The sequence below is a fragment of the Gigantopelta aegis genome, chromosome 14 (assembly GCF_016097555.1).
Source record: "Gigantopelta aegis isolate Gae_Host chromosome 14, Gae_host_genome, whole genome shotgun sequence".
Classification (NCBI taxonomy): domain Eukaryota; kingdom Metazoa; phylum Mollusca; class Gastropoda; order Neomphalida; family Peltospiridae; genus Gigantopelta; species Gigantopelta aegis.
Window position 1 is genome coordinate 32,255,215 of NC_054712.1, and position 72,089 is coordinate 32,327,303.

Consider the following 72,089-nt stretch of genomic DNA (forward strand, 5'->3'; position numbering starts at 1 on the left):
GCGACAGCGGGTTTCCTCTCTCAATATCTGTGTGGTTCTTAACCATATGTCTCACGCCATATAACCATAAATAAAATGTGTTGAGTGTGTCGTTAAATAAAACCTTTCTTTTTTTCATTTAATTATATTTTTTGAGTCTGTACCATATGCTTGCTGCCGGTTATGTTATAGCACAAGTCGGAATCATTTTAATTTACATCTTTAAAAAAGAAAATTAAATGTCTGTGCAGTATTCATTTTAGTTACATCGGCAGTACCACAAGTACCATGCGAAAGTACAAGATTTCAAGGCACCCTAGATTGACTATAATACACTGGACTGTAGAACATTAAATTTTATTACTAACTAATCAGCAATACAAGTTGCACAATAATTATATTATCATGCACTAGTTTTCTTTTAATCTGGCCACCCGTCGACCAGTTTGTAAATACATTAATGACGTCACATTTTCAACTAATCAAAACCGCTGGTTTATACTGTGAATATATTAAAAGTCAAGTGTATGTAATTACCTGGAAAACTTCCTTAAAGTTTGAGAATTACGGATACAAGCAAACTCGTTATATTGATTGTAAATAGCCTACTGAATATGGCATGCAATGTTCTGCTATGGTATAAAGATGCATAATGCTATTTTACTTTATTCCTTTGTCTCATTATCATCTAGTATAATGCCTAGTACTCTGGTTTGGTTTGGGTCGAGGCCCTAACCGATACCCTCCCACCCCCATTCCAATCATCTCGAGATGTATGCTAAAGGCTGTGTTTTATACGATTTTTTTTGCCAACAAAACTCAAACATCCGAGTCACATTGAAAATTTCGAAAATGATCTCTCATCAGTTTTTATATGTAATGTTTTTGCATTATTCTTCAAGCAATTGACTTACATTTGAGTTATTTGCAATGGTACTGGTATATTTTTGTGCACATTACATACCTGGTATATCACAATGTGGAACATGCAAACAACTCAAAGGATAATGGATTTTTTCACAAAAACTTAAATCGATTGGACGAGGGCTTGTAATCAATGACAATCTAAATTATTTCTTTTAGCCATACTTAAAAACTTTTAATCTATATGTGCCATTTACTATATATTAGAAACCAAATAGCCACCATGACTGGTATATAACAGTTATATGTGCTGTATTACATCCATGTATGAAGCCCACAATATACGATTCCTTACTGCCAATTGAAAAATACAGTGGGCTTCTTCTGACGACTGCAAGTAAAAATTACCAAATTTCTGACATCCATATTAATCAAATTGCCATGCATAGTTTAAAATGTGCTGAGGTGTGTCATTAAAATAAATATTCCTTTCCTATGTCCACATGGTATTTCATTCAACCAATCAAAGCCAGTTTTAATACATCCACAATGCTTGAAATGTTGCAATGAACAAAAGAAAGGCTTTATCTAATCTTGTCCACTCAACACATTTTAATCGTGGTTATCTGGCGTTCGATATATAGTTCAGGGCCACGTTCCACAAAGCGATCTTAGCCCTAAGATCACCTTAAGTGCATAGCTACCTTATGCACTAAGGTGATCTTAGTGCTAAGATCGTTTCCTGGAACGGGGCCCAGTACCACAGAGTGTATTGGAGAGGAAACTCGCTGCCTGCAATGAAAGATCACCTGGAAAACATAACTGACATGTTACTTTTAACAGGCGATGATTGATTGAATATTAAAACACTCAAGTCTGGAGGATTCTGCTTAGAAGCACAGTGATATTTTTATTTCACAATTTAAACGATCAAGATGAAATATTATAATGACCAGTAATAAAGAACATTGCAAATGAACGTAGGCCTATAGCAAAAACAATTTGCTAACAAGTGAAAAAACAACAACAGAATGTCTTTCATACATACACATACAACAAACTTCAATAGTAATGTACTATTATCGTCACAAACAGAAAACTTTGAAAGAATTAAATTCTACAAAACTCTCCGCAGTAAAAGTCAAAAAAAAAAAATAAACATTAGATTCTTGATGCAGTTTTAAATATCAAAAGTAGAAACCTGTATGTATGATACCATGTGGAATGTAACTATAACTATATATTTTTTTAATTACTGTAGATCCTGAAATTAACGCGTCCCTAAGTTAATGCGCGTGACGGTGGGCACACTAAAATGTGACATGAAGTTAATGCGAGTGGCCTCCCTTTGATGATCTCCCTAAGGTAGATAACAAAAATGGATTACATGCGTAAACTGCAGTAAGTTAGCACACCTCGGAAACTTGGGGACTTTTGATATGATATTACTAATGATGTTCTGCATTTATTCTGAAAAATTCAGCTCTGTACTATTTATTTCTGGGTTAAACTCTAAATTAAATGTTCCTGGACTGAAAGACACAGAAAGGGTTGACCACAATATTAGTGTGCCAAAACCCATTCACCCGCATTGGATCTTGTCGGCTTTTGACAGGGAGGCCAAAGACCCTGCAATCATCACACGTGGCTGGCATCTTGCTGGACTATTGCACAATTAGTCTGTCTCGTCTACGATTAATTGTGCTCCAGTTTTAAAAATGAATTAGAATTGTAATCTTTGTTTTAATAGCATGTGACACATAACTTGATGGTCTATTCGAAAATTAGTCTGTCTTGCCTACAATGAATTGTTTTCCAGTTCCATTTTTATGAATATATTAGAATTTTAATAAATTTTTAATAACAGAGAAATAAATGCATAATATTATTAATGCAAATAACACAAACTAGCATTTTTCCCATTAATATTAAGATCTCATTAATTTCAGGATCTACAATATGTGTCAACTATCAACAAGAGAAGATTCTAGTTCACAAATTTCATTTAAACAAACATGTCAAAAATTGCAAATATCAGGGATTGAGAACCTGGGGCCAGATTTTCGAAGCCATCTTAGCACTACGATAACGTAACACCATCGTAACCTATGATGTAACTACGACGCATGCCATAGCCTAAGACAGTTTTACAATATCATAGTGTGAAGATAGCTTCAAAAATCTGGGCACTGGATTTGCCAGAATTCTATATTTTAATGCTACTCAAAAGTTGTTCCATTATTTTCTTGACCCTGCAAAGTGATACATCTAGAAGTAAAAAATGCTGGGACGAGTCAAGAATTAGATGCTTAACCATGAATAAAGTATGTGACAACAGTAAACATAGCACTAAACGATCGTTTGTGATTTGTTTTGATGGCCGTTATGTAGTAGTACACACTGTAATAATGATACAAAAGTAGCTGGGAATTCCCCACAACAAATTTTGGATTCATGATAAACGATGGATGGAATCTTCTAGTACAGTTTGTTCATTCGACGATTGGGACACCCTAACCCCCAGCACACACCATAAGATTGATGATAAACTGGTTATTCCTCAGAAGTGATTGTTCTTTCATGATCCAAGACATGAAAATCTGCCATACTCGTGATCAATGGCAGTTTGCTCCCCCACCCCCTACCTCTCCCAACAGAATATTCATTCAAGATACAGGACAACTGGAAACCCTTAGAACAGATGGTTCATTCAAGATATTAAAAGTCAGGAATTCCTCAGATTGATTGTTAAATCAAGACACAAGGCGGTTAGGAAATCCCCAGGACAAATGGTTCATTCATGATACAAATTAGTCAGGAATTCCCCAGCACAGATTGTTGATTCATGACAAACGTTAGTTAGGAATCCCCCAGAACGGCTGTTGATTCATGACAAACGTTAGTTAGGAATTCCCCAGAACGGCTGTTGATTCATGACACGTGACAGTTGGGAATTCCCCAGAACAGATTGTTGATTCATGACACGGGACAGTTGGGAATTCTCCAGAACAGCTGTTGATTCATGACAAAAGTTAGGTGGGAATTCCCCAGAACGGCCGTTGATTCATGACACGTGACAGGTGGGAATTCCCCAGAATAGATTGTTCATTCATGACAAAAGTTAGTTAGGAATTCCCCAGAACGGCTGTTGATTCACGACACGTGACAGTTGGGAATTCCCCAGAAGAGATTGTTGATTCATGACACGTGACAGTTGGGAAGTCCCCAGAAGAGAATGTTGATTCATGACACGTGACAGTTGGGAAGTCCCCAGAAGAGCAGCCAGCACGGGAAGATGTTGAAGCTGAGCACGGTGTACGTCCAGCTCCCGAAGAAGCACTGATCTAGCAATCTCATGACAAGCATCTGTTTGAGGATGGTCCACGACTTGAGCATGAGGTCGATAACGCCGTCGTAGTCCTCGCTGCTCAGGGTCAGCGTCACAACCGCAGCGGCAAACATTAGAGAGAGAGGAGACATCAACAATAGCAGCAGCTTCTGAAGCAGGAATGAAAATCTAGGGGGAGAAATAAAAAAATAAAAAGTAATGATTAATTCTGATATTACAATCGTATATTACTAGCTGGTTCAGCTCACTAGACTAGTTCTTGCCTAATGTTAAATGAAAGTTTGTTTTTGTTCAACACCATTAGAGCAGATTGATTTATTAATCATCCACTACTGGATGTCAAACATTTGACAATATTTATAGTCTTATATCAGAGAGGAAACCCGCAACATTTTTCCATTAGGAGTAAGGGAACATTAACTAACCGAATGGGCTCACTGACAGGGATCAATCATAGACAGACACACACACAAAGAGAGACAGACAGATAAACAGAAAGAGAGAGAGAGAGAGAGAGAGAGAGAGAGAGAGAGAGAGAGAGAGAGAGACAGAGACAGACAGAGAGAGGGAGAGAGAGACAGAGAGAGAGGCTAATGTTTCTCATGTGTATTCTATGCTAACTGTTTAGTCTGGTGTACAGTCTGATGATGAATTTTACCTGTTACTGGTAGGACCCACCAGTGCAGACACTGGTACCATGGTTACAGCGAGAAAGAACGCCAGCGATATGTTCATCAGAGAGATGGAGAAGAGGAGAAGTGCGAGGTAAATCAAGGCCACACATTTCAACAGCTGCCAGTCAACAGAAAACCTCTCAGTGTCATCAGATTTCCTAAAACAAGAATTTGGCAGAATTACATATCTCACTGATCATAATGATTTTCTAGTCTGAAGTAATATTCTGGTAACAGTGCTCAAAATATGGCTTGCTATATATTTTCAAAAACAGAAGGCCAAAACAATTATGTCCTGGTAAGAAAATAAAAAAAAAAGAGAGAAAAATATGGCCTGCTGGAAATAAAGATGAGGCAAGGGGAGGGTTTGGGATATTGTTAAAAATGGCCTGCTGGAAATAAAGACAAGGCAAGGGGAGGGTTTGGGATATTGTTAAAAATGGCCTGCTGGAAATAAAGACAAGGCAAGGGGAGGGTTTGGGATACTGTTAAAAATTGTGGACCTCTAAGAGAAGTAGTTTTGAGCATTATGGAATTCATAACAATACATTCACATAAGTTAAATAGCAGATGAGGTAATGCTACATACATCCATTTCTTGAAAAAAAAATGACCTGCAATTTTTTATTTTGTTTTTAGCAGGTCAATTTTTATAGATCATGGGCCTAATTTCACAAAGGTCTCTTAGTCTCTGCTAGACAACAAAGAATCCTCTTTGCAAGTCTTTTTGCATTGCACTGCGAGATCGCAAAGTTGCAAGAGTTTAGTGAATTAGGCCTCTGGACTGATTTTTGCTTTTCACAGGCCAACATTTCAAGTCGAACGACTGTTTTCAAAATTATTTCCATTCCATGTCTGTAACAATCCATCAAAGTACCAAACTGAATATATGACATTGTGTGTCAAAGACAGTTACTCGTAATACAGCTGTCATGAGCAACATAATTCAAATATCTAATATAAAATTAAAATCTTTCAATATTTAATACTGAAGTTGGTGATAGAATTAAAGGCATACTGTCATGGATTTAAGGACCTTATTTCTCTAAAAATGGATAATAAATAAAAAATTACATTAATTATTGGAAAAAAAATCTAGCTATCGCATCACCTTAACTGAACCATGATGGAGTGAAATCCATGTCATCCCTCTCGGCAATTTTAGCTTTTGAATTATGGACCATTGCCATAATTCAATTATTTTAACAAAATGTCATTAATAAATGTAGTATGGTGGTTATAAAGATTGTTAAATAAAGTACATTTAGGGACAAATCAAATTATTTTTGTTCAGGTAATACTTTGTTAGACCATTAAATAGGTCAGTGGTCTGTGACAATATGCTCTCAAGTAGAATTTTTCACTAGTCCACCAGACAAGTACATCTACAAATCTACTTATCCATCAATATTTTTACATGTCCAATTAAGTTGTTAATTTTATTCAAGATCAAGGACAGTGTTTTTGATTGCTCAAAATAAAACAGCATGATTATAAATTTTTACTTGTCCACTGGACAACAACTAAATAAAGTTTGTTTTGTTCAACGACACCACTGGAGCACATCAATTAATTAATCATCGGCTACTGGATGTCAAACATTTGGTAATTCTGATTCGTAGTCAACAGAGGAAACCTGCAACATGTTTTCTAATGCAGCAAGGGATCTTTTATATGCATTTCCCACAGACAGGATAGTACATACCACGGCCTTTAATATACCAGTCGTGGTGCACTGGCTGGAATGAGAAATAGCCCAATGGACCCGCCGACGGGAATCGATCCCAAACCGACTGCGCATCAAGCGAGCGCTTTACCACTGGGCTATGTCACACCCCTGGACAACCACTAAGGTACGTTTTGCTTGTCAGGATAAGTGTTTATTTCGAACACTGGGAGTGTACATAGAGGATACTCCCCTCGTGTCTTGTGATATCATAATTTATCAGCACGAGTTGATAAAAGTATGAAATCCAAGGCTCTCCGAGGATTTTATACTTTTATCAACGAGTGCTGATAAATTATGATATCACAAGACACGAGGGGGGTATTCTTTTTATCATCCATTATCATTCTTTTCATTTGCAACAGTTGTAAACAATGTCAGTAATGTGGGTTGAATGTCAGCGGTAGACTCGTTAACTAGCAGAACGGCAGTGGCGTGACGTCACTAATGGTAGGTTTAGCGCTGAGACAAACACAGTGACGTAACAAAATATTGTCTTGTGATTAAAATTTGACCAATCAAGATTATAAGAAGCGATATATCCTGCGGAGAGATATCGCAAATTATAATGCCAATGATATCTCCTACAAAAGCCTTTAATGGAGGATAAACTTGCTTACCGTTTGATCATTCTGGGGTAAGCCAGAGATGCACAGAACAATGCAAGCAGCCCGAACATGAAAGAGTCTTCCATCTTCATTCTGAACGGGGTTGAGAATCGCGACAGGTACGACGGTCCGATGTAAGCCATGAAACCAAGCAGGAGGCAGATCGACAATACCGGCAGAATAGACATGAAGCCGGTCGGTGGAGGTAACTGAAATAAAATGAATTTTTTAATTTGTCATTGAATTACACAACACAACAAAATGAAAGTTAAAAAAAACTTTAATTTTGGGGGTGTTTTTTTCAATGACACCACTAGATCCCTCCGATTAATTAAGCATCGGCTATTGCATGTCAAATTAATAATTGTAAAACTTAAAAGTCTTAAAAGGAAAGTCGTTAAATTTTTTCATCAGTAGTAAGGGATCTTTCATATGCACTTTTTGACAGGCAGCACACACCATAGCCTTTGATGTACCACACATGAGGCACTGGTTGGGACGAAAACCAATCAGAGAAGAGATCTACCAATCGGGTGTGATCCTCCAAACTTAAGCAACTGATGCAAAACAAGCGGACAGGCAAAAGCAGACTTGTGTAACAGCATCTCGGCACGTTGTTTTTTTTAATACCCAGTTACGTTTCAGACAAGATGTCCCGGGTACATATTTCAGCTATCTAGCCCGTCTGTTCCGATTAGTGAGAGAGAGGTCTTATAACTTATTTTCCTTTCATTTCAACTTATTTTCGTGCTTATATCCAATTAAGGTTCAAGCACGCTGTCCTGGGCACACACCTCAGCTATCTGGGCTGTCTGTCCAGGACATTGGATTAGTTGTTAGTTGGTTAGTGAGAGAGAAGAGGGTGTAGTGGCCTTACACCTACCCACTGAGCCCTTAAGAACTCGCTCTTAACAAAGTAATCCATCAAGTCATGTTTAATCAGTACTTATTAGGATTTTATTGTGTGTCTGCGTGTGCACGTGTTGTCTGTTGTATAAGTGTGTAGTGCATGCATATGTGTGCGTGTTTTGTGTGTGCGCACATGTGTTGTCTGTTGTATAAGTGTGTAGTGCATGCATATGTGTGCATGTTTTGTGTGTGCGCACGTGTTGTCTGTTGTATAAGTGTGTAGTGCATGCATAACTATGCATTTGTGTGTGCATGTGTAGTGCATGGATATGTGTGCGTGTTGTTTGTTTTTCGTGTGTGCACACGTGTTGTGTGTCTGTGTGTATGTTGTATATATGGTTTTTGTGTGTTGTGTGCGCGCACGTGTTGTCTATTGTATACATGTGTACTGAATGCATACGTGTGCGTGTTGTATTGTGTTGTCTGTTGTACACATGCGTAGTGCATGCATACATGTGTGTCCTTTGTGTGTTTCGTGTGTGTTTTGTGTGTGCACATATGTGTTGTGTGTCTGTGTGTATGTTGTATATGTGTGTTGTGTATATGGTTTTTGTGTGTTGTGTGTGCGTGTTAAACATAATTATAGTCCTGTATGTACATGAATGTGTGCATGAAATTATGTGTTGGATGGATGGATGGATTGGTGGGATAGTGAATGGATGATACACACAAAATTGTCATTACATTTTTAACCATTCCTAATATTATTATTAAATTAACATGGTTATGATAATCATTATTACATCTTCATGTTCCATGTCAGAATCAGCACTCGTATCCACTTCATGTGTTTCATCCTTCTCTCCTTCATTGACACTGGATTTTCTTTCTTTTTTAGTACTTTTATCAGATTCTTTCGTCTTCTCCGACATTTCCTCTGTCTTGTCTTCTGCCTTGTCAGGAGATTTTTCTGTCTTGTCTGGAATGTCTTCAGCCTTGTCAGGAGATTTTTCTGTCTTGTCTGGAATATTTTCTGTCTTTTTCCCAGAATCCATTCCTATCCACAAGGCAACAGCTTGGTTCGAATTAAGAAAAACCAAAAAGGCTTAAGCAGACTATAAAATGTAAGAACCATACTTTCACTCCAAAGTATATGTTCACCAATTAATAGATACTACTATTATTATTATTATTAGAAAGAAATGTTTTATTTAACAATGCACTCAACACATTTTATTTACGGTTATATGGCGTCAGACATATGGTTAAGGACCACACAGATATTGAGAGAGGAAACCTGCTGTCGCCAAGGGATCTTTTATATGCTTATCCCATAAACAGGGTAGTACATACCACAGCCTTTGATATACTGGCGCACTGGCTGGAACGAGAAATAGCCCAATGGGACCACCGACGGGGATTGATCCCAAACAGACTGCGCATCGAGCGAGTGCTTTACCACTGGGCTACATCCCGCCTAATTATTATTAGATACCTAAAAAAAAATTATACTTTTTTTTATTGAGAAAACAAATTGTAACAGTGAAAACGAATGGAAAATGTAGTCATGTGACCAGAAGAAAAAGGAAAGAAATGGTAAAGAATATGGGCCGAATTTTATGACTTACACACGTGTAACTATGTGTATTTTCAATGCTTAAACACCTGCATTTAAGAAAAACAGGCTTCGTAAATTCGGCCTTATATGTTTAACAAGACTTCAGTACATTTCAAACAAGGGTTCAAACTTAAGAATTTGTCACCCACAGCATCCAATAGCCAATGATTAAGAAATTAAATTAAATGTGCTCTAGTGGTGTCGTTAAATTTAAAAAACAAAACAAACTTTAACAGTGCCTACCAGTTTTAAGGTTGATGGCTTAAACAGTACACCATCAAGACCATCTTTCATTATTTCAGCGGTCATTTATATGCACACTGCCACCGACAGGACAGCATACACCATGTTGTTTAATATGACACAAAAAAGGATATTTTGATGAGTGCAGCTGCTACAATCAGTGCAAACGGTGGCATGTAGAGTCCAATAGACACGTAGCGCATTGTCGCAGGCAGGATGTAGAAGAAGAACGACTGGTGGAACCGCTCCAACAGGTTATTCAGACTGCGGAAAACACCCTCGATAATCCTGTAGTTGAAAGATTAACACAAAATAATCATTAAATAAGAAGAACGACTAGTGGAACCGCTCCAAGTGGTTATTCAGACTTTGGAAAACACTCTTGATAATTCTGTAGTTGAAACATTAACACAAAACAATTAAAGAATTAATGGTAGAACTGCTCCAAGAGGTTATTCAGACTGCGGAAAACACCCTCGATAATCCTGTAGTTGAAACATTAACACAAAACAATTAAAGAATTAATGGTAGAACTGCTCCAAGAGGTTATTCAGACTTCGGAAAACACCCTCAATAATCCTGTAGTTGAAACATTAACACAAAACAATTAAAGAATTAATGGTAGAACTGCTCCAAGAGGTTATTCAGACTTCGGAAAACACCCTCAATAGAAAACATTAATGGTAAAGAACTAGAACTGCTCCAAGAGGTTATTCAGACTTCGGAAAACACCCTCAATAATCCTGTAGTTGAAACATTAACACAAAACAATTAAAGAATTAATGGTAGAACTGCTCCAAGAGGTTATTCAGACTTCGGAAAACACCCTCAATAATCCTGTAGTTGAAACATTAAAAACAAAATATATCAAATATATGACTAATAAAACAGCTCAAAGAAGTGGTTTTAGTCTTCCAAATACACCATCGATAATCACGTAGTAAAAATATGACCACCAAATAATGTCAAACATTTGGTAATTCTGACTCGTAGTCATCAGAGGTAACCCGCAACATTTTTTTTAATGCAGCAAGGGATCTTTTATATGCACTTTCCCACAGACAGGAAAACACATACCTCAGCTTTTGTCCAGTTGTGGTGCACTGGTTAGAACGAGAAAAAAACCAATCAGCTGAATGGATCCACCGAGATGGTTCGATCCTGCGACAAAAGCACCTTAAGCGAACACTCAAACGACTGAGCTAAATCCTTCCCCCTAATACAGTAGTTAGTGCATTTTCCCAAAATAATGAATCTTTCATAATAAGACCATGATTTTGTGACGTTAGAACAATGACACAAAATCATGAATCTTTTTATAATAATGTAGTTTGAACACAACAAAATACCAATTCATTTCAAACATTTATACAGTATTATTTATGATTAAAACACAGCTTTTAATAAATAGAGTTACAACACAAAATAATTAGTTAATAAGTGATATTGCACTTAGAAAATAATTATATAAGAATGAACGAAGTCACAACCGAAGAAATGAAAGTGATATGTTTGCAGTGTTCATAATATATAAATGATCATCACCTAGCCGCCGAGTCGAGACTGTGAGATCTGTGCAAATCCTTCGCCACTGCGGTGAAAGTCAGAGATTCTATATGAAACCGATGGAAGAGTCCATGGTTGGCAGTAGGGGAGCCACTAGCCTGGTTCCACATCATGTTCAGCATAGTCACCAAGGAGTGGGTGAAACCATCCAAGGATTCAGGGTTGAAACCAGAGTCAAGCTGCAATCAAATAACAAATATTACCTTTCTTATTTAACATTAACAAATTGTGTAAAATCATGACATGGCAATTTATATTAATTTGTGGTGTTCACATTAGAGTATATTACTTATTAGTTTAAAAAAATCACATATTTTTGTTACTTTCAAATTATTTATTAAAGTTGTACTCCAAGCTAGTTTTTGTAAACTGAATAAAAGTGAAATGTATGCTAAACTCTTTTTTTTTTAAAAGTCCCCATTAAATGAAAATCACCCACCCAAAACTGAAAGCACAAACACTGAGTACTGGTACATATTTTAATCATAAAAGCTTCAGTCACAAACACATGTAGAAATAATTTCTAAAAGTTGCATAAAAAGAAATTTGTTCAACTATTATTTTGACTTATCATGAATTGCACTTTAAAATAAATAATGTTTAAAAATCCATCACCACCCTAACAAAAAAACTACAACATACAATTTGCATTTGAGATCTGACCCTGCAGACAAAAAAGTTAGTCATAAAATCCTTTATTACATTAAGAAAAAAATATTAAAAAAGAAACTAACAAACTGTATATTTGCTTAACAATAACTATTAAAATTATGCATTTAAATTTATCATGAAAAATGTAAAACTGAAACAACAAAAAAAATTCTTAGCAATGAAAATAATTTAAAAAAAGTTATTACCCTGTTGTTCAAAGCGACATTAACGCCTTCCTTGCGACACAGTCGAACAGCTAAATTGACAAGGTCAAGGTTGGGCAGCTGTCCATTCAAACCGGTCACTTTCAAGTCCATGTAATTGAAATCCTTTGAAGGAATTTCCAGATTTATGGCCGCCTGTATTTGTCCACTACGACCCAACAAATGTCCAGCTATTATATCTGAAATAGTATCATAGTGAAACGGAGGGAAACTTAATCAGAGGACAGGTTATATATGAATTTTTATTTTATTTTGACAAACAAATAAAAAATGCTTTCAAGATGATATGATGACACAGTTATATATATAATATACTTTCACAGGACTGATGTGTGTGTGTGTGACAACCCCTCGCCAAGACACATGGATCCAAACCACACATCTGCGAAACAGGTTCCAGCCAGCAACACTCACAGCCTGTACCATCCTTTTCTCCAGCATTTAGTGGCCTCAATGAGAGGACGGTGCCAGGCCTGTATCAATGCTCAAGATGGACAACACTCGCTACTGACTGTGTGAACTTCGCTCTGGACCCCTCTAGTGATGTGGCTCATTTGCATATGGCAGGTCAGCCCTTTTCATGGACTGTTGCTCATTTCCATACCTTCGGACATTTCTCTGTCCATGTTATAACGTTTCATACACGGCAGTATAACTTATCATCAGTTATCTTTGTCTTTTGTGTGTCACAGTAACTTTTGCCTTTTAGTATATATTAAAGGGACATTCCCAAGTTTGCTGCATTGTAAGATGTTTCCGATTAATAAAATATTTCTACAATTAAACTTACATATTAAATATATTTTCTTGTTTAGAATATCAGTGTCTGTATATTCAATGTGTTTCTGGTCGTCTTAATATTTGTAAGAAGCCAAAACTAGATTTTGTCTTCAAATAATTTCGTACGTACGAAAAAATCTTTTTTAGAAAATAAAATGAAATTTAACCAAGTACAAATATTAGAACGATCAGAAACATGTTTAATATACAGCCAGTAATATTTTATGCAGAAAAATATATTTGATATGTAATTACAATCGTTAAAAAAGTCTTTGTTAGTCGATAACATCTTTAAAAGTACAGCAAACTCAGGAATGTCCCTTTAACCATAAAATGTACTAAATTCCAGGGCTCATAAGGGAAAGAATTTAGTTTCAGCCAATTTTCAGATATAAAAAAATTATTCAAAAGTGGATAATTTAAATATATTTTGTTCCTCGTCCGATTACAGACCTTGCGCTCGTACAGCACACGTAATTTAAATCCGGCAAGTGTGAAAAATAACGCATGTTACACTTAACAAACAGTGGATGTAAAATAATTTTGTATATATGTAGCTGATAGAAAGAAAAAAATGTTTGATTTAACGACGCATCAACACATTTTATTTACGGTTATATGGCGTGAAACATATGGTTAAGGACCACACAGATATTGAGAGAGGAAACCCGCTGTCGCCACTTTATAGGCTACTCTAATCGATTAGCAGCAAGGGATCTTTTATATATACCACGACCTTTGTCACTGGCTGGAACGAGAAATAGCCAAATGGGCCCACCGACGGGGATCGATCCTAGACCGACCGCGTATCGAGCGAGCACTTTACCACTGGGCTGCGTCTTGCCCCTCTAGCTGATAGAAAGACCTGTTTACTAATACCAGAAAAAGAAAAAAATGTAACGAGAACGGTAGCATCCATGCATGTTTTTAATGTGTGACTGGTACTTATCTTTGCTATACAAATAGGAAAACACTGGTTTAATAGACAAATTTAAAGACGTCCCTTGCCTTTTTAATTTATTATTAATTAGAAACAGTCCACTTTTGTAAGCTAATAGATCACAACATCTGATAAGGCTAACTCATACATACTGTTCATATAGTTACAAATGTATGAGCAAAAAAAAATGGAATTGAATTAAAAAGTGGCTTCTGTAGCATACACAAACTAACTTGTTTCGGAAATCAGCGAAGTCGGTAAAATTTTCTCGAAGGACATTTGGAAGGTTATACCCTTTTAATGTCCGTCTAGCTCTCTTACAGTCAGAGTACTTGGGCTAAGCCGTTTGTAACTGGAAATGGTAGGTCATATGTTACAATGTTGAGGGAAGGAGACTGGTTGCATAATTGTTGAATTAAAAATGCCATGTGAATATCAGGTGTCCCAACTAACACTATCAACTAAACTAATTGTAGGCCTACGTTTAATAAGTTATTTAAAATTGTTTTAATAATGTGAGGAATCTAATTCAGTCGGTAGTGCACACCTAAGATGCTTGGGTCGTAGTTCTAATTGAACAACCTCCTCAGAATTAGTGAGTTTTCCCATCCCAACTATCCTAATCATGTTTGTTGTACATAATAATGAAATTCAAGACAAACACATATGTTTAGCTGCACGTTCATCAAACCACCTAACACTGAAATGGTATCTATAACTGTGTGCATCAAATTATCTGAGTAGTACATATTGTAATTAAAAAATCAAATTGTCTGCATCAGTGTATGTCATAATTATATTTCTATAGCACTGCTCCTGGAATTTTTTTGTATTAAAACCATTCCTGATAGGAAAAAGAAGTCAGACTACACTAATGAAGCAAACAACATAAAATTAGCAGAAAACATTATTTGTTTATTAGTTCATTTTTGCAACATACGTCTCTACATTTACATGTATCAATTACTTGATAAATTAATAATGCTTGGTTTTTACTCGCCTTGGCATTCTGATGAGGGCGATTTTTCACTTGCCTAAGCATTTTGAGGTGTGTGATTTTTCACTCGCCATGGTTTTTCAAAAGCCAAGGACTGGGATTAGGACCACCACTTACAGTTGTCATATAACTGTTCAGGTAACCTAGTGCCGTTAGACACAATCAGGGCTTCTAGATTATGGTAGCCCCACTCCCCATGGCTAGTGATATTCAGTGTTGGGCTAGTGAATAACTACTATTGCCATGCCCGACAGTTAGTGAAATTCTTTGTGTCAAATGCTGCAGCTAAGTCTATTTTGAATATCCTGCCCCTTTCACCACTCAGTGTTAGTGTTTTTAAGCTCTATCTCCCTATTTAGGTGACATGTCCGACTATTACTATGAATTAGTAAAATTGTATTAACTTAAAGTAAAGTAGGGGTAGTGAATTTTTAATTGTGGCTAGTAAATTTGTAAAATCACTGATCCCATGGCTAGTGGATTTGATAAAAATACTAGAAGCCTTGCACAATGTTAATGACGTACATGTAACTGCTGTTTACAACTGGTTATGTTTATTTAGGGGCAATGTAAAAGTCCTATTCATGAAAACGTATTGTGTCAAAAAGTAGCCTAATTATTGTGTAACTATGGACACATCAAAACGACTTACCATTACCTAGTTTGTCAATCTGGTCAGCTATTCTATATTTATTGGGATTCGATAGATAAATAAATAAATTTTATACTGTAGTTGATTTATTTGTTGAACGCTGATGTCACATAGCAAGCGAATTCAAGCAAGTTTATTTTTTAAATGGCGACAAACCAGAGAATACCGATTATGACTTACCAGATTTTGTACATCAAACATGACTGTACCTGAATTTATTTGTTCTTTGTGGCTACTAAAAAAACTTGCAATAAATAAATGATATAAAAGTTATTTAAAAATTGTCTGTTCATATTTAATCTATCATACTATACATTTAAAAAAATTGCTACACAAAATTAGTAATCACTAATCAATTTTCATATTGATTAGCGACAGTCGCCATACCATAATACAACCTATCATAGACGGATGTATAAAAAGGTCTGGAAAACTATATGTGGGACAGATGGATGGACAGACAATACAGAGACGAAACGTATAGTCCCCTCTGGTTGGATGGTAGGGGACTAACAATCATAAAGACTGCTGAGATGAGTAGAATGCTTACGTTCAGATGTCACTTGATGATATCCATCTAGCCAGGCCTGTACGCCAACTTCATCAAACTCCGTCATTAAGAATATAATGTCTTTAGCTAAATATGGCTTTGCTGAAAAAGAAATTAAAATTTCATGATCATTAACAGGTGCTGGAAATGAAATATGATGTCTTTACAATTAGAAATAATGTTTTCACTAGAAATTACACCATAACATTCATACTAAAAAAAATTTTTTATTAAATTAAAATTACTCCTAACAGGGTTTCGGAAAGTACTCGACCACTCGCCAAATACGAGTAAAAATTCTAACGTTAAAAAATGCAATACCAGTCCGACGGTCAATCTATCATTTTGATTTTCTTTGCCACGTGATGTTAATCACTTACCAAGTGTTCTTGATAATGTTTTGTCAATAATATATCTGTATATACATATATAGTGAAGACACTATATACTGTAATATTGTTCATAATATATTGTTCTATAGACTAGCGGACTAGTATAAATTCTGGCTTGCTAGTAAGTTGTAGTTCATTCTGGTACAACGGGCTAGTTAAATATTTTCCATTTCTGCCCCCATGTCTAAATTTTGACCAACTGTGTTATTTTCATACACATACAACATCAGACCAAGTATAGTTTTCTGTGGTAAGCTATTCACTGATTATCAGAAATATTGCTTATTTTAATGATCATATTTCTTACACTTGAAGTGCTTTGCTAGTGTCCACATGATGGCAATTCCACCGCCAGTTTGTTCATGGGCATCTGCCACAAGAGGGCGTAGCGGTGATGACATCACAACAGCCTCGGTCCCAGCACCTCGCCGTGCCCGAAGAATAGCATAGATGTTTTCACTCGAGATCGGCTGCAACAGTCAAATAAAAAATACACACTTGGCTGTAAACAGTGAAATCTCTAGAGTGAAGTGTAAAACAGGGCTAAAACTTCATTAGTTAGTTTTGTTTAGTGACATCACTAGAGGACATGGATTTATTAAGCATCGGCTATTGGAGAAAAAAAAGAAATGTTTTATTTAACGACACTCAACACATTTTATTTACTGTTATATGGCGTCAGACATATATGGTTAAGGACCACACAGATATTGAGAGAGAAACCCGTTGTCGCCAATTCATGGGCTACTCTTTTCGATTAGCAGCAAGGGATCTTTTATATGTACCATCCCAAAGACAGGATAGTACATACCACAGCTTTTAATATATCAGTCGAGGTGCACTGGCTGGAACGAGAAATAGCCCAGTGGGCCCATCAATGACTGGTATTACAAAGACCATGGTATGTGCCGTCCTGTCAATGGGAAGTCCATATAAAAGATCCCTGCCTGCTAGTGGGAAATGCACCAAGAATTGAATTTGTGACTCATGTGGACACACCACAATTGTGAAAATCGTCTCAAAATATGACCAATAATTAATGTCTTAAAAACTGTTTGATTTTTCCTTCATTACCATTAAAACTACACATTGTGCAATACATGCTCAGAAATCTTTTCTGTGAGTATGTAAATAATACCAGACAGAGGGTATTTACCTGTCTATCATAAGCTGCAAATGGGTAAATTAATGATACGTTCTGTCGATAGACATCAAGGCCCAGATGTTGAAACTGCTTCAGAATCCAGCCTTTTGGTACTATCCTGAAAACATCAATAACAGCTTTAATGTGGAATGTACAATATATTAGGGGTGTCACGGTACACCTACAAGTACAACATGATATAATACGTATCACAATACATAGCCCAGGATAGGATATGTATCGTGATATACAGCCCACGATACCTGATGCACTGTGTTTTCACAGTAAAACAAGATGTTGAACTTGAAGCTTAGGTGATGTGATTTAGAAATAAGAAATAAACCTAATAAACATGAAATACTGGTTAAACGCAGTGTTAAATTAAATGTAGAAATACCACATCATAGACATATTAAAACAAGTATGCACATATTCTCTGTCCACCTTTGCACCGGAAATAACGTGCCAAAATGTACATACAAGTACAAATTAGTTTTGATAAATGAATACAGAATTAATATGGGAATCGACACATGGTCAAAATAGGAATCGATACACAAGTAAGGGCATTGTGTATCGTATCATCAGCAGAAGTATTGTAATACATCGATGAATTGGTGTATTGTGACACCCCTACAATATATACATTTCGTCTTTTTGTTAAAATTATCTATACTCTTTAAAACATACTTATTTAATTTTCTTAATAAATAAAATTGATGGCTGTAAGCTTAACTGTCTTTCAACAAGAAGACATTACACACTACAATTTTTATTATGTAATAAAAAAGAAACATATTATAGAAATATACATTACAAAACATACATTGTATAACATATCTCGAAACTAATTAAATCTATTTCCTTTGTAATACATCATTCTTTTGAAAAATATATTTTGTTTCATCTAACCCAAACCACTTTATGGTTATTGACCCCTTTCCTTTTTTTCAAATATCTAGGTCAAACAAATACTTAATTCATGGACTAACCCAAAAACAGGTAGATCAAAGTATAATAAAAAAAATAAAAAAAATAATAATCAAAATTAAATGGGAAAAGTTTCACAAGTCCCTTGAATTACAGCAAACGCTAATATGCGTGTCATCCACCAGCCTAACTGCATGGTGTTAAGTGTTCCCCTTCACACTTTAGACCAGGTCTTGCTCTTAAACTTATAAAACTCTGTCATTAATAATATAATGTCTTTAGCTAAATATGGCTTTGCCGAAAAAGAAATTAAAATTTCATGATCATTTACAGGTGCCGGAAATGAAATATGATGGGTTTACAATTAAAAATAAAGTTTTCACTAGAAATTACAGCATAAAATTAGTCCTAAAAAAAATGTATTAAACTAAAACTACTCCTAACAGGGCTTCGGAAAGTACTCGTATAATATGACACGATGAAAATAACCAAAACAGACTGAGTCCCATTATGTAAGGAAAATAAATTTTTTTTGAAATGTAACAGCTTTTTAAAAAACATGGCTGTCCAATACAAATAGCATAAAGCTCAAAGTTTGAAGGCTTTGATAGTCGGAAACATTGACTTCAGTTCACAAGCATGGATTCAGGTGTAACATGCAAAAACAACACAGCACTGTAAGCATTGTGAGAGTACTGCCCAAGCAATACATGTCCTCTTCAGGGCCCCAAGAAATGTTCATGTCTCAGGCATCGAAATAAGTTGATAACGGTCGTTCAAGTTACCGGGAGGTTACCACATGTAAGAAAAGTGTTTTTGTGTTTCGTTCTCGACAAAAAATTCAACAATGGTAGTTTCGTTTACGAAGGTAAACCAGTCAATGCATTCCGGACTTCCGTGTTTCATTTTCTGGTAAGGAATTGCATCGATGTGCAATTGCAAGCAGTAATAGTCATTCCGCATTTAAGCTGCATCGACTAGATGAATTTACTTCCGTGTTTCATTTTCTTGTACGAAATTGCACCGATGTTCGTGCGCACTTGTGCAATTGCACAGCAATTTCAGCAATCCGCTTTAAAGCAGTGCCCACTAGATAAATTTACTTCCAGATTTCGTTAGTTGTACCGATAACAGGAATTCAATTCTAACTTTCATATCTAGTTGTAGTAACCTATAGGTTACCATGCTATATTTTGTGGTAACCTGTAAATGGGTTACCAGACACAATGCTTATTTCGATGTCTGTGTCTCCAAAGTTCAAAAGCTATAACTTTGTGAGATTTGGGGGGGAAAAAAAGCAAATGCCCATGAAAGTCAAGCTTGATCTGTAACTCCACATGATAAAGCTATAGATACACAAAAAGTCATCTCTTTATCTTGAGGCACTGTGAAACATGAAAATCCAGAAAACTGTGTGGAACAGATGGACTGACAGAGACAAGAAGAAAATGTTGTATTTAACTACGCACTCAACACATTTTATTCACGGTTATATGGCGTCAGACATATGCTTAAGGACCACACAGACATTAACAGAGGAAACCCGCTGTCACCACTTCATGGGCTACTCTTTTCAATTAGCAGCAAGGGATCTTTTATATGCACCATCCCACAGACAGGATAGCACATACCACGGCCTTTGATGTACCAGTTGTGGTGCACTGGCTGGAACGAGAAATAGTCCAATGGGCCCACCGACGGGGATCGATGAACAGACACAAAACCTATAGTCCCCTCTGGATGGACTGACAGGGGTCCAGTACAGACCAGCTATATCTCACTTTTTGTCTTTCTTCATTTCTCTCAACAAAACATGGTTGAAGTCATGTAATTCAGTTGCTGCATAAAACTCATTCTCAACTAAACCTGAAAGAGAAGAGAAAAGGTATATTTGTTTTCTAAGCACATTTTAAAAACATATATGCTGATGCCGGGCTTCTAGAATTTAAGAGAAATCCACTAGCCATGGGATCAGTTATTTTAAAAATGTACTAGCCATGATTAAAAATTCATTAGCCTTAATTTAAATAAATACAATTTTACTAATAGTAATAATCAGATATGTCACCTAAAGAGGAGATTGAGCTTAAAAATCCTTAGATTGGGGGTGGAAAGAGGAGGCAGGATATTCATATTTACAAAATATGTAAATGCAGCATTTGACAAGGTTTTTTTTTCCACTAGCCATTGGGCTAGTTATAGTAGTTATTTACTAGACCAACACTGAATATCACTAGCCATGGGAGTGGGGCTACCATAATCTAGAAGCCCAGGGCCCATATTTTCGAAGCAATCTTAGCCTACGAAATCTTAAAATTATCGTAAGCTATGACGTCACTATGGTGTGTGCTGTTGTGATGTCACACTCGACGGTTGTTTCACGATTTCACAGGGCTAAGATGGCTTCGAAAATATGGGCCCTGGCTGATAGAAAGAAATAAAGGAACATGCGAGTAGTAACAATAGCCACAAAACATCTCTGTATTTTATACAGATTTAACTACTTAGCAGTGAATTACATTTGGTCTCAAATACCCATTACCATGCGTTCCCGTATTTCTTTCCATCAGTATATGTTGATTTCGATACTTGTATAGTTTACAGTTTGTTTTGTTTAATGACACTACTAATTTAAAGAACGCTGATTTATTAACAACAGGCTACTGAATGTGAAACATTTGGTAATTTCTGACCTGCAGTCTTAGAGGAAACGGGAAGAAAACGTTTATATTAAAATGTGGATAAATAATTAATCACAGAAATCAGATGGATAAAATCTAGGTAACAGTTGGCAATAATAACCAGTATTATTACCCCAGCGGTCACTCACAACATGAAAAATATTTTCCATATTTTCTCAGTGGGAAATATTCAACATTGGTCTAACGAACAATACTATTGGATAATTTGACGCTTACAAACCAATGACCTTGTCGGTACTAAATATGACGTCATCACGATTCGGTAAATACACAAAATGATGTCATGTAGTTTAAAGTTTGCGTTTACGGCTTTGTTTTTGGTGTTGTATTTAGAACAAAATGTCATATTAATGCAATTCGTCATAGATTTTGTACCAGAAAAACATAAATTTTGTTTTTGAAAATTATGTATGAATGTGATTAAATTACAAAGTTACAGCAACACTCAGAACAGTGCATAAAGTGGTTTACATGTATACATACAATGTACATGTATGTTTGTCGAAAATAAAGGCTTTTCGAGAAAAAATAGCTGAGGTAATAAATAGAATAACAAACTCGGTACAACTCATGAATATTCATATCTGGTACAAGAGCATTTTCTGAGGTGCATGTTCCTGTAGATACAACTCGTAAATATTCATATCTAGTAGAAGAGCATTTTCTGAGGTACATGTACGTGTAGACACAGCTAATGAATATTCATACCTGGTAGAAGAGCATTTTCTGAGAAGTATGTGTGTGCGTTGAGTGGTTCGTATGCCAGAGCTAGAAACCAAGCAACCCCCACAACATACAGGACAAAGCACAATTTCTGGTTGTACTTCGAGATCGCGTCAACAAACTTCTGCCTCTGCTTCGGGTCTGTGAGAAGCCCCATGTTCTAAAACTGAAAACAAAAAATAATCATGTTTAAGATAATATAATTAAGTAGTATATTGTGTATGAAACAGAAATTGTGGTGTAGAAATTGTCATCAAGTAGACAATTTCCATGCCATCATTTTTGCTTCATAGACAACAGGTATAACATATCCGTGTCCATACATGTATATTGTATTTCGTAAATGGTACAATTTTTTAAATTACAATATTTTGTTCAATCACAGTCAGATGCATTTAATTCAATATCATATTATACCAGGGCTCGAACTTAACGGCGGCACAAACGGCAATTGCCATCATTGAGATATAAATTGCCATAGGTAGAGAGACTCACCGATGGCCCTTTTGTGCCATCGGCAGGGGCGTAACTAAGTATACGCAATGTACTCATTTGAGTACAAAATGTTTCTGCTTATACGCAATTTAGCTATTTGAGTACACTCAAATTTTTCAACAATCGCACTAAATTCTCAACATTACGTATTAACGCTCCACTTTAGGGGAATCCCCAACGTCATTCAAAGCTTGGGTTTCATGAAGATATGACAGTCGTAATGACATCATACGAATTTGACCAATACAAGTGTTTGTAAGAAAATAAGTTTTATAGATTGGAATTACTAGTGACTGAATGGCACTATTTTGAGTGGCTTCGCTATTTTCTTGAGTACACATTTCAAGTCTAGTTACGCCCCTGATCGGTAAAGTTCCTCAACAATGGCGAAATGTATACACCTGGTGTACATTATCTGCCAATATTTAACATTTGCACATTTAAAAGATGTCTACATATAACAAGATAGCCTTTCAGTCGGGTTTATTTGCTGCAAATGTCACCTTAAAAAAAAATGCCATAGGCAGGCTCAAAATCGGTGGACTGTTTCACCCTTTGCAATTTGTTTAAAAATTGCAGTGTGAGACAAATTCTTAAAGGTAGAGTCAACTCAAACAAGAGCCTTATGTGTTGGAAAGATGCATACCCAGACCACCAACACATAGCCTACTGATACTTTAGCAAATGAAAAACGCGTAATTTTAGAGTTAATAAAAACCATGATTATTCCTGCTAACTGGGGGCAGCCATTTTGTTTCGTTTTTGTGACGTCCGGTGGGATAGCTTGGGGCGAAGTGACGTCAGCTCCTGACTATCTCCTGTATGTACAGTGTAAACAAAAGCAGTAATTTTCGACAAGGCGCTTCTCTTTGATCAACCTGACTTGTAAAACAGCATAAATGACGTAATAATATAATAAACTATTTAACTAAATATATTTCAAGTTGCATTAATGGAACAAAATGGGGTTATAGTATTTTTTTCTGTTAAATAATCCAAAGGAAAAATGTGTACTATTAGGCCTATTGATATACTACGTTGGAGCAAAAACGACAACCCACGATACTCAAGTGATAATTTTCTTTTCTTTGGGACTACGTAATTGGTCAGTTCTGTGGTTTTAGATGGAAAAGTCTACTTAATCAATAGTTTTACAGAACTATTTACAGTAATAAACCATGTCCATTACCATTTTAGGGGCGACAGGTAATATTCCACAATACCGGTATGTATTTTTGTGTCTAGACAGCATCAATTAATTGGCTCGTCTGGTTACCAATCAAATACACACCTGCCAATCAGGAATCACAGGTAGAAGCAACTAACAGCATAGACCAATTAACTGAGAAAACACTCCATGTATCATTTCAGTACATAGGTTAATGCATGGACAAAATATTGTTAATTATTTTGACTTGTTGTGTAGCCACTTTGATAATGGTATTTTATTTTGTATTGAAAAATAATATATATAGTGCTGGATATACTTATTGCTGGCTTACTGGGATGTGTATTATTACAGAACATTACAATGTATGACTATTTATCATCCCGCAAAAACCAGGTAGATTGTGTTTCTCCAGTTCTAAGCCACAGACTCATTCCTGACGTTACGCGTTAAGTATTATGTAACCACCAGCTCGCCAGAGGGCGTACTCACTGAGATGGTACAAAATGGCTGCGCCCATTATATATAATAGCCGTCACATTTAACCATTTTATTAATTAACTATACGATTATACTTGTTGATACTAAGCAATAATGTGCATTATATATCATTGAATATGCATACCAGGCCTTAATTGTCTCTTCCTTTAAGTTCGAGCCCTGTTATATACAGGTTATATACATGCCTCGATACAATGGAACATCATACTAATCACAAAAGGATAGTTTTCAATTAATTACCGAATAAGAACTTATTTAGTAATCAAGTCAGAATTATTCCCCTGTAAATAGTACAATGTTCTGTTGTTTCCAGACATTTACATGTACAGACTCTACAGATTCTAATCTTCCACATTCATAATAAAAAAATTATTAAATACATAGAGGCCATTTCAGGGGGGTTTTCTAATCAGATTTTTATGTCAACGAGTGATGTGTCAAAACAATATTTTCACAAATTGCGAAGCAATGAATGAAAATATGGTTTTCACACATCACAAGTTGACATAAAAATTGTATTCGAAAAAAACACCCTGAAATGGTCTATTTATTACATCCGACGCCATATAACCGTAAATAAAATGTGTTGAGTGCGTTGTTAAATAAAACACTTCCTTCCTTATTTATGACATACATGTACATCTTTATTAGTTTTGACAATAGCTTTCGCTTTTTGTTAATATATTTTGCTTATCCTATCGAAAACATGTAACCCCATGCTATATTTGTCCCGTTGGGACATTTCCATCAAATTTACTTCATTAAATTTATAGGTGCAGTTTGAAAATTGCATAATGACTTCCTCACTTTGAAAAAACCCATTAAATATATCTACAACAATATACCTAACACCTATACAAAATTACAATCAAACTATTTAATTTACTATTTTGAGATTTTATTTCTTTTTACTGGAGAATCTTTAGAGGATGACCAATGGACTTGGACACATACAGTTTATAAAACCGGCCTCTGTGACGTCGTGGTTAAGCCATCAGACATAAGGCTGGTAGGTACAGGGTTCACAGCCCAGTACTGGGCTCCACCCAGAGCAAGTTTTAACAACTCGATGGGTAGGTGTAAGACCACTACACCCTCTTCTCTCTCACTAGCCACTAACCCACTGTCCTGGACAGACAGCCCAGATAGCTGATATGTGTGCCCAGGACAGCATGCTTGAACCTTAATTGGATATAAGCATAACAATAAGTTGAAATGAAATAAATGTTTTTAAACGCAAACACTCTGTAACATTATGTCACTCTCCCAATCCCTGCAATTAAGAAAATGTCCACTGCATAAAAAACAATGCCATTGGGAAAAAAACCCTGAATAGTCCAAGGTAAAAAAAAGTGCCATGGAGAACTAATACCTCTACGGCATTGCCAATTGCCGTGGGCAACTGCAGGGGTTGCTCTCCACTCTACACTTGCCTGGAAAGTCAGTGCTAGCTCTGGGTTAACACAAATTTTGCCAAAGTATCCATTAAACCAGTTATTTTCTAATGAAATGTAGTAAAATTATTTCTCCAACTTAATATAAAATTTGCCAATACAGGCCCAATTGTTTTTAAAATTCGCAGTTGGCGAATTTGGCGACTACCAGACCTAGCCCTGAAAGTTATAGAAGAGCGGTAAATTTATTGATTTCAAATAAAATTTTATTTGAAAGTTTGTATGATTGGTTGCCAAGCAGTAGCACCATTTTAGGAGAGTTATCTTTTGCTCAACTTGATTTTGGGTAAAATAACCACCACCCCACCTCCTGGAAAGAGTTCTGTATTTTCCCCCTATTTGGGGTATTGAATTAGTGATATCAACTGGGTATTGCATTAAACACTACAAACGATGTAGTGCTAGGCCTGGATTCTAACTCCAGACCATTGGGACTGTAGTCGAGGACTCAACCACTCAACCACGAAGTGGATCAACAAGTGAGACTGCATTTTAATAGCCTACTTATAAATCTTATAGGGTGTATTTTTACGAAATGAACCGAACATCTACGGAATAAAATAAAGATTTAGTCCCATAATGCCTCATTATGTCTTCTGTGCTATATTTCTTCCAAAAGCACCCTTGTGGAAGAAATTTTACACAGAATAGTCAAAATGTCAAAGGAAAAACATAGCGATACTGGATTATGAAATATAAACATTATGTTGGTTTTAAAGAACAAATTCTTTTAAAAGGTATCATCCATGTCCCTAACTGCGTTATGCTTCAAATTCCACAGGGTTTTTAGGTTATGGTAGCCCCACTCCCATGGCTAGTAATATTCAGTGTTGGGCTAGTAAATAATTACTATAACTAGCCAGACGGCTAATGGGGAAAAAACCCCTTGTCAAATGCTGCATACACATATTTTATAAATATGAACATCCTGCCCCTCTCTTTCCACCCCAATCTAATTTTTTAAGCTCAAGCTCCCTATTTAGGTGACATGTCTGATTATTACTATTAGTAAAATTGTACTTATTTAAAGTAGGGCTAGTGAATGTTTAATCACGGCTAGTACATTTTTAAAATCACTGATCCCATGGCTAGTGGATTTTTATAAAATTCTAGAAGCCCTGTTCCATTCACTTAGTTTTCTTGTGCACGGTTCGCGCAATCAACATCCGATTTGTTGTCATCGGCATGTCGTTCATTTATGAGGTTTTTCTTCACAGTTCAGGAACATTTTTATAAACAATAAAGTTGAGAAAAGTAAGTATCTAAATTTATACAAAACTTTACAAACCCCTAAAACCATTAAGTTTACTAAGTCGTTTTTGTTTATTCCTTAACATTACCGATATCGGGTCCACATGACTCGTAGAAATTGACTTATAATGGAGAAAGATGAATTAACATTTAGTGCGTGTCACATGACCTCAAACGCGCCAGATCAACAAGGTCAAAGAATTTAATTTGTACGATTTTAAGACTCCTGTTCTGAAAAAGGTATGCTACATTTTTGTGCCTCTATTGTAGTGAATAGTATTCATAATCCATTCATAACAGTTGTAAATACTTTTGAGTATATAAATTGTGTTAATTTAGAATCAATTCATTAAAAAAAAATGATATTTTACAACCTATTCGTAGGTATCAGTATTGATATCAACTGTGAGCTATGTGTGTTGATAAAACGGGACCAGAACGTTCGATAAATTGAATTTTTCTTTTAAAAAAATTAATAAATTAAGTGTTCATAATTAAGAAACATATATTTTTTCATGTAGTTGCCTTAAAAATGGAAAATGACGAACCGCACATGCGCAGTATGATACTTTTTGCAAACGCATGCGTCTGAACGCAGTTAGAAACGTTGCACCCTGTCCTGTTTAACGGAGGGTGTTTCACTTTTATTTATTAGAATGGATTTGTTTTACGTCCACTTTGTTGATGTTTTACGTTACTTGATTGCAATTTATTTTGTTTCACGTATTGTTACTTGTAGCTGAAAAATGTAGAATAGTATTTCCGTAAATATCGTATTCATGTTTTTGTCATTAGGTGAACGCAGTTTGGGACGTCAATGGTATATAACTATCGCTAACCTAGGGGTACCGATTTTCTGCGATCACAGAATCGTGGACGAAATAGCGGATTTGCAAATCTTAAACAGAATTTACAATTTTCCGAGTTGTCAAATAAAATGCCAACTTTTGTGGTCAAATAATACATTTATTTATTTATTTATTAATATACATACCTTGTTTGGTATAATATCCACCCGGTATCCATTATTATTTTTAGTTAGGGTTAGCGGTTAGGGGTTAGGGTTTAGGGTTAGGGTTTAGGGTTAGGGTTGGGGTTAGGGTTGGTGTTAGGGTTAGGGTTAGGGGAGGGGGGGGACCGGGCGGATATTTTTCCCATTGTTTTTCTGCTTAATTGATCATTTGAACCATTAAGGCACAACAAAGTATGTTACTCTAGTCTCTACGAAAAAAAATTTAAACATGCGTTTCCGAACATTGTTGGCCACCATTTTGTTATCGCTCGGCTCGGTTCGGTTTTATTTGGTTGGGCAAATTCCTAAGATGCGTTCAATTGAGTGCTCGCCTGTAAATCAGTTCATGCAAGCACTTTATATAAATTAATCAATTACACTTCAACACTTCATCTTTTCACCAAACATCGAAGACGGGAGTACCAAATTCTTAAAGGTATATATGACTTTTGTTTTAGCTATGTATACTAGAGTAGATAAAGTACAAATCCTTTAGGATAAGGGGAACCGGCCCAAACTTTATCTACATTCTTTCCTCTTTTTATGTATTTGTTTTACATTACAAATTCCACTCATTTTAATTACAATTTCTACTTAACCTTTTTATTTTCACTTGCAAATGGTGGGCCTATGCAGTAGAATACATCACTACTTATTATACCAAAATCATGTCTGGGATTTAGTTTTTATTAATTGCAATTTATGAGCAACAATACCTCTTCTTTTCTTTTTTATCACAGAACTTTTATTAGCATTTTACAAAACAAATATGGACCAAAATTTTAATATTAAAAATATTTGACCAAATTAATACATCAAAGTTTATTTTTATAAATCATTCATTCAGTAAACACATTTGCCTATATTTTTTCCTAAAAGGTTCTCTTATGCATACTCGAACCCATAAACATCTGCTGGCATGGTCATGGATTTTTTTTTATTAAAGTGACCACAAATAAAATTCATTCTTCCTGTGTTATTATTGTAACTTTGTTTTTAAATTCCTGACATTCGTGATATGTTTTGTTATCTCCCCCTCCCCCCTTTGTTCAACACGTGCATGTGAATTATAGTTATTATTAATTAATTTGAATACATATTTTATAATCAATTAAAAAGGAATTAAGTCATTCCCCTCCCTAAACTCTAAGTTCTTAATGTATATTTCACAAAATTATTTATATTTTGCCCAATGTGCTGAGAATGTATTAAAAATTACCTGATAATGACCTCAGTTTGAGATCTGTTTGGTTCCATTTTGATTTTAATTGATATTTATATGTCTGTCTTTTCAGAATACCTGAATTTGGCAGTAATCTTTGGATCCTAATGAAAGATGACTGAACCAATGAAAATTTGACTTCACCCTTTATATAGAATAGCCGTTGTATTTGTACCATTTAGTCCATTATATTAAATAAATGTATCAATATACTTCTTTATATCAAGGAAGAATGTTTATTAAATGCCACTGAAAATGCATAGCAGTCCAAAAGTTTTACCTGACTATTTCTGAATACATAAACAGAATTTTAATTCAGTAAACTGAAAAGACATTTTATAAGCGGAATTAGCAATTTTCATAAGCGGAACTGGCAATTTTTCTAAGCGGAAAATCAACACCCTTACTAACCCTAACCTTAAATTAATTCTAACAAATATTTTTTTATAATATGTATGGGGAAAAAATATGGCACTCTTTCCGAGAAACGGTTAAAACATGATGCCACAAGTTTTGAATACCAGTTATAAAGGGTATGTAACAATATCCAGACGTAGAAAGAACCACACTTTCTACAGGTTATAGCGGAAACGGAACCGTGCCAAAATGACCCCAGGCGAAAACGGAACCAAACTGGACAAAACGGAACCTGTGTTGGCTAAAACGGCACCGAAATCTGTGGACAAAACGGAACCTGTGTTGGCTAAAACGGCACCGAAATCAAAACCAAAATTAAGGCATATATGGCATACATTTTTTAAACCATTGTATTTTGAGTTTAATTGTAGGCTATTATATAAGGGAAAAAAGATCTATGACAACCGGATCCCCTCACTTGTTTACTTAACGCACAGCCTCCCAATGTCAAATTGGTGTGTAAAGTGCAGTTGTTGGGGTTTTTTTTTAAATGTGCACAAATAATCTCCATTATAGATGTAAATATTTTTTATAAATAAATAAATAGGCGAACAAAAGAAATAAAAGTAACAACTATTCAGCTCGTTGGGTTGAAGTTATCCACTTTCAATATTTTCACTAGTTCTTTTGCCGTTTTAGTTAAAATTGGCCCAAATAACGGCATATCTTTCAGTCGGGCATTCGCAAACCACTCGGAAAGGTACCCCTCAACATTCACTACTTTTCCTGTTCTCTGCCGTTTCTATTTGGATTAGCATTGCTGTGATACTGGTTACGAATTTCCTCTTTTGGTGGATACTTGAGAAACTTGTGATTGGGAGCATTTGATTATCAAAACATCTATTGACTGTTATTCCAAGTAGGGCCTTGATTAGTGACATCAAGCATCATCTTAGCACGTGCTCAAGATAAAAATAAGAGTTGTACTGAAGGCACTTATTTACTCTATTACCTTTTTAAACACAGCAACAACTAACAGATCTCATGAAGGAAGTCAGATGTAATAAAGTAAAATGATGTTTATTTATTTACAAAACAAGCAATCGATTGTTGTGTACTTAACCAAGCAAGCCCGGCAAGGCTGTGCAGTGAACACCGTGAGCTTTGATGTTTTGTCTGCGACACTCCAGCTAGACGGAATCAGTGATAGGGATTAACAATTAGCAATACAGGTGTAATTCTAGTAACTTAAATGCTTGACAATCAACAGTCTACAGTAATAACAACTCAAAAGATTTGGTAAGGTAGGTGTTAATTCCTATCATAGCACAATCCACGGTTTCACCGTCTTTATTCGGCAACAAACCTAAGTCATGATTTTTCCTCTCTCTCTCTCTCTCTTTCTTTATCTTTCTCGCTATTATGTGTGGTTCCGTTTTAGCCAATACAGTGAGGTGCCGTTATAGCCACAATCGGTTCCGTTTTCGCCAACAAAAATGGTTCCGTTTTGGTAGTGGTTCCGTTTTAGCCTGATCCCCTTTCTACGTCCCTTCGAGTCCCGATTATTTCGAACCCTGATTAGGGTTAGTTAGGGTTAGGATCAGATTCCCTTTTTATAATATTAATTATATCAATATAATCACATTCTAAATAACCTTCCGAACATCTACATTTCTACAAAAATATATATATATATATATATATATATATATATATAGATTTAAAAAATAAAATTCCAGGGTACCCGATTCTCAGAAACTAATTTTCACACAGAAAACATACCGGCGTTAAACTGGTATCAATGGATATATTAAACTGAGCCGAATTTCTTTATTTATGCGTAGCATATTTGGGATTCGGTGTAAATCAATCCGGTGTTACTGAGAATATGTCCTATGTGTAAAATATCGCGCCGAGCGTTATATAAGGCGTTTATTACATTGACATCAAACGTGACTACTTTACTAACACAAGAGTTACAGGACATGCCTGAGCCCGTGCTTATAAAACTTTTTAGAGTCCAGACTCAATCTCTAATGAGGTCACACACATACATTTTGTACATGGCGTCGTATGACATCAACGTATCAGACTATTAGTCTGAGTCTAGACTTTAAAAGTTGTATAGGCACCAGGCCTGGATGTAGAAGTGAATGAATGAATGAATGAATGAATGAATGAATGAATGTATAACGACACCCCAACACTAAAATATATCGGTCTCAACCAAAATATATCGGCTATTGTGTGTCACACAATGATAAATATAAAAGTTAATTGATGATAAACATCAATACAATAAAAATTCAAATTTAAAAACACTATCACATTTTTGTCTATCCTTGTCGGTCCAAACTGATTACACTCCACTTGAATATGTTGAACCGTCAGTGTAGACTGACAATATTGCTCCTGATTTTATTTCATCTTTTATTAAATAATATGGGGTACTGGTATCAGATTATGGTGCCAAAAAGTCGAAGAGTGCGGAACATGGGGCAAATGTGGCATCCTTAAAGCGATATACCCTAGTTTTTAAACACTAAGGCATATGTTTTACTATTATAGCCGTTTTTGATAATTGAAATCATACTTTATTTAGATTTTATGGTTTAGATTATAAATGAATGATGCACACTCCATTTATAATAATAAATTGCCGTACATAAACTTAGCCCGAGTACTTAACGTTCGCGACCCCAATAGGTTGAGTACGTAAATTCTATTTGTGTATACCTAAACAAGCATGCGCGCAGAAAATTATCTTTGATTGTGGCGAGCGAAGCCAAACACCGTGAATGCCGCAAGTGCGAAATCATGTGTGTGTGTGTGTTTGCGTGTGTGGTGGTGGTGGTGGTGGTGGGGGTATCTGCACATAGCCCTAGATCTTCTTCAGTCACGGTGGAAGCAAGTGAACATGGTGAAAGGGGGAGGGGGAGGGGAGGGAGGGGGCTTACTGAGAGTGATTTTCTTGCCGTCTTACTCCATCAGAAAATGTTAAAAAGCAAATATCCTGAAATGAAATTATGTATACTACTTCAGCTTTTTAATGCATATTTTAAAAATTTACATATAATTTAAAGTTCGTGTGTAGCCTAAACGATGCATATGTATAAATACAACACAGTTATAGGCTACATGTACAATCGTGAATCAAATTGTTGGATCAATAGAAAATACTACATGTCTTGCCATTAGATAGCCTACCTTATGTGTGTGCGTGCGTGCGTGCGTGCGTGCGTACCTACCTACATACCTATATACATACATACATACATACATACATACATACATACATACATACATACATACATACATATAATATAATATAATATAATATAATATAATATAATATAATATAATATAATATAATATAATATAATATAGAACTCAACTTTTTATTTAAAGGGACATTCCTGAGTTTGATGCAATTTTTAAGATGCTATCGACAAACAGAGACGTTTTAACGATTGTAATTAAATATCAAATATATTTTTCTGCATAAAATATTAGTAGCTATATATTAAACGTATTTTTGGTCGTTCTAATATTTGTACTAGGTTAAATTTCATTTTATTTCCTAAAATATTGTTTTTTCGTACGTGCGAAATTATTTGAAGACAAAATCCAGTTTGGGCTTCTTACAAATATTAAGACGACCATTGAATATACAGACAATATACAGAAAATATATTTAATATGTAAGTTTAATCGTAGAAATATTTTATTAGTCGGAAACATCTTACAATGCAGCAAACTCAGGAATGTCCCTTTAACAATTTAACTAAAATAGTGTGACTCCCTAAATTTGTAATAACATATGGTGACACGTTTGTAAACGTCAATTTCAAAACTAGGTCCATTAATTTATGCATTTTGTTTTACATTCTACATGTATAATTTATGATAACTGGGGAGGGTGGAGGAGTTTGACATGCATATCTGAACCATACGTATCCATGGGAACGACACCTTAAATACGTCGTACATGCACGTATATGGGTCTATAATGTATAGTTATGGGTATTAAAGTCTATTAACGTCCATGCACGTCTTCCTTGAACACAACCTCTGACATCGCCAGATATAATATATAGAATGTGGCCTGAATATATATTCGTGTTTTTTTGTTTTTAATCATCATCATCATTATTCTGTATATATTATAACGTAGAATAAATTCGCTGAACACCGGTGTAGTTACCTCGTTCCTACATGAACCGATAACATATTTCCCAGCTTTGACGTACGGATCTTTTAAACTGTGGAATCGGCGAAAATGGCCGCGATTGTCGGCAGAACTTCCAACCAGGCTTTATTGCTTGCAAGATCTGGTCTCACGTGTCAGAAGGTAGCATCATAGATACTTTATATTGAAGTCCATTGGAATATGATTTGAAAATAGTTATCTTTTAAAGTCTTTCATGGGACAGTTATGTCTTCTGGAGTTATGATCTTGTGCCCTTGAAACGCCGGGGAGAACATTGTCCGTCGGTGTTAAAACATAATACGTGACAAGAAGGTTATTTTAATGTTAAATGTCACTGAGGACATCACGGGTTATGATTTTAATTCTATATGTGGCGGATGTATTTCACACAATTGCTCTGAACAAATATTCGACATTGTGTTCAGTGGCGCATTTTCTTGTAAACTTCGTTTTTAATATTTTTGAACAAAAATACACAAGTAAACTAGTTACCTACACTGTGCTAAATAATTTTTGTAAGTAACTCATGCCAATTTTAAAAGAATTTGTTACAATTTATTATTTAGTTTCGAAAAAAAGACCCCGAAAACTATAAACCAATTTAGTTTATATTTAAAATACAAAACAACCAAGAGCCAGTGAAGAGCATGATCATGCCAAGGTTGATGACAGTCATTTTTCGCACTCTTGTTTTGCCTTCATAAACAATAAGGAAAGAGTTCAACCCGTACCCCTCTGTATCAAAGGCTCTAAAGACTAACCCTATCCTTAAAACTACCGTAACCATGCCGACAATAAATATAACATATCTTACTGTAATTGCACTTGAAATCCATATTTCGTAAAAGGTACAATTTTTTAATCACAATATTTTATTCAAACACATTCACTGATTCAGGTGCATTAGTAATGTTAAAACAAGAATTTCAATAGCAGTTTTGCATTGGAATTTTTCCAGTGTCCTTAGAACGGAAACATGTATTCAGTCTATAGTTATTGTAAGGAGATGCAAAGTGACGTCATTGAAATATTGTTGACATTCAAATTCAAAATGGACTATATAAATTACAGGTTGGAATGTTTATTTTTTTTTAATTCTGGGCAAAATATTAAGTTTAAACTTGTTTTAAAAGATGAAAGAAATAAAAAGTACCTTTTGTCTAATATATCATATATATATAAAAAAAACACTGTTGGATATGTTTTATTAAAATAATTTAATGTGTACAATGCAGAGTTTCTGGAATTTTTATAAAATCCACTAGCCATTGGATCAGTTATTTAAAATATTTAGTAGCCACAATAAAAAATTTACTAGCCCTACTTTTCTTCAAGTTAATAAAAGTTTACTAAATAATAGTAATAATGAGATAGTCATCTAAATAGGGAGATAGAATTTAAAAACAATAACGTTGGGGTTGGCGCAGGATATTCATATTACAAAATAGACTTAACTACAACATTGGACCCAAAAAAATTCACTAGCCGTCGGGCATGGCAATAGTAGTTTTTTACTAGCCCAACATTGAATATCACTAGCCATGGGAGTGGGGCTACTATAATCTAGAAGCCCTGTACAATGTGAAAAGTGACTGTTGTCAACCTTCGAATATACAGTCTGCTTTCTAGAGGTAAGTACTTCACAACTCTTTGTTCAATATCGCATTGCAATTTGCTACACAAGTTTCAGAGATCGCTACACAGTTTCAAAGTATCAAACAGCTTAACTGTAGTTGCTGATCAGTTTTCAGTTGACTAGTGAATGGTGAAAATGTCCCAAAAGTGTTTAGTCTACCATGCATTGCCAAATTCCTAGGGAAAACTCTACTAGAAATATAGCTAATTATAATTTTTTTTTATCAGATTTTGAAAACAAAATGTTCCCTGTTATACGGTGTCCCTAGATTTCTGATAAAGTTTGGAACGTTTATCATAGGTATTTTGTAAGATGCTTTTCGGGCCTTACCTGAAGGGCATATTTCAAAATACATATTTTGGTGTGGATGGAATTTGAATGTTTGCCGTTGTATTCCTTTCAAGTCATTCACATTAGCAAGTAAAGTAATATAATTTTGCATGGTTGAAAATTAGCAGTCGCCCGTGGCGACCTTTATTGGCCAAGGGCGACTAAGAATTTTACAAAGGTAGTCCGTTGGGCGACCATCGAGTTCAGTGTCTGGCGAGTAAGGTACTAGTTAAAAAAGAAACACTGATACTGAATCGCATGTGACAAAACACACCGTGTCTATGTTGGCGTGAACTACAGATCTGGCAGCAGAAGACATAGAACATGTTCTATTGACAGTGCCCAACATAATTAATAAAGACAAAATTCAAATAAAAACATTAATTTATTAAAGTTTAAACCCATACCGTCTCAAATAACATTTTATTAGGGGTAAAAGTGCAATGTAAATTAAAACATTTTTTTTTTACAAAATACCATCAAACTGCATAGGTTAACTCTTTTTGTGATACAAGTTTTAAGGCAATTGATGGAACATCCACGGTAATCTGAATGACACAACCATAATACAAGATCAGGGCCTTATATCGCTGCACAAAGCAGAGTCGAATGGGCATTTGGCAAAACAGTGGATGATCCCATGGATCTCTATCTAGGAAAACAGCCACTCCCGAGGAAATCATTTGCTGGGAATTTCACCCCTCTTGCATCGTTACAAAGTTTATTCCATCCCTCTTGCATTGCCACAAAGAGGACTGCCACTCCCAGACTAGTGTACTAACGCATGCGCAGTTCTACATTTAGTCTGTTTCTACTGCATTATCTTTTACCCTCTATTGAAAATGAGATTTAATGTGTTTCATTTAATGGTATTGTGTAAAGAAACATGTTTATTTATACTGGATTTCTTTAAAAAAAACCCAAAACATTGAGTTGGTATGGGTTTAAAACTTAATAACATGTTTTTATATAAAGTTTTACTTTATTCATTATGTCCAATGCCATACAACTGTAAATTAAATGTGTTGAGTGCGTCGTTAAATACAGCATTTCCTTCCTTCCTTCCCTATTCATTATGAAAGTTAAACGTCAATTCATCAGTTTTCTTTAACGCAAACGGTTATTATTCAACAAGAAAACACTCTAGTTTTAACTTTATCTGTGCAGTTAAATTACAATGTGATAATTGGAGGGCTAGTTGAATTTTAGAAGGGCCAGTAAGACTTTCTTCAACTGGCCCTGCTGGCGACCTTGGTTTTCATGTTAATTTTCAACCCTGGTTTTGTATGAGGCAGGGGGAGCTGCATTAATAACATGTATAACAAATTCCTTGGTTAACCCAGTTTGACTTAGTGAAGTTTAAATAGTTTTGATGTTGGACATTGATAATTTCAAAGATGCCAACTAAACAGAATCTGTGCAATATTGTATCAAAAGTACATGAGGGAACTTTGATTAACTAATTAATGTTTTTTTTCATAACCAAGAAACATGTTTTAAATTTAGATTAGCTAATTTATTACCTCCTAACTCTTAAAGGGGAATTCCTGACTTTATAAACATTTAAACATGCCCCCTGCTAACAAGGCTTTTATTGGGTAAAACTGGATATATTAATTACATTTTCTTTCTTAATTAATGTTTGTACATCATGTCTTTCTAATATTCCTAATGTTTATAAATAGTATCTTAAACAGAATGTTTTTTTTTTTACATGTATAATAGTACTGAAGGAAAAATCTTGTTTGACCTGCAAATTTGAATTTTTCAGGCTAGTGTTGACCACTTGAAATATGTCCTGAAAGCAAAAGTACATATAACACATTTTACTCATGATTGTAAATTTATACAAGTACAATAACATAGATTTAAACGATACAGCTCATTGTTCATAATTTTTTTTAATGAAGTTGACCTTTAAAATTTTATTCAGTACATGTATGTACATGTACATCAAGTCTAAAAATAGAATATCTTTTTAAGTTACTGTGACATTTTATTCTTGAACATAGGGAAATGTTTTGAATGAACTATGTACATCGTTTTATGATACACAATTTACATAGAACTACATAAATTATCAACTAAGATATGTCTGAATATTTGGCAGATTTTAAAAGCATTGACATATATATGGACCACGACTTAAAAAATGCTCAGTGCATACTAGAGCTGCAATGATTCACTCGCGTATTTGGTACTCAAAGAACAATATATTTGTGGGTTTTTGTTGTTGTTGTTGTTGTATCTTTATTATTGTTTTTAATTATATAAATTTAAAAAGACCACAGTTTCAAGCTGCATGAACACACATGAGTATTTTAAGCAGTCTACTATCCACTACCCAACGTACTCTGTAACTCACGATGGCCAAATTACGTCAGTCATGCGATGTTTTCGATAACGAAAACTGGTACATCCTCTATATAATGTAGTTAATTATTATTATCAACGTAAGAAATAAAGTGACATGTGATAGTATACATAGCAGATAATATGTTAAACCGTTCACCATTGCTGTGCCTTAAATGCCGGCAATATGGGGGTTTTCACAGAGGATGGGTGGGTGTGGTGGGGATGATTTTATTGATAATGAAATGTTCAAAAATTCATGTTATTACTGTTTTGGAGAGGGTGTTCAGCACAAGTGGCATCAACAGATGTGGTCACTGCCTAAAGAGCCTCTTTTTTTTCTAGACAGTGTTTATATGCTTATATTGTTTTTGGTTCTTGTTAATTTTCTTTTTAAATTATAATTTTTGTTTATAACTGACATTTAATTATTTAATTTTCAATGTCTAATATTGCAAAGTTTAATGTTAAACACATCTTACTATTTAAATGCTATTATTGACTTTTGTTCACTGGTGGGTGACTTCATTCAGCAAGTCAGTGGTACAGTATTGGTAGATTCACTGTAATTGTTGGTATTTGTGAATAGTTATTCATGTTCGAGATTAAAATTTTGGGGCAGTATCCCAGTTGGATACTAACATTTCAAAATCTGGTATCCCACCTGAGAATTTAGTATTATATAGTATCCCGGTGGGATACTGGGTTCTTTAAGTCTGGTATCCAAAATTAAATTCTGGGATATCGGGATACTGTTAAATTTAATCTCGAACACTGCCATATTCGTGATATGTGTCATATTCTCCACTTGGTTTATTCGTTGCAGCTCTAGACTGCATACTGCACATGTTTCATGTTACATGATCTTTAATTTTTGTGTCAACAAATCTAAATTTAAAAACACAAATTAATTTCTCAACTTATTCTACAAATTACAAAGCTATGTAAACTAAAGTATAAAAGTTAATGATTTATTTAAAAAAAATAAAAATATATTTTCTAATCACATACATCTTTTAATAAATACATATAAATGTATGGAAGGTACATCCAAGAATTATTGTAATATTCATGTTTGTATGGTTTTTTCCAGGCAACCTTGGTAACGGGCAAACGGCTTAGTGCTGGGAAGAAAGTGGTATGTACATGTGCATGGAACATGCATATATATTTATTGTACGTGATATCTGACCTGAAAATGACTAGAATGTTAATATTGTTTGTACAACTCATGTAAGTCCTTCACATCTGAGGTGTGCGATCGCACTTGCACACCTTAATTTAATTTTTTGAGCATTTTTCATAGTCCACCTCAAATATGACCAGTACCAGTGTGCCTTCTGCTGGTTTTACTACATCTTTGAGTTATTATTAATGTTACTGTAAGCTGGGATCATTTATGTAATATTTATGTTTATTTTTGTGGGGGCGGGACGTAGCCCAGTGGTAAAGTGTTCGCTCGATGCGCGGTCGGTGTGGGATCGATTCCCGTCGGTGTATGTACTACCCTGTCTGTGGGATGGTACATATAAAAGCTCCCTTGCTGCTAATTGAAAAGAGTAGCCCATGAAGTGGTGACAGCGGGTTTCCTCTCAATACTTGTGTGGTCCTTAACCATACGCCATATACCCATAAATAAAATGTGTTGAGTGCGTCGTTAAATAAAACATTTCTGTCATCACTTCACCACTGCAAAAAACATCCACTGGCTCTCTTTGGTAGGGGGAGCGGGAGCGTGTCAGCCTGTGAAGCGATTGGTCATCGGATCGATCCTTCTCAGTAGACCCATTTGCAGTTAGGGCTATTTTCTGTTCCAACCAGTGGTCCACAACTGGTTCATCTAATGCTGTGGTATGTGCTGTCCTGTCTTGGGAAGTGCATAAAAAAGACCCCTTGCTGCTTATTGGAAAAAGTAGCCTATGTGGCTATGAAAAGATAAAAATCAATGTACTCTAGAGGCGTCGTTAAATAAAACAAACTTTACTGTTTGGTAGGACTACCTATGGGTCATTCCGTGTCAAATCACCCACCCCCTCTGATTAGGTTGAAATTTGGTTTCTAGAGATATTTTAGCTGAAAAAGCTTAATTTTCAAAGATGAGCTCAATCGGACCAGCGGTTTGGGTGCTATGGCCCACCCATTTTTGGCGAAAATTGGGCAGGGGGTCCTATATTTGAACGTCCATAAATAAGTAACCACTGGTCCAATCTTGATGGGAATGGAAATTGCCCAAGGATTCCAAATCTGCCATTAGATGTAGATGTAAGCTAAAGTGTGATGACCTTTTGACCTTCAATTTGACCTTGAAATGAAAATTGGTCAGAATTATAGAAGGGCGGGCTGTAGCACCCAAACCGGTGGTCTGATTGAGCTCATCTTTGAAAATTACGCTTTTTTCAGCCAAAACCACCCTAGAAACAAAATTCCAAACAAATCTGAGGGGGTGGGGTTAAAAAATCCTCTTTTTTTGGGTGATTTGACACGGAATGACCCCTATGTGGTAGAACAATAAACCTTCAAGTCAGCAGTGAGGTTTTCTCTCGGTATCTAAACTGAATGTCGGAATAATCGTATGTTGCTTCATACAGACACCAAGTTGTCTTGGTTTAAAAAATGGCCTGAAGTGTTAAACATTCCTTTCCTTTTGGGGCATTTACTGTAGGCAGTTTTTTGCCACTCAATAAAAATTATTGCCATTGGTTTATTTGTTGCAAACGTTAACTTACTGGTTACTGGTTTAAAAAGGCCTGTAGGCAGGCTCAAAGTTGCCACTAGTGAGCAGTTTACATGTATGCACCTTTGTCAAAAACCTTTCCACATTGCCATAGGTAAGAAATTCTCAAGATTGAGCTGACATTTGGTGTATAGTTTTATCATATTCAATTACAGATCACGTTTTACTTTATGGGAAATTACTCTTTTGTAATAGTTAGGGCCAAATAAAGTTTAACTTTCATGGGAATTTATTCAAGGGGCATTACTGTCAAAATGAAATGTATCCATGTTTGACAGAGTTATGGCCCTTAAACTTACAGGATATACAATACACTAAGAATGCTTGTTTTTTTAAAAACATGCATTGAAATGAACTTCTGTGGATGCAACTATCAGCTACACTGAATTAGTTTATCAACCTCTATAGATGCAACTATCAACTACACTGAATTAGTTTATCAACCTCTATGGATGCAACTATCAGCTACACTGAATTAGTTTATCAACCTCTGTGGATGCAACTATCAGCTACACTGAATTAGTTTATCAACCTCTATAGATGCAACTATCAACTACACTGAATTAGTTTATCAACCTCTGTGGATGCAACTATCAGCTACACTGAATTAGTTTATCAACCTCTGTGGATGCAACTATCAGCTACACTTAATTAGTTTTATCAACCTCTATGGATGCAACTATCAGCTACACTTAATTAGTTTTATCAACCTCTATGAATGCAACTATCAGCTACACTGAATTAGTTTATCAACCTCTGTGGATGCAACTATCAGCTACACTGAATTAGTTTATCAACCTCTGTGGATGCAACTATCAGCCACACTGAATTAGTTTTATCAACCTCTATAGATGCAACTATCAGCCACACTGAATTAGTTTTGTCAACCTCTATGGATGCAACTATCAGCTACACATAATTAGTTTATCAACCTCTATAGATGCAACTGTCAGCTACACTGAATTAGTTTATCAACCTCTATGGATGCAACTATCGGCTACACTGAATTAGTTTATCAACCTCTATAGATGCAACTATCAGCTACACTGAATTAGTTTATCAACCTCTGTGGATGCAACTATCAGCTACACTGAATTAGTTTATCAACCTCTATAGATGCAACTATCAACTACACTGAATTAGTTTATCAACCTCTGTGGATGCAACTATCAGCTACACTTAATTAGTTTATCAACCTCTATGGATGCAACTGTCAGCTACACTGAATTAGTTTATCAACCTCTATGGATGCAACTGTCAACTACACTGAATTAGTTTATCAATCTTTACCATGATCAAATTCGAGGCACGCTGAATTTACTCCTTAATGCCAGGTGAGCAGTCGTGAAGTTTTAAATGAAAGTCATTAAAAGTTTTACTGCATGGCGATCAGTTTGCAGCTCTCCTAAAACTTTCCAGGCAAGTGTGGAGTGGAATGGAAGTGATCACTTAATTGCCCTTCCTGGCAAACATTGACAGACATTTAATTCCACAGATTTTCTGTTTTTGTTTGTGTTTGTTCGTTCATCAGGGTTCATAGCAGTTTTTAAATTCCTTGAAGTCTTTGAATTTCAAAAGCATATTATTAGGTCTTTGAATTGTATTAAAAGTCTTTAAATTCTTGAATTGTGTTCATTTTTTTTATTTTAGTGTTAATTTTTCTTCAATAATGTCAATATTCCTGGGCTCTGAAAATTGCGATAACGGTCATTTCGTTAACGCATTTCTCGTGCAAATCTAATTTTGCATCACCTATTTTTTGTTTGCGCAAAATTTAAGGCTATGATTCATTTATTCTTAACTAACAAGTGTCATATAAGTATCCTATGTTAGACACATACATGTATGCTACATGTATGCTGAAGTGTTGTTAGCTAAGTAATGTTTTTTCCATTTTCTCCCAGGCATTAGCATGTGTTGGTGGGTTGGCAGCTGGTGGTGTTGGGCTGGCTGTGGCATTCAATCAGGCGGTTCTGGCGGGTGAATTGGAGCTGCACCCACCCAAGTTGCCATGGAGTCACAATGGACTACTGAGTGCCCTTGATCGCAACAGGTATTTTGTCTTTAACCAAGAAGTGTTATGGTTACAAGATTTATCCAGGCTTTCTGTGGGTCCGAACATAGTCCCCTCAAAAAAGAAAGTAACACTAAAAATTCCCAATATCTATATGTTTAATTATGTCTGTCCTAATAAATTTATTATTAATTCAACAGTGTGTACTGTGTCATTCACCGGCCTCGGTGGCATCGTGGTAGGCCATCGGTCTACAGGCTGGTAGGTACTGGGTTCAGATCCCAGTCGAGGCATGGGATTTTTAATCCAGATACCGACTTCAAACCCTGAGTGAGTGCTCCACAAGGCTCAATGGGTAGGTGTAAACCACTTTCACCGACCAGTGATCCATAACTGGTTCAACAAAGGCCATGGTTTGTGCTATCCTGCCTGTGGGAAGTGCAAATAAAAGATCCCTTGCTGCTAATCGGAAGAGTAGCCCATGTAGTGGCGACAGCAGGTTTCCTCTCAAAATCTGTGTGGTCCTTAACCATATGTCTGACGCCATATAACCGTAAATAAAATGTGTTGAGTGCGTCGTTAAATAAAACATTTCTTTCTGTGTCATTCAGTGGCATGAAAAAATATCCCAAGTATGATTTACATGTGCACACTAATTTTTCCAATCCCATCAAACTTGAGACCATGTTGAAAAATCTTGGATAAACCACTGGATTATAATCAGAGTTAAGATAAGAGGCTGCTTATTCAAAATTCACTATAGGCAGGTAAATAATGAGGAAATTCATAAACTGTACATGTATACAATTAATCTGTCATGCAGTCTGTGAAATGTAGCTGGCTCAGAAGTTAAGCTATATCCTAACCAGACGCGTGTGCCATGAATACATTTTTTTTTTTTTTTTTTAGAAACCTTTGATTTCAATTGCTGCATCCTAACCGCACACATACAACGCGACAGATTGATGTAGTCGAGCGCGACACAATACCGATAGGAATTCTTTCTATTTTTTGTCGCGTGACACGAGCGACAAACCTATTAACTGACCAAACAACTTTTATTTGGTGTGATAACAATTTTAAAGAGAAGACTCGTTATGGTCGCGTCTGGTTAGGATATAAATATTATCGCGTTGCACGCATCCAGTTAGTATACAGCTTTACTTGGCTCGATATTCGTTTTGTGGTGTGGGAAGCAATCTTTGCTTCTCCAGTTAAAATCTGGAAGCAAATGCTAGAAATTGAGGAGCAGTTAAAAAAAACTAAAGTAGTGTCGGAAATAGAATAAAAATGATTTTCGTCGATTATTTCTTTCATATTAAACTGACATGTGAATATTTTGTAAATACCCATTCAATGATACTCACCTAATTTAGCGTTTACTTGTTTGGGCTCTCATTGATGTACAAGGTAGTGTTTACTCTTGAAATTAAACTAAAGATGTCAGTACTAGTAAACAGGTGATTTGTGACCTCTATTGTAGCAGACTATAAAACTTTTTGATCGATATGTGTCAATTTCATTTACCCTTAACAAACTTTAAATTTAAAACTGCAAGTTAACTGATTATTTTGAATTGCAGCATAAATTATTAATTATGACGAGCATATTTATTGAAAATAAATTCAATATAAGTACATTAGAAATTTACACAATCTTGCAAAAATTTAAAGGTGCTATATCATAGTTACATGTATATGCGAGCTGTGATAAAGATTCTCCAATAAAAATGTATTTTCTATCAGTAGATAAAATTATTTCCTATGATCATTTATGGGCATATTGTTAAAGATGTCTTCTTTAAATGTTAAATTCAAAATTTTATAAAAAAAACTCAATTTTTTTTGCAATAGCTGTCATTGTGCAACATTGAGATAGCACCTTTAATACTGGTATAATGGATCACTCATGGTTCTTGACAGTTTTGCTAAAAGTTACTTATAAATGACTACAAATATTTTGTTTTGGAGAGGGATACCATCATCAGAAACAGTCCCTCATATATTATACAGCAATGAAATTGACACATGTTGACCAAACTTTATTATAGTCTGTTCCAATAAAGTGCATAAATCACCTGTTTACTGACATTTTTCTTTTAATTTCAAGAGTAAACATCACTTTGAACATCAATGAGCACCCAAACAAGTAAATGCTAAATTAGGTAGACTATCATTAAATAGATATTTACAAAATATTTACTTGTCAGTTTAATATGTAAGAAATAATTGACGAAATTTTTTATTCTATTTCCGACAGTACTATAGTCTTAAATTTAGACTTAATAGTGTAACTTTTTTACGGCAATGCACAACACTGGAGATAAACATGGATAACAGGTTATGACTTATGTCATCACACCTGAAATGAAAATGACAAATTCTGGATATATCTGGAATACTGAAAAATAAAAATAAGATGGAAAGAAAGAAGAAGTTCCTTGTGAAAATTATTATCAGAAAGCATATTGTGTATTTTGAGTGGCATTGAATGCTTGTAACAACTGTCAAGGTTAATCTTTTAAAGAAATGATGTAATTGGCTATCGTATAACCCACTAGAAATGTTATTAATGTCAGTGTTCAAGATTAAATTTTTTGGCCAGTATCCCAGTTGGATACTAACATTTAAAAATCTGGTATCCCACCTGAGAATTTAGTATTATATGGTATCCCGGTGGGATACTGAGTTCTTGAAGTCTGGTATCCAAACCTAAAGTCTGGTATCCCCGGGATATCAGGATACTGTTAATCTCGAACACTGAATGTTAAGCCTGCGACCAGTACATTTGTTTGGCTGCCACATTTTGCAGATTACATTTATATTGTTGAGGAAGTTGCTTGGAGGTTGGCTACAGTTATATATATATCAATTTTTTATTAAGTATATACAGTCCAACACTAAGGAGAGTGGAAGCTTCATTACGAAATCAACATTTTTAGTGTCTGCTTTTTAGAGTTCGAAGGAACTTAACAAAAGAAAGGAGTTTGTATTCCTGTGAGATGTTGATAATTGTGAATTGTGTTATGCTTTGTTTTCAGCGTTCGCCGTGGTTACCAGGTGTACAAGCAGGTGTGTGCGGCGTGTCACAGTCTGAAGTATCTGTGTTACAGAGAACTAGTCGGGGAGATCATGACCGAGGATGAAGCCAAAGCTGAAGCTGCAGAGGTACATGCGCCATCCTTCTAAGACAACCACACTGTTCCCTGTATGTTTTTAGTCCCCTCCCGGTCCGTAGGTTTCGTCTCCATCCTTCTAAGACAACCACAGTGTTACCTGTATGTTTTTAGTCCCCTCCCGGTCCCGATTAGCAGCAAGGAATCTTTTATTTTCGCTTCCCACAGGCAGGATAGCACAAACCATGGCTTTTGTTGAACCAGTTATGGATCACTGGTCGGTGCAAGTGGTTTACACTTACCCATTGAGCTGTGCGGAGCACTCACTCAGGGTTTGGAGTCGGTATCTGGATTAACAAATCCCATGCCTCGACTGGGATCCGAACCCAGTACATACCAGCCTGTAGACAGATGGCCTACCACGATGCCACCGAGGCCGGTATTACTGCTTGAAGATTAAAAGTTTAAAATGTATACACTATTAAAGCAGGTGGCTGGCTATCTAATACGGTTCAACTGTATTAAAGGGACACACCCTAGTTACGGCTAGTTGTTAACCATTACGGTGTTGTTTTTCGTTATTAAACCAATTTTTTCACAAATAAAATTTCACTTTACTTACTGTTTATTATTTAGAATATACATTTTCATTCACCTGAAGTGTTTTTTGGTAATCCTGGTAATCCTGGTTTTTGTAATACCACAAAATGCATTTTTCGTATTTCTTAAAAACGGACACACGTTTGAGAAAAAAACATTGAGCAGACAAGGTCTAATCTATATTTAGACGGGATATTTCCATTTCAATGTCACAGACGTTGGTATACCACGTGACCGCTAACATTTTGGTTCGGTTGGTTTTCTCGTGCACGGTTCGCGCAATCAACATCCGATTTGTTGTGTTCATTATGTCACAGACGTTGGTATACCACGTGACCGTTAACATTTTGGTTCGGTTTGTTTTCTCGTGCACGGTTCGCGCAATCAACATCCGATTTGTTGTGTTCATTTGTGAGATTTTTCTTCACAGTTCGTGAACATTTTCAGTAACAATAAAGTTCAGACAAGTAAGTGTCTCAATACAAAACGTTACAAACCCTTAAAACCAATAATTTTGCTAAGTCTTACGATATCTGGAGAGGGGATACAACCAGGACAGAACAGTTGGAACATGTCCAGGAGAGGTGAAAAGAACGCACCCCAAGTCTGTGCGCACTCTGTGAAATTTGTCGTGACGTAGGCATTGTTGTGCTTAGAGCGACATCTACCTGTGACATCAGAATACTAACTTTCAAAATTATTTCAAGCAATTGGGACATGGGGATTCCCATGGTATTTATCGATATAAAACCTGCTTTTTCACTCCATTTGATAAAAACGTGATCTAAGTGTGTTACAGGTTTGTAGATTAACCAAATTATAATTTATTTTCGCTGGATGGAACCAGGGTGTGCGGCTTTAATAATTTGTATTTTTACAGATTCTTGTCACAGATGGTCCGGATGATGAAGGGAAGATGTTCCAGAGACCGGGGAAGTTGGCCGACCGCTGTCCAAACCCGTATGATAATGACGAGGCCGCCCGTGCTGCCAACAACGGGGCACTACCACCCGACCTGTCTCTGATCGTCCCAGCCAGACATGGAGGGGAGGTACGGAATTTACCCCCCCCCCCCCTCCCCCACCGTAATGTGTTAACACCCACATACAAACATAATTATATACTCAGTACTTTGTAACCTTTAGGAATGTAGCATGTTTTCTCTCTAAGACTATATGTCAAAATTATCAAATGTTTGACATTCAATAGCCAATGATTAATAAATCAATGTGCTCTAGTGGTGTCATCAAACATTAGTATGGCACTCATCCCCCGTAACTGTTAACACCCACATATATATACTCAGTACTCTGTAACCTTTAGGAATGTAGCAGGTTTCCTCTCTAAGACTATATGTCAGTTAACAAATGTTTGCCATTCAGTAGCCAATGATTAATCAATTAATGTGCTCTAGTGGTGTCGTTAAACATTAGTATGGAACTCATCCTTCGTATTTTCTAGCCTTTCTGTAAAAGAAAGAAAGAAATGTTTTATTTAACTACGCACTCAACACATTGTATTTACGGTTATATGGCGTCAGACATATGGTTAAGGACCACACACATATTGAGAGAGGAAACAATGCTTGACTGGTCACTGAAAACTGCGCGACATCAGACATGCGTTGTTGCATAGTCAGATGCCAAATTAAAACAACAGACTGACATTTATCCTCAGATATTGGATGTCAAACATTTGGTAATTTTGACATACAGTTTTATTTTATAATTAAACTAAATTCACACAATAGATTTCAAGACACTGACTTGTGTCATGGAATGGAAAAAGGTAGCAGGTTTCATAAATTTATCTTTAAACTTGTATTAGATCTCAGTATTGAGACGACTTACGGTGAAAAACCCCCTCTTGTTTTGCTGGCCAGATTAGGGCCTGGTACATATAAACAATCTCTTGCTTTTAAATGTGGTTATGTTTCCTTGCACTGTAGTCAGTATAGATGAGCAGTATAACCAGTATACTGCAGTATATATTTTGAACAATACCTATCTTAATATTTTTCTGGCTTACCGGTATATTATGCTCATATATTTTGTGTGTGTGTTAGTGCACACATGTTATATACCTACAGCTCAGGTGTGTGACCGTTAATTGGATATGATTTATTAATAATCGGCTATTGGATGTCAAACATTTGGTAATTCGGACTCGTAGACATCAGAGGAAACCTGCTACACCTTTCCTAATGCAGCAAGGGATCTTTTATTTGCAATTTCCCACAGACAGGAAAAGAAATACCACGGCCAGTTGTGGTGCACTGGTTGGAACGAGAAAACCCCCAATCATTTGAATGGATCCATAGAGGTGGTTCAATGTTACGACGCAAGCACCTCAAGTGAACACTCAACCAACTGAGCTAAATCCAACCCCTAGCTGAATAAAAGTTAAAGTTTGTTTTGTTTAACGACACCACTAGAGCACATTGATTTATTAATCATTTGCTATTGGATGTTAAACATTTGGTAATTTTGACATATACCCGGTAGTCTTACAGAGAAAACCCGCTACATTTTTCCAGTTGTAGCAAGAGGTCTTTTATATGCACCATCCCACAGACAGGATAGCACAAACCATGGCCTTTGATATACCAGTCGTGGTGCACTGACTGTAACGAGAAATAGCATAATGGGCCCACTGACAGGGATCGATCCTAGACTGACTGCATATCAAGCAAGTGCTTTACCACTGGGCTACATCCCGCCCCTTCCCTACCTTTTCATTTCCATTCATGTCCTTTCTCTTTTGTTAAGTGTTAAATATCAACTTTCAGGACTACATATTTGCTCTGTTGACCGGATACTGCGATGCCCCGGCAGGGTTTGATATACGAGAGGGACTCTATTACAACCCCTACTTCCTTGGTGGCTCTATTGGAATGGCACAAGCTCTCTATAACGAAATAATAGAATACGAAGACGGTAAGTTATCTTGTTCTAGAAATGTTTAGTCTGTCATTAATGAAATCACAGAATACGAAGACGGTAAGTTATCTTGTACTAGAAATGTTTAGTCTGTCGCTAATGAAATCATAGAATACGAAGACGGTATGTTATCTTGTACTAGAAATGTTTAGTCTGTCATTAATGAAATCATAGAATACGAAGACGGTAACTTATCTTGTACTAGAAATGTTTAGTCTGTCATTAATTAAATCATAGAATACTTTTATGGTCTATTTAATAAAACCAGAGGAAAATCTCTGTTAACCAGAAATCGATTTGCATGATTTGTTTTTTTTTACCACGGTAATCAGTTGTGTGATTACGTGAATTCTATTTGTGTCACCAGTGAGTAATTTAATTGTAGCACTGAGGACTACTATTTTGTACTACACTGGCGTTCTAAATGTATTTTAAACTGATTGATTTTGAAAATAATGTACAGTAAAACCCCCCTCTTAACCAAACGTCCTTGGGACCAAATAAAAAGTACAGTTCTAAGGGTTATCTCATTTAGAGAGGTTCTGATCTGAACTTGTTTTTGTTGCATTCTCATTTACCAAGAGTGGTTATGAGGGCAGTCACTGTCTGGTTTGGTGATGTATTTACGTGCTCATATACCACTAGAGTTTGGAGCACGCCTGCAGGGGATAAAAAATCTCATCGCCCGATGCCCGTTCCAAGTGGAATTTTCATGCTGGGCAAGTAATTATGTTAACTGCGTATGCCCGATGACAAGTGACTAATGTAACACCTAAAACTTTTTATAATTTTGTTACAAATCTTGGCAAAACTTCGATAACATCTTAAGAGTTATTCCCCTTTTACTATCGACTAAGATCGGTAATTTCCGCCACTGAACGTTCGACTGAATTTGTACAAGTAATCGGCTTGATGATTTTCAAACTTGGAAATAGCATCCAATACGCTTTACAGCTTATATAAAAATAAAGTATACATGCCTTGTGTGTGCAATCAAAATGTTTAACCCTTGCAGACACGGTATATGAGGTGGGATACTGTTTAAAATTGTCATATTCAAATTAAATTAGAACTTAACTCGGTTCTGGAATCTGCTCTTTGCAAATGACCATTGTGGGGGGGTGGGGGAAGAGAGATCAAGTGTCCAAAATCGGTCTAGAAATATTTTTTAAATAATTTGCAACGGTTACAGGGCTGGCACTCGACAATTTGCCAATAGCGAATTTTTAAAGCAGTTGGCGAATTTTATTTTAATTTTGCGAATTAATTTCATGTATTAATTGGCATTTAAAAAAATAACTGTTGATTTCTGCAATTTTTAACATTTAATAGACAATTTGGCGAACTGTTGTGCTCACCCAGAGCTAGCCCTGTGTTAATTGTTAAATATAACACTATGTAACTGATCGGTGGTTTGTGTAAGTTTAAATTTGCCAACAGTGTATTTTTATATGACATATACTGAATACCACAAGAAATGCAAATGAAGAGTTACGCCTGGCTTGTATTTAACATAGGTTTACTTGATTACAAACACTAAATGCTTTAAAATGATGAACAGTATATCAACCTGTACTTCTCCTGAATCTCAATATGTTCTAATCTCTTCCTTAAAAAACTAAATTCTTTAAAATGCTTTAAAATGATAAACAGTATATCAACCTGTACTTCTCCTGAATCTTAGTATGTTCTAATCTCTTCCTTAAAAAACTAAATTCTTTAAAATGATGAACAGTATATCAACCTGTACTTCTCCTGAATCTTAATATGTTCTAATCTCTTCCTTAAAAAACTAAATTCTTTAAAATGCTTTAAAATGATAAACAGTATATCAACCTGTACTTCTCCTGAATCTCAATATGTTCTAATCTCTTCCTTAAAAAACTAAATTTAATGTTACAGCTGAAAATTATATTAATGTTTGCTTTGGTGTTCAGTATAAATTGAAGATGAACGGCAACATAAATTGAAGAATAGGACTTCACTGGAAATTTATTTAGCTCGATTGATCTATTCTAAGTGATTTTATATTAAAACAAATTTAATTTAAAATAGCCCATTTAGTGGTGGTGGTGGTGGCTTTTTGGTGGGGTTGGTTTTTAAAGAAATATTTTTTATTTTGGTACACCAGTTTCCAATTGTTTAGATAATAAAAAGAACCCCTACAATTGCCCACAGCAATCTGCCTTCCTGCCTTGCAGGCTATACAATTTGTTTCAATGACATGTTTTTTTCTGATTTAGACATTTTCATAATTGCAGGGTTGAAAAATGTACATGCATGTAAATGAGATTGTTCGTTTAAAATGACTGTTCATGTTTTGTTTTCTTCATTCCAGGCACCCCCGCCACTCAGAGTCAACTCTCTAAAGATGTATCCGTTTTCTTGAGATGGGTTTCTGAACCCGAACATGACAGGAGGAAACAAATGGGACTTAAGGTAACAGGGATTTAGATTGCATCAAAGTCGAGGTGGTAAACATGCCCAAAATAAATCTTCCTGCTCTTAGAAAGGACAAAAGTCTGCGTTGTGCCCAAATTAACGAGATCTAAAGCTCTGGGTAAATTGATCACATGCACATGAACATAGCTAGTGTTTTTTCAGTGGCAGGGAAAACTGAAAGTGAAGATCTGTATCCGTGGTAAATAACTTCCACCACCATTACCAAATAGCAAAAACACTACTGCAGCCAAATTTTTAGATACAAAGGACAGCTGAAAAAATTAGAAAAAGTCCCAAGTTACAGTGATCAGTTCTTTTCTTAATTCAAAACTGATTGTTTCAGTCTTTTATTAGACTTCAAAAACTAAAGTAAAACAAAAAAAAACATGAAAAAAAGAGATTAAAATTTATTACAAACTATGTATCATTTAGTGATTTAATAATTGTTTCCAATTTCTTGATTATATTTACTATGGATACAACAACAAATCTTGTTATCCGTGTTTTTTCTCTCTTTTTTTTGGCAATGTTTTTACTTTACTGTTATTTTATAAATATTAACAGTTTAATAATAAGTTAAATTCTATACTTGCCATGTCACTGACAGCTGTAATATTTATGTCAGCATTAGGTTTTGGTGTTGAACTTTGTTTATCAGAAACTGTTATTCAAGTTATTCAAGAAAGGTTATTCAAACTTCATACATGTAGCACTAATCACCAGGACTTAAAATTTAATGGAGAAAATACCCCTCAAAATTAACAATATGCTTTCATATAATCAACTCACAAGCAGTTTATGCTTTCCATGATATTAGTCCCCTATCTATCCCAACAGGGAGGGACTATAGGTTTCATCTCCGTCCTTCTGTCTTCTTTTTTTTTCTATTCCAGATATTGAGCTGAAATTTTGTATATAACTTTATCATGCACTGTTACAGATAAAGTTTGACTTTAATGGCGATTTACCCATTTTTCACAGTTATGGCACTTAAACTTTGGAGATAAAAAACCCCATAAACATCCCTGACTTTGTTTTCGCAATGCCTCCAGACATTGAGCTGAATTTTGTATCTGCCTTTACCATGTTCTGTTACAGATCAAATTTGACTTTCATGGCAATTTTTCCATTTTTCACAAAGTTATGGCACTTGAATTTAGAAGATAAGATGGGGGAGGGGGGGGGGGGTGCCTGGTAGAGAACATGTATAGCAATACACTTGGAATGCTCTTTTTTAACTCTTATTTCATATATACTCTTCAAAAAACGTAGGGGAACCTGAAATATTGATGTTAATATCTGCTATTAGACAAAACATACGTTTTGACCACAGACATCCTAGTAAAGAGACCGGCCTCGGTGGCGTCGTGGCAGGCCATCGGTCTACAGGCTGGTAGGTACTGGGTTCGGATCCCAGTCGAGGCATGGGATTTTTAATCGAGATACCGACTCCAAACCCTGAGTGAGTGCTCCGCAAGGCTCAATGGGTAGGTGTAAACCACTTGCACCGACCAGTGATCCATAACTGGTTCAACAAAGGCCATGATTTGTGCTATCCTGCCTGTGGGAAGCGCAAATAAAAGATCCCTTGCTGCCTGTCGTAAAAAGAATAGCCTATGTGGCGACAGCGGGTTTCCTCTAAAAACAGTGTCAGAATGACCATATGTTTGACGTCCAATAGCCGATGATAAGATAAAAAATCAATGTGCTCTAGCGGCGTCGTTAAATAAAACAAACTTTACTTTACTTTTCCTAGTAAAGAATGTTCAGGTCTGTTTATCAATGCACCGAAACATATTCCATAGTTTGCACATGCATCATGCAGTTGCCCTGTACACGTGCGTGGGGTGTCATTCTCAATTTTGACAATTTCCAGGAAGGTCGATTAATCACTGTGGAACATTATTTCTGTCAATTTTTTTCATTCTGTTCATCATATAGTTGAATTTGTGATTTACTGATAAAACCCCCGTCAACTTTCAAATTTCACTTCTGACCCCAATTGTCCTTCAATATCTTTGATGGTCATAAAACCTACTGTAATACTGAACTACCGGTTGTAATGTTTGCCCAATTAGTTCACTATTATCATATAACCATTCCCCACAGCTAATATACCTTACAATTTTGGCAATTGTAAATTCTTATTAGAGTTCCCCTACTTTTTTTGAAGAGTATATATTAAGAATTCTTGATTTTCAGAAGTGATGATATAAATATTACGCTTTTATCCATGATTGTCTCAGGTCTTCCATAATGCTGTTAAAAAATGAACTGATATGGGGTTTTCTCGTTCCAATCAGTGCACCACAACTGGTCAAAGGCCATGGTATGTACTTTCCTGTCTGTGGGAAAGTATATATAAAAGATCCCTTGCTACTAATGAAAAAATATAGAGGGTTTCCTTTTTAAGACTGTTGAAGTTACCAAATGTTTGACATCCAATAGCTGATGATTAATTAATCAATGTGCTCTAGTGGTGTAGTTAAACAAAACAAACTTTAAAAAAACCTGTTACTCTATAAGTCTACATTTGAGATAAATGTCAAGAACTGTTTTTCGGATTCTAGCATTGCTTCTGTATTACATTTTGAGAAACAAACATTCTTTCCCTCTCCACAAAATGAATTTATTGCCTTGCAATCATCATGGGTAATTGAACATATCTTGTCACTTGCGTACAGGATTGTGTGTTAGTGTTTTCCCTAACTTGTTTTAGCATGGTGCGGCACCATGTCTCAATTGTTGAGCACCATCTTACTTTAATCAGCGACATGCTGCCCTGAGACTAAACAAGCATTTTTCAGTAATTAATTCTAAACTTGCCTAGTTTTTTTTTCTTCTTCATTTTAATTTTTATTCGATCTTACATTCACATATTTAAATACATACAGTACATCTACACAAAACTATGATTGTCACATTAAAACAAAATATATATCCATGAATATTATACAAACTTACAAATATTGCTTGATACATTTATGAAAGTTCTAAAACACTAATTAACATGTCTGTTACATATTTTGCCATTCATTTATTAAAGCAAGCACATTAGTTACATTTATTTTTATTTCAATTAATGTTTTGTCTTTAATTTTAAAAAAAGTGCCCTGAAAATGGTGAAAATGCCCCACAAATGTTTAATTTACTGGGCCTTGCCACATTTTCAGGGGAAAATCTATGTGTATCTGTGTGTTATAAGAGTACAACTCATGTGAATATTTATTTCTGAATCCATTTGTTTATTTTTCAGGCTATGATGATCTTGACTATAATGTTTGCTGCCGGTTACTACATCAAACGTCACAAGTGGACCCTGATAAAAACGAGGAAGTATTCCCTCAAGCGGTGAAAGTGACTTTCAACATTTAGGATCAATTTGTTTTTATTAACTGAAGCTGACTGTTTTTTTTAGACTGGTGACTGCCAGTGGTATTCACTCGACACCAGTCCAACTAGATCAGGCAAAAGATGTAGATGGAAAGATGTCTCGATGGATTGAAATTATCGTTCGATCAACAGAAATGATTGTTAGTGCTGAACAGGTTTTGATAACATGTATACATTTTGCTTTGTAGGTTGTTGGCATGTGTTCCAGTTGGATCATGCAACATTTCAAATTGAATGTGAGGAAAATAAAAGTTTTTGAAAATAATTGATTGGGTTGGGTAGGAATTATTTGAAACCTAAACCATTTTGTAGAGATAAGTTTGTTGTTTTTTAGGAAGGCTTCTCTTGTCAGTAATAATGTGTATTCAAATAACTTGAAAAGGAAAAACTAATTGCAGCATAAACTCAAATTACACTGAAATTACACACGAACTGGATTATTTTATGCTTGGAACGTATCATCACTTATATATACACTGTATTGACCATAATGACACATATAAACATGTGATAATTGAAAAAAATATTTCCATTCACATAATTTATAACCATCTCCTGCCAATCATTGCAACAGAGTTAATTTGAGACTTTTTTCTCTTTTTTAAATTTAATGGGTTTAACCCCCCCCCCCCCCAAAAAAAAACCCAACAACAACAAAACAAAAAAAACCCCAACCAGTTGATAGTAATCATGAGTTGGTTAATGCCAAAATGGTAAAAACTGTTTGAGGTGGGGGGTTTTGGGGGTTTTTTTTACACATAGTTTTCATTACTAGGTGGCATGCAGTGATTTTCGATGGCTACCGATTCAACCACTGGTGCCTATTTTTCATGCTTACAATTGCATACCTCATTGCGTTCAGTAGATACAGACACCTACATTTTTGAAACAGCCTTTTACTTTCAAGGATGTTCAACATCTTGTTTGAAGCCCAGAGAAACCATAGAAAAATGTAACCAACGACTTCACAAAACCTACACTCCAAAATATACATATTTTTTATACTAGTTTCAGTGTTGTCAGTGTGCCAAATACCTGTGTTTAGTTAGTTTCCAGTCATTTGTTGACCTGACTGTAGATCGACATTGATAATCTAGTTGGATTGGTATTACAGTGCTATACATAAACATAAATTATGTTGGACCAAGGCAGATACAAACCTTGTACATTTTCTGTTCTGCTTTGAGTAAACTGAAGAGAATTGTGTGATATATATTAACCCCCTACCCCCGAAAAAAAAATATAGTGAATCTGATCCATTGAAATAAAAGAGCTTGGTCGAGATGAATGTATAATTTAGTTTTTGTGTTATATTTCGGGGCAGCATCTTGCTCACTTGATATAGTATGTACCTGAGGTGATGGAGTCAAAGAAAGGAAGGAAATGTTGTATTTAATGATGCACTCAACACATTTTATTTATGGTTATATGGTGTCGGACATATGGTTAAGGACCACACTGACATTAAGCGGAAATCCACTGTCGCCACTTCATGGGCTACTCTTTTCAATTAGCAGCAAGGGATCTTTTATATGCACCATCCCACAGACAGGATAACACATTCCACGGCCTTTGTTATACCAGTCTTGGTGTACTGGCTGGAGCGAGAAATAACCCAATGGGCCTACAGACGGGGATCGATCCCAGACTGACTGCATCAAGCGAATGTTTTACCACTGGGCTACATTCCGCCCCTTGAGTCAAAGGATGTAATCCTCTGGGAAAACATTCTCTGATTTAATCATTAGGTTTTCCCCTATTCCAGCTAGTGCTATACGACTTGCATATCAAAGGCAGTGGTATGTGCTGTTCTGTCTGTGAAAGTGCATATAATAATAATCATAATAAAAAAGTAGCAATGGACCCATATCCATAACAATAATGACACATTTGATGTACCAGTCATGGGGCACTGGTTTGAATTTTTTATTTAAAAAAATTTCGTGCTTGTATCCAATTAAGGTTCAAGCACGCTGTCCTGGGCACACACCTCAGCTATCTGGGCTGTCTGTCCAGGACAGTTGGTTAGTGGTTGGTGAGAAAGAAGAGGGTGTAGAGGTGTTACACCTACCCATTGAGTCGTTAAAACTCGCTCTGTGTGGGAGCCGGTACTGGGCTGTGACCTTGTACCTGCCAGACTTATGTCAATGGTTTAACCACGACACCACCGAGGCTGGTTGGTTTGGATTGGAGAAAGACTAATCCAGCGAGGTTGTTAGAACTACATGTACGAGACTCCGCACTTGGGCAGTGTGTTTTACCATGAGCTACATCTAGTCCCGTGACGAATTTTAACAAAAGCCAGATTACCAAATACAGGTATGATGTCATAGTGGGCATTTTAACACGAATTATAGTCCGTTTGTGACAAAAGCAGAATTGGCATTTAATATACATGTATGTTAAATAATAATAAAACGTATAACAACATATAGTGCGGACGCGGAAACGGCTAAAATCCCACACGATGCAATACATGTAACTAGACTGTATCCATTTGTCTGGTGCGGTATGCAATCCAACCAAGTGATATGGCGGTAGATACAGACTGCCAGAAAATACAAGTGGATACAAAACCGTACTGGCAGTCGCACAAATGGACAGACACACAAAATGTGTCCATGTCCGCACCGCATACGCATAGTGGACACACAACTTTACACCGACTGATCACTCCAAGTACAGCTTCTGCAGAAGATTAGAACAGTTGGTGTATTTATATAATGATATTGTTTATAGAATCGCGTTGTGCACATTGACGGAACCAGAGAGGATAAGGGAGCAGGGACTCCCTGCACGTCCGTTTGAAGTTCTTTTCAATGACTTGTTTTGTTTTTAAATTCATCATCTACAATATACAACACTACACTGCCTGAAGACACGTCTCCGAGTCTTTACTTAAAACAATTTCCCCGTTAACATGCCACCTAACCTCCCTGCAAATCATATTCCCACGGCTCTGCTTGTTTGCCTTCGACACATTAAAATGGCTTTTTTTCAAATTTTGTTGCTTCCCTTTACAAAATCCTGGATCCGCCCCATGTATATAATTTGATGCATGCGCACAGGTATAAATGGGTTATGGTCAGGCTTTTATCATTATTATTCCATACATTGTAATATAGAATTAATTCGCTCAGCACCGGTGTCACTGTATGTAGGCTACTTCGGTTTCCTGTGGAATTGTACGGTTTCATGTGGTCGATCACGGTTGTGGCGAGTACTTCTGCTGCCTATGACCGATTACACGGGACGTTGAATCATGTACATTTTATTACTTACTTCTTGTATACCATCTATGATAATGTTGCAATAATCGTACTTGTCGCAGTCACGGACTGTTGACTGCTAATCAGGATTGTCGAATATTTCACCTTACGACGAGATAACTGTGGACAAAGTCATTGACAAAGACATGAAGAACATGCTGTTCACAGCGTTTGATCCGATCCGATCCGAAAAAAAATTCCATGCTCATATACCACTAAGGCTTCGAGCCCAGGGGCCCAACTCGGCAGAAAATTAATTGGGACAATTTTGACTTTAACCCAAAAGGAGAGGGGATTTTATAATTTGTTTGCGTCATATTCAAAAACATAATAATAATACTTTAATAGTCTCTATATATACATTTTGGACGCTTTTTAGATCGGGCATTTCAAAAATTAAAACTAAGTCCTACGTCTAAATTTCAACTTTTAGCCCTAACAATTTAATCATGAGGGAAGGAGGGGTTTCTCCACTAGGAGATTGGGGCACCCGCCGCAGGAGAGTTATTTAGTAGGTGGGACGAAATTAGGGGGTAGCATCAATCCTATTGGGAGCTTCGGTGTGACCGGAGCTTGGGGGGGGGGGGGGTAGGCATACGGCACCTATCCTACTTCCGGTGGAATACCCCCCCCCCCACACACACACCCAAAGCTCCCCCAGCCAATCCAACCGTCGCGCCCTCTAATTCCGATGCTCCCCAATGTTGATAGTCCAGCGGAGGGGCTGCTAGGAGAACAACCCGAGAGTAGACTTCCGCTGGTGTATTGAAGATGGGTGAGGTTTAATAGATGGCGTCTGGTGAGTCTGGCAGAGTGAAACGTATTCAGGTGATCCGGAAGTCCAGAGGCGCCTCTCTGTCAACCAAGAGAAACAGAACGTTATGTCATTCAACAGACGCTGACACCACTTTAATTTAGAACACTAGAGGATGCAAACGGGGCATAGTACCAGGTTCCACCAACTAGGATAGGAGCAGCGACAGCGTTTGAGCCACATTATTTCTATCCGATGTTTGTATGTGCTATTAACACCGTCAGCATATGTATACAGTACAGTGTTCAGATGTGAATTTGAAACTGTTAGGTCAGGTCATAGGTTTTAACGTGCACATTCAGAACAAGCTGTTGTAGCAAACGTCTGTCATGGGCGCACGTGTCGGCTCTTCCGCCCAGGACAGGAAAGGGTTTTGGGGTGGGAGAGGGGGTCTCCCCGCGCTGGCATGTGCAAGGAACCACAAGCAGCACGACCAGGATCGGTAGGTTAAAATATTTTGAAAGTACAGCTTTTATAGTGATTTGAAAGTGAAAGGTGTACGGTTTCAAATGGTTCAGTGTACAGTTTAAAATAAAAGTCATAGGTACCGGTGTCACGAACTAGAATCCCCCCCCCCCCCCCCCCCCCCGGCGAATCTATTTCGAAATAAAACTTTCCCCTTTGAAATAGAATCGCCCCGACCCACGAAATAAAACCTCGCTTAAAGCTAAACCTATTTTGGAATAGAATCGCCGATTGGCGATTTTCGGGGGAGGCGGGTGCGGATATATTTCGCAACACCGGAAGTAAATCTTCACCACAGCTCGCCGACCACATGACACCGTAGTAGTTCACATACGTCGTTGCCCCATTTCTATAAGAACGGATAGCAATTTGCAGTTTTGATATATTGATCATTTAAACTGGAATCGTTGAAAATGGCTGCAATCCTCATACGAACATCCAACCAAGCTTTATTGCGTGCAAGATCTGGTTTCACGGAAGGTAGGCCCTACACTGTAATATTATATATACTTTTTATATTGAAGTCCATTGGAATATGATTTTAAAATAGATTCATCTTTAAGGGTTTCGTGGGTTTTATGGACTTGTATCTGTGAAAGTGATGGAATTTCAAGCTGCAGTGTCTAATTACCATGTTATAACACTGTTTACTAATTCAAAATACAAACGTAACTACTATTTTGAACAACCCGCGTATCTATGCTATCCGTGAATATCGTCAAAACTGTACGTAGTCGCATGGATAGAAATTTAATATTTATATATATATATATATATATATATATATATATATATATAATTATTTAAAACTAAAAATATTTGGGGGTAGGGGGTGTATGGCAAATGTTACCTTTGGTTTAATAATTAGAGAATAATACATCATGAGTGGTCGTTAGATACCATTATCTCACAACGAGTTGTTTTAAAATATATCTATCGAGCGAAAGCGAGTTTGATACGTTTTTAAACAACGAGTTGTAAGATAAATGGTATCTAACGGACACGAATGTATTATTCTATTTCTTATATATCCTCAAAAAACAGGTTTTAAGCACATTTTTACATCTTTTTCGACTAAAAGTTATTTACAGCCGTTGCACTTGTAGGTGATTAACGCGTCACAGACGCCACAGTCACAGTGTAATCGATTTCCTTCGTGTAGTTTTTTTCATTAGCGTATGACATTGGTCACCTAGTCATCACATAGCAGTAGCCAGTCGTATGTCTTGAAATTGTTAACACGTACATGTGTTAACAACCATGTGTAACCAAAAATAACGCACGGTGTTCTCACCAACGGGTGTGTAAGAAAACAAAAGAGCATGAAGACAAGCAGGAGGGGTACCAAGGTAAACTGTTCCTTCAAGGAGGGATACTAGAGCAACTTACTTTCTATCAAGTTTTCTCAGACAAGCAGGAGGGGTACCAAGGTAAACTGTTCCTTCAAGGAGGGATACTAGAGCAACTTACTTTCTATCAAGTTTTCTCAGACAAGCAGGAGGGGTACCAAGGTAAACTGTTCCTTCAAGGAGGGATACTAGAGCAACTTACATTCTATCAAGTTTTCTCAGACAAGCAGGAGGGGTACCAAGGTAAACTGTTCCTTCAAGGAGGGATACTAGAGCAACTTACTTTCTATCAAGTTTTCTCAGACAAGCAGGAGGGGTACCAAGGTAAACTGTTCCTTCAAGGAGGGATACTAGAGCAACTTACTTTCTATCAAGTTTTCTCAGACAAGCAGGAGGGGTACCAAGGTAAACTGTTCCTTCAAGGAGGGATACTAGAGCAACTTACTTTCTATCAAGTTTTCTCAGACAAGCAGGAGGGGTACCAAGGTAAACGGTTCCTTCAAGGAGGGATACTAGAGCAACTTACTTTCTATCAAGATTTCTCAGACAAGCAGGAGGGGTACCAAGGTAAACTGTTCCTTCAAGGAGGGATACTAGAGCAACTTACTTTCTATCAAGTTTTCTCAGACAAGCAGGAGGGGTACCAAGGTAAACTGTTCCTTCAAGGAGGGATACTAGAGCAACTTACTTTCTATCAAGTTTTCTCAGACAAGCAGGAGGGGTACCAAGGTAAACTGTTCCTTCAAGGAGGGATACTAGAGCAACTTACTTTCTATCAAGTTTTCTCAGACAAGCAGGAGGGGTACCAAGGTAAACGGTTCCTTCAAGGAGGGATACTAGAGCAACTTACTTTCTATCAAGATTTCTCAGACAAGCAGGAGGGGTACCAAGGTAAACTGTTCCTTCAAGGAGGGATACTAGAGCAACTTACTTTCTATCAAGTTTTCTCAGACAAGCAGGAGGGGTACCAAGGTAAACTGTTCCTTCAAGGAGGGATACTAGAGCAACTTACTTTCTATCAGGTTTTCTCAGACAAGCAGGAGGGGTACCAAGGTAAACTGTTCCTTCAAGGAGGGATACTAGAGCAACTTACATTCTATCAAGTTTCTCAGACAAGCAGGAGGGGTACCAAGGTAAACTGTTCCTTCAAGGAGGGATACTAGAGCAACTTACTTTCTATCAAGTTTTCTCAGACAAGCAGGAGGGGTACCAAGGTAAACTGTTCCTTCAAGGAGGGATACTAGAGCAACTTACTTTCTATCAAGTTTTCTCAGACAAGCAGGAGGGGTACCAAGGTAAACTGTTCCTTCAAGGAGGGATACTAGAGCAACTTACTTTCTATCAAGATTTCTCAGACAAGCAGGAGGGGTACCAAGGTAAACTGTTCCTTCAAGGAGGGATACTAGAGCAACTTACTTTCTATCAAGTTTTCTCAGACAAGCAGGAGGGGTACCAAGGTAAACTGTTCCTTCAAGGAGGGATACTAGAGCAACTTACTTTCTATCAGGTTTTCTCATTATTTTTTATAAACAAATTGAAACACCATACAAATTAAACCCTGAGGTGTGTATGCTATTTTCAGGAGTAAACAAAAGTGAGATTCTCAGAGGGGCAACTAATTATCTAATCTACCAAGTACACATCTGTCAAACAGAAATCACGGGTGAAAAGCAACATAATCGTTATGCTATTTGTTTCGTTTCTACGACTAAGACCCAAGGTAAAGCGTTAATTATGACGTGACTGTCTGCTCGCACAAGAGGGCGAATTAAATGGGATGAACCAAAATTGCTACGCCCATCAGATTTTAGGCTGTGTACCACCAAATCAAATCCCATAGACGACATTAGTAACATGTGGCTAAAAGTCCTACCTGCAGCGTATCAATCGGCATAAACATGTATATATAAAAATACTACCACCCCTAACTTAAAGTAAATCAGCTGCTCATTTCAGACATAACGGGTAGCGTCTATGACTACCTTGTTACCTCGCATATTATGTTTCAAGCACAATGTTAGGTGAGACATTAACATTGGTTCAAATGAAATTACATAAATTTACTGGCCAGCTAATACAACATTTTATTACAACACACATTCAAATTTATCACCAATAGCAGGACTGGTAGCCTCAACTGTGGGATGAAAAGTAGGGTCCACTTTGACCCACTCGGATACCTGTAACAGTTCTATTAAAACATATGCCAATACACTTGTTGATATTAAGCAATATTGTGCTTTAAATATCGTTGAATATGCATACCAATTCCATAAGCCTTGCTTGATTATACCTTTAAAAAACCTACATTTAGCACAAATGTGCAACCAGGGCCGTACCCTGATCAAAATCTTAGGGGCGGGGGGGGGGGGGGGCACTACTTTTTATAAACAAATTTAAACACTATACAAATTAAACCCTGAGATGTATATGCTATTTTTTGGAGAAAAACAAAACAAGTGAAATTCTCAGGGCGGCAACTGCCCCACTTTTCCCCCTCCCCCCGGAGGGTACGGCCCTGGCAGCCAATTCAAAAATTACCAACTGACAAAAACGAAATCTGTTTCTTTATTAGTTTTCTGTAAGGAAAGAAAGAAAGAAATGTCTTATTTAATGACGCACTCAACACATTTTATTTACGGTTATATGGCGTCAGACATATGGTTAAGGACCACACAGATTTTGAGAGGAAACCCACTGTCACCACTACATGGGCTACTCTTTCCGATTAGCAGCAAGGGATCTTTTATTTGCGCTTCCCACAGGCAGGATAGCACAAATCATGGCCTTTGTTGAACCAGTTATGGATCACTGGTCGGTGCAAGTGGTTTACATCTACCCATTGAGCCTTGTGGAGCACTCACTCAGGGTTTGGAGTCGGTATCTGGATTAAAAAACCCATGCCTCGACTGGGATCCTAACCCAGTACCTACCAGCCTGTAGACCGATGGCCTAACCACGACGCCACCGAGGCCGGTCCTCCGTTTAACAAAGTTAAACTTTGTTTTGTTTAAGAGATCTTCTGTAATATTATGAACCATCCCATAGGCAGGATAGCACATGCCATGGCCTTTGAAGCACACCGTATCGTTTAAAAACTAGGATTTATCATTTTAAACTTAGAGGTTTTCTTTTGTTTCAGCGGTTGCCTTGATTACCAGGTATACAAAAAGGTGTGCAAAGCGTGTCACGCTCTCGATAATCTGGGTTACATAAAACTCCTTGTGGATACGATGGCTGAGGAGGAAGCCAAAGCTGAAGCTCCAATTAAAGTATGGTTTTTTTTTTTAACGACACCACTAGAGCACATTGATTTATTAATCATTGGCTATTGGATGTCAAACATTTGGTAATTCTAACATAGTCTTAAAGGGGAAACCAGCTGCATTTTTTCCATTAGTAGCAAGGGATCTTTTATATGCACCAACCCAGACAGGATAGCACATACCACGGCTTTTGATATACCCGTAGTGGAGGACTGACAGAAAAGAGAAATAGAGCACTGGGTTAAAGCAATACTATTGGATGTCAAACATTTGGTATTTATGATACATTTTTCCATTAGTAGCAAGGGATTTTTTTTATATGTACCATTACACAGACAGGTTAGCACGTGTGTGTGTGTGTGTGTGTGTGTGTGTGTGTGTGTGTGTGTGTGTGTGTGTGTGTGTGTGTGTGTGAATATATAATTAGTTCATGATAAAAGTACTGTGAAATCTCTTTAATAGTGTAATGTTCGTGTAATTTGTGGACTAGTGCAATCAACGAATTTAAGAACACAGATTAAATATAATACATGCATGTATTACATAAATTTATGATAACTACCTTTTTGATCCAAGACTTTAAAAGGGACAGACCCTAGTTTCAACCCGTGAAAATTAATCTACAAACCTATAACACATTTGGATAAAGTTGCAATTGAGTAAAACATGAGTCTGTGACTTTCAAATGGTGAAATACCCTATAAAAATAGACTAAAACTCGACTCCATAACTGTTACTTCTCGGACGCACGTGAAAAATGCATTTTGTGATATTAAAAACACCAGAAAGACCAAAAACACGTCGAATGTACGAAAATTGATAATCTAAACCATAACATCTAAGTAAAGTATGATTTCAGTTATCAAAAACGGCAATAATAGTAAAAAATATACCTTAGTGTTTAAAAACTAGGGTATGTCCCTTTAAGTATCGAACGAAATTACGAAATGTTTTTGTAGTTTTTTCTGTTGTTGTTTATAATCCGAAGAAAAGAAAGAATTTCACAGAAAAAAACACCCACCTGTCAAAATTGGCCTAAAATGGTCATAAGACATTGATGATTTTAACAGACAAACATTAAAGGGATTCAAACAAAACTATTTAAAATAAATTAAAGAAAACTAAATTAATTTTCGCACTTCTTTTGTTGTTATTTTTAAAGGGACATACCCCAGTTTCAACCCGTGAAAATTAACACTAAGTTTAGTTAAAGGGACATTCCTGAGTTTGCAGCATTGTAAGATGTTTCCGACTAATAAAATATTTCTACGATTAAACTTACATATTAAATATATTTTCTTGTTTAGAATATCAGTCTCTGTATATTCAAGGTGTCTGGTTGTCTTATTAATTATAAGAAGCCCAAACTTGATTTTGTATTCAAATACTTTCGTACGTACGAATAAATAATGTTTTAGGAAATAAAATGAAATTTAACCTAGTACAAATATTAAAACGGCCAGAAACACGTTTAATATGCAGCCACTAATATTTTATGCAGAAAAATATATTTGAAATGTAATTACAATCGTTAAAAAGTCTCTGTTAGTCGATAACATCTTAAAAATTGCAGCAAACTCAGGAATGTCCCTTTAATCTACAAACCTGTAACACATTTGAATAAAGTTACAATTGAGTAAAACATGAGTCTGTGACTTTGAAATGGTGAAATATGCTCTAAAAATAGACTAAAACTCGATTCCATAACCGTTGCTTCTGAGACGCACGTGCGTTTTTAAAAATATGAGAAATGCATTTTGTAATATTAAAAACACCAGGATGACCAAAAACATTTCGAATGTACGGAAATTGATAATCTAAACAATAAGATCTGAGTAAAGTATGATTTAAGTTACCAAAAACAGTTATAATAGTAAAACAAATATGCGTTAGTGTTTAAAAACTAGGGTATGCCCCTTTAAATCGTTTGTCACCAATGTAAACAGTACTAGGGCGTTAGTAACTAACATTTCGTTTTTATATGTGGGCTTTCTTTTTAAAAATACTATTTTTTTTCAGGATTAGTTGTTTGCATGGTTGTGTGGATGCTGCTATCAATCCAGATCCCAGTCATTCTGCAATTTGAAGTTCAACAAATTACAATAAAAGCAATTACAAATTTAAAGTGTGGTTCATGTTCCTAAATAACATACTCAAAGGATAAGCATTGGCGTGGGAAGCATGGGTGGGGTGTATGTGTGTGTGCCCCCCCCCCCCACTTTTCTTGATCCAGTAGCAGCAGCGATGATTTATCTGTCTATCTATCGATCTAGCTATCTATCTAGCTATCTGTCTATCGATCCGTCCATCCGTCCATCCATCCATCCGTCTGTTTGTCTGTCTGTCTGTCGGTCCGTCTGTCTGTGTGTGTGCCCCCCTTTTTTTTGCACCTTCCTACGCCACTGTTAAATTATAATTATCTGATATATGACTCGGGCCATAATGGCTCCTATCACAGGTCTGTAACAAAGTGACGTTAACAACATTGAATGGAAGTGACGTAGTTATTTATACACTTTAAAACATTTATTAGCAACATATTTCTTTATTATAAGATTTTTTTTTTTTTTTTTTTTTTTTTTTATGAATTTATCGATGCATAAGTCACAAATTGTATAAAATAGCTTAGCAACAAAATAGCCCAGTTCCAAGTTCTTTTAACATACACATCGTACATATCATTAAAGATAAAGCCCAGGTCACACTGTCAAAGATCAGGATGCCGGGTTAGCCACGGATACGATCCGGCATCATTCGTGACAATCCGTTCTGATCCGTAGCTGTCCGTATTAAATCCCTGATCAATCGTAGTAGTACTTTTATGTCCGTGAAAATTCTGAACAGGTCCAAAAATTCATCACGGATCGAACAACCGTAGTACATCCTTAATGATCCGTAATAAACCGTACTTAAACCGTACCTATCCGTACTTAATCGTAGTAATCCCTGGCCTCAAACACCGGTCACACTGTCAAGGATCAGGACGCCGGGTTAGCCACGGATACGATCCGGGATCATTCATGACAATCCGTTGTGGTCCGTACTAAACTGTACCGATCCTTAGCGATCCGTAGCGTACCGTAGCGAGCCGTAGTGCTCCCGTTGTCAACTAACCCCCGTCCTTAATAATCCTTGGTTTATCCGTCGAAACCCGTTGTTAAACCATGGTTCATCCGTCGGGGACCGCGGATAGACCACTATCCGGGGTCATCCGTGAGGTTTTCATCCGTCGTGGATCCGGCCAGACGATCCTTGATAGTGTGACCGGGGCTTAAGCAGTCTACATCATTCAAAAAAAAAACTATCTAACGAACAAAATATATAATTCTCCGAAACATTCAATTCATTATACAACTCTGCATTGCTTAAAGACTACCAAACACCAAAACTATACACACGCTTTAACAAAACTACGTATATCTGCACATAACCTGGAAATAGAAATAGGACGTTCCAAAAATGTTGCTAGAGAAGTCAGACTTTGCAAATTATGTGGTAAAGAAATCGAGACAGCGAAATATATGTTATATGGAAATGTCCCATACCGGAAAATGCACACAATAAACTTTTCTCATACATAGAAGTAGAACATAAACATTTCAAATCATTGAGTGATTCTGACAAAGTAAAACTTATTCTTGATTGTGATCCAAACACCACGCTACGAGTATCAAAATTCATACACGAATTAATAGTAAAAAAATTTTTTTTTTTAATCCTCTGCAGACCCATTGCCCGAGTCAAACATCTATTGTAGCCTTAAAAATACATTTTTATTGAAAAAAGTACCAGTTAACAGCAGTGCAAGTTCCTTTATTAGAAACTATGGTAACGTCTAAAATTTTCAATGACTATCATTTATTTAAAACGTAGGCCTATGTGACCATATTATATATGAATTGTTTGACTTAAGAAGAAAAGTACAAGTGTTTTGGAAATAACAAACAAACCCGCCCCCCCTCCCCCCCCCCCCAACAAACAACCATTTTTGTGTGCAATTTAGAAAACAATCCGCTCAGAAATAAATATCTTGCAGTAAATTCCATAGTATGAAAAAAGGCGTTCTCTGTGAGATGGACAATAGGTTTTTTACATTATTTATTTATTTTATTTTATATTATTTTTGGTTGTTGTTTTTCTTTCTTTTATTTTTTAACTCCAACCCCTCCAACGATCAAACCGATTGTTTTCTAAATTGAGCACAAAAAGTTTGCTTTTTGTTATTTCCAAAACACTTTTACTTTTTTTTCTTACGACAAATCAAACTGAAATAATTTACAAAATAATAATGTTCATGAAGGTTGAGAAGGTCTATAAATAGAAAATCATCTGTTAAACAGGAGGCGGCATCTAGGTCAATCGGTAGAACACTCGCCCGAGGTGCTTGGATCGAATCCCCACGATTGGAATATGTATCAGGACCGCCTGCACTGGCAGGTGCAAGGGAGCACCAGCAACCCGATCAAGTCGGTAGCAGGCGGATGGGGGTGGTGGTGGTGCTATGGAATTTTGAATGGAGCAATTAATGCCAAAGAGAAAAAGACAGAATGAATACCACCAATATCCATTTCTATAGCAGTTTCAGCAGCTTTTGTCATGAAAAACAAGCATTCGTCAATCAGTTCCTTTCTTTGCGCTTCTGATTTTCCATCCTTCTTACTATTATTGAAGAGTATAAGGGCGACCTGTTCATACACATTCACTTTTCTAAACGCTTGTGTAACATTATCTGGACTGATAATTATTTTTCTGAAAGCATCTTCAGCTTTGTCGTAGTCTCGTAATTCCAAATACGTAAATCCCAAACTTTCCAGTGCTGACGTATTCCAACCGTGGCTCATTTCAAATGACCTGTTTAGATGGTCAATAGCAGACTGAATGAATGGGTTGTTTCTATAAAGGTTGAAGAACCGTTTTCGCTTCAAATCTGGCCTACACATGGGTTCCCATCTTCGAACCTTTTCTTTTAAAGTGAGCGCAGATGCTGATATGCCATCACTGTTGGTCGAAGTTGAATTGCGCGTTCTAGAATTTCTTGGGACCGGTCGAGATCGCCCACGTCTTGGTGGAAATATACGCCGCATCTTTCAAACACAAACACATCATCGGAACCAACGTCTTCAAGCGCATGATCGTAGCATTCCATGAATGGAATTAATGTCTCTAAGACGTTTTTATAATCAGCACTACACTGGCGTCCATCAACGTTAAGTGTCTTTTTCAGTTCTCCCAGTTCAACCCATGCTCTAGCGTTTAAAGGTTTATCGGCATTCGTCGCGACTTCCAGAAGCAGTTGGTTACACCGAGCTATATCACTGACAACACCACAACCTGGGTCGGGTGCTTCAGGAAAAGCTGTGACACATCGGTTAAGAGTTAGGCCTTCACCAAACTTCCACAGGTATTCTAGAGGATATTTCTCGTTGACAGATTTATACAGCTCCAAGGCTTTGGGATAACAGTGTGACGACATTCGAGCAAAACAGAATGCAAGTTCTGCGTTAGCTACCCAAGTGCATTTGTAATCTGGATTGCTTTTTTTAAATTTCCTACATTTTTATTTGTATAAAACCTGACTCGAGTTGCAAACGACACAATATGAGTGTCACCTCGGTGGATGGCTTTTGTGGTTTTCTTAACTGCCTTATAGTCTCCTTGTAAATATAAAGTTTGTTTTGTTTAACGACACCACTAGAGCACATTGATTAATTAATCATCGGCAATATATGCTACAACTATTTTCGTGTTTCATTGCTTCTTTCTGTTGGTGTAATTGATAAAATATTAAGTTCTCCGGTCGCATTTACATCATCATCACCATTACCTCTGTCGTAATCATTACCACTATTATAACTACTACTACTACAACTATTAATATTATTACTACTACCCTGTTACGTTTGGATCTTGATCGAACCTGTACTAGAAATAATTATGTAACTCCGGTGGCTTGGGGTCAGAATCTTGCACCTCTATATATTAGGTTTATGTGTTGTGATGTGCATGAGCAAGGTAGCCTGTTTGAGAGTGAACGTTTTTGTGTAAATGTCGTTTTAAGGAAGTTTGTTCTTTTGAAGTATGTACATATATTTATAATCCGTTTGTGTTTGACGTACTTGTGTTGGAATGATCAATTGTATTGTGATGTACGCAGAATGATGTATACTGTCATATATAACCTATGTATTTTACTATATTCTGTGTGCATAGATCGTTTACAGTTTGTTCAATGAACTGCTGGGGACTTGCGGGAGTTAAAAAGAGAAAAGATGTCTTTAATTATTTACGGTCAAAACGGTTCTCAGTTTACTTTCTTCAAGACACCCATTTTACAAAAGAAAAATAACTGTTTATTCGTGCAGAGCGGGGGTTTGAATGCATTTGTAATTGTAATAATAGCCAATTTCGCGGAGTTACAATATTGTTAAATATTAATTTTGAATATAAAATACATTCAATATTTAGAGATGACAATGGAAATTTACTCATTGTAGATATAACAATTTGTAATCTACGTTTAACTTTGGTAAACCTATATGGTCCAAATACAGATAGTCAGGATTTTTACAAGCAAATTTTACAAGTGAAATTGCTTAATAATACATATTATCTACTCGGGGGTGACTGGAATCTGGTTTTAAACCCACACATAGATATACTCAACTACGTAAATATTAATAACCCAAATGCAAGCGAAGCAGTATTAGAGATGATTAGTGAGCTAGATTCTGTTGATATCTGGAGAGACCATAACCCCGAACTTCATAAATATACATGGAGGAGGAACACACCATTGAAACAGGCCCGATTAGATTTTTTGTTAATATCAAATTCACTATATTCTTCTGTAATAAACTCTAATATACATTATGGATATAGAACCGATCATTCTATGCTAAGTCTTAAGTTCGAATTAACTGAAAATATAAAACATAATACCTATTGGAAATTTAATAACTCACTTTTAAAAAATAAATCTTACTTAACATTAATAAAAAAACATAATTGCTAGTGTTAAGAGACAGTATGCTGTACTAGTCTACAATCTGGAAGCAAACGATAATATTCCCCTAACGGAAATTGATTTTCAAATTAATGATCAATTATTTTTAGAAGTTTTACTTATGGAGATACGAGGCAAGACGATTTCCTACTCATCTTATTTGAAAAAAGAAAATAGTAAACGGGAAGAAAAATTAATTGAAGAAATAGAATCCTTAGAAAAAAGCGATCATTTAGACTTTGAAAACATTAATTCAGAAAAAGATTTAGAAAATGTGCGTACAAAAACAATGGAAGGTGTATACATCAGATCGAGAGCTAGATGGATAGAAAAGGGTGAACGCATTACTAATTACTTTTGTAACTTAGAAAATAGAAATTTTATTAGTAAATCCATAACAGTTATTGAAAAAAAACGATGGTTCTATTATTACAGATAAAAAAGAAATTATGAACGAAACAAAAGAATTTGATCAAAAGCTTTATTCTTCTAAAGAAAGTATAAGTGACGCCAATCTAAATTATTTACTTTCAGATC

General features: G+C 36.2%; 2 protein-coding genes across 2 annotated transcripts; one reads left to right on the top strand and one right to left on the bottom strand.

Annotated features, from left to right (window-relative positions):
* Positions 1–1,727: 1,727 nt before the first annotated feature.
* On the bottom strand, positions 1,728–31,408 carry LOC121388372 (glycosylphosphatidylinositol anchor attachment 1 protein-like). The gene is made up of 13 exons (XM_041519672.1): positions 31,366–31,408; positions 22,147–22,327; positions 20,518–20,602; positions 17,819–17,924; positions 16,970–17,132; positions 16,271–16,372; positions 12,334–12,530; positions 11,456–11,655; positions 10,045–10,198; positions 8,853–9,125; positions 7,213–7,409; positions 4,851–5,024; positions 1,728–4,360 (listed from the first exon to the last, which is right to left on the bottom strand). The coding sequence occupies exons 2-13, from the start codon at positions 22,316–22,318 to the stop codon at positions 4,087–4,089; spliced, it is 2,097 nt and encodes a 698-aa protein (XP_041375606.1). The 5' UTR covers positions 22,319–22,327; positions 31,366–31,408; the 3' UTR covers positions 1,728–4,086.
* A 2,442-nt stretch (positions 31,409–33,850) lies between these two features.
* On the top strand, positions 33,851–56,674 carry LOC121388255 (cytochrome c1, heme protein, mitochondrial-like). The gene is made up of 8 exons (XM_041519525.1): positions 33,851–33,972; positions 39,243–39,287; positions 42,788–42,936; positions 45,938–46,064; positions 47,493–47,663; positions 49,401–49,548; positions 51,890–51,990; positions 55,250–56,674. Exons 1-8 carry the CDS (start codon positions 33,901–33,903, stop codon positions 55,346–55,348), a joined length of 912 nt encoding a protein of 303 aa, XP_041375459.1. The 5' UTR covers positions 33,851–33,900; the 3' UTR covers positions 55,349–56,674.
* Positions 56,675–72,089: the final 15,415 nt, after the last annotated feature.

Coding starts and splice junctions, on each gene's coding strand:
- LOC121388255 (XM_041519525.1), top strand. CDS start 33,901: ATGGCCGCGATTGTCGGCAGAACTTCCAACCAGGCTTTATTGCTTGCA. Junction 39,288..42,787: donor TTAGTGCTGGGAAGAAAGTG/GTATGTACATGT, acceptor ATTTTCTCCCAG/GCATTAGCATGTGTTGGTGG. Junction 46,065..47,492: donor CCAAAGCTGAAGCTGCAGAG/GTACATGCGCCA, acceptor GTATTTTTACAG/ATTCTTGTCACAGATGGTCC.
- LOC121388372 (XM_041519672.1), bottom strand. CDS start 22,318: ATGGGGCTTCTCACAGACCCGAAGCAGAGGCAGAAGTTTGTTGACGCG. Junction 17,925..20,517: donor GAAATGAAGAAAGACAAAAA/GTGAGATATAGC, acceptor TGATGTTTTCAG/GATAGTACCAAAAGGCTGGA. Junction 4,361..4,850: donor GTGGGTCCTACCAGTAACAG/GTAAAATTCATC, acceptor TTCTCCCCCTAG/ATTTTCATTCCTGCTTCAGA.